This window comes from Wolffia australiana, chromosome 15, assembly GCF_029677425.1.
Source record: "Wolffia australiana isolate 7733 chromosome 15, ASM2967742v1".
NCBI lineage: Eukaryota > Viridiplantae > Streptophyta > Magnoliopsida > Alismatales > Araceae > Wolffia > Wolffia australiana.
This window is the reverse complement of record NC_135849.1, coordinates 8,113,823-8,180,280: the sequence shown is the minus strand read 5'-3', so window position 1 is coordinate 8,180,280 and position 66,458 is coordinate 8,113,823. Positions and strand designations below refer to the sequence as shown.

The following is a 66,458-nucleotide window of genomic DNA, read 5'->3' as shown; positions in this document are numbered from 1 at the left end:
ATTTTAATACAACTTAGTAGACCTTACTCAGAACTCCTTCTGACTTAATAGTCAGAAGGGGTTGTATGCAAAGCAGCTCCTGGGTTTTTAATCGAACAGATGCAAAGCGACAAGGCCCTTGAACTTCTTCTTGAAGGAGACGGCGCGAGGCGTGGGTACGTGACGATCGATCGCGAAGATCGATCTCCGACCACCATCCGATCCTTCTTGAACTCCATACACACCATCCGATCGCTAAGATCGATCTCTGACCACTCCGCCGTCGGACCGCGCGGGCGGACAATCACGTCCCTACAATCGACTTCTGCGCCCTGCGCGGTGAGTCTCCGGAGCAGCGGCTGCTTCGTGGCGTGGTACTCGTCGGCGGACATGCAGTCGGCGTAGAGAAGCTCCTGAGAAGAACACGGAAGATCATTGGTGATGGCGATCGATCAGATCAAAGAGAAGACGGATGCATGGACGCGTGATGGGTACGTGACGGTTTTTTTCAAAATCCTCGGAGGCGTGACGTGACAGTGACGTGACGAACATTTTGTCACATCACTGTTCGTCACGGCTCGTCATCTGTCCCGTCACGTCTGAGGCGTCACGTCCGGGACGTGCCGTTCCCTACTTGTCATTCGGCAAAACTATCCTCCCAGACGTGGACGATGGACGGGATGGGATGAATTCAGTGCAGGGACGAAGGACAGGACAAATTTTCATCCCGTCCGGGGAGAAAACCGTCACGTCCCTCGTCCTAGACGAAAAAATCCATTTTATATTTTTAATATATTAATATAGATTTTTCTAAGTTTTTTAGGGAAATATAGAGGAGAGAGAATGTGAAGGGACATATGTACAATTATTTCGGAGTGGTGTCAGTTTGCAAGCACATAAAAATACAGGGACTTTGATGCAAATTATCATAGCGATGCCACGTGGCTACATCTCCACTGTCGGATGTGAATCCAGCAGTTTTTCGTCCAGATTCGTATGTCCATCGTCCCAGACCTCCGAACGGTTTTTTCATCCCACGGAACGAAAATTGTCCCGTCCGGTGGTACCCGGGACGAATTTTCGTCGCAAATTCCTCCATACCCTTGGACAGGATGATTTTTTGTCCCGAGACGAAAAAATTGTTCCATCCGCGTCCCTGCACTATAACTATCATTCTGAAATCAGCTATTACTTCGCTGCAATTGGATATTTCCACACAGTTATAACAACCATCAAATCATAACAATGTTATCTCACCCAAAATACCACACGATATTTTTAGTCAAAACTTAGTCTAGTTAGTTAGTGAAGTCACACTTTATTTTCTGTTTCACTCCCAACGGTTTCTCTTGTGTCTTTAGTCATTTGGTGTGACAAATAGTTTAAGCTTCTAAAAATGATAAGTTTTATTTGAGAAAGACATTTCTGATAAAGATATTTGCTTTCCATTGACTAATATATCAATGATAAACATTAAAATAAAAATTTTATGTCGCAATATGTTAATTCAATCAATTAATGATTGAATGGTGGAAAGGGCTTGAGTTCCATGAAGAATAGATAAACAGAGATGAAACTGAGATTGATATCACAAAATGTGCCAATGTCTAGTGAAACCTCACACTGGATTATTCCAATGAAACGAACAAACCATTTAAGGAACATGTCCACTTTGGGTTCAAAGTTAAAGTACCCTTCGTAAGAGGGTCATCTTGGACTGCGTCAACTGAAATGTATTGAACATTCTATATATATTTTTAAACAAATGTACATATTTATTATCAAAATAGAACCATCAATGTTTCTTTCAGAAGTCCAAATTTCTTATGAGTGGAAAGTTATTTATCCCTTTAGATGATGAAGATGAATGGAAACAAGGATTAATTCAATCATAAAATAAAATAGTGGTTTGTTGCTTTGTACTGTACTATCAGATATAACTACAAAAGTACCATCCAGTATCTTAAATCTCTCTTGAAATTTTGGTTAAAACTCATGTGATAAAAAAATAGTTTCACGAAGTATGGTAGACTTTCCAAGTATCCAAATTAAGGAAGTCCCTATAAGGGAGGGTCCCATACAAATTTTATGAGACTAAGAGAAGTATCTATAATTCAAGTACTTGACAACATGTGATTCATGCCTCGTTATTGTATAAATTTAGCTTCATAAATCATTCAAATACATAAAATCACATAAGATCCTCATTAATAGAAGTAATCATCTACTATTTATTGTAGCTTTTATAAAAAAAATAGATTCGATTGATAAGATGTTCTCCCAATTTTTCCCAAGTGTTTGAATGATTGGAGTTGACTTAATCGAATTTGGGTGATGAAATATATTTGACATTTTTTACCATCTCGAACCATATTCCGATGTGCGCAGTCAATACATCATGTCAACTAATGTCTCAAGATTACGTGAGATAATGCCCTCCAATCATTGAATTTAGCTAGTTAGAGAATCATTTGAAAGCCAATTGAACTAGACCCTATGGATGCATATTTGGCTCATATGAACATCCCAAAAAGGGACAGTCAGCCAACCTTTGAATTCCATGTCAGCCCCAACATGGCATATTCATGAGGCAACAAGGATCATGAACCTGTATAGGTGTTTAAATAATCTTCAGTCGATCTTAAAGATACAAAATTCTTAAACCTATTTCATATGTAAAAAAATCTCTATCGTGTACCAAAATGGTAAACATCACACTTTTGAAATTTCCAAAAAAATGAATCTGTGGCTAAACTTGTTAAACTTCCAAAAAATACACTTCATAGACTATTAAATTATTTATTTTCGCCTAAAGAGAACCATAAGTGAGAGGTGTATTTTTTAAGACTATTAAAGCTCTAGATAGATCGCGCTCATGAAAATGCAAAATACCTGAGCGGTAAATTCTACCACGGAAGTCCATAAATGCAGGCAGACGAAAGACATAATCCTCAAAAGGATAGTCCCAAAATGATCCTTGTGTGATGAATCCATTTTTTCACTATTATCATTTTATGTGTGACTGTCAGAACTGTGCCCACTACTAGAGTAGTGAGGGGGCTATTTAACTTATAAGTTTGTGTTAGTTTAAGTGGCCAAGGAATAACCTTAGAGGGAGGGGGTGAATTAGGTTCTCTTGCTATATTATTTTTTAATTAACCAAGGATTTTCTATGTAGGAAATGAGGTAGAGGAAATGGGAGACACAATTATTTTTCTTTAGACAGCTTAGGCTAATCCTTAATGTTGTTCCGGGGTATCCATCCCAAGGTGATAATGTGCCCTAATCGTGTTTAAGTGAATGCTCCTCAAGTAAATAATTTAAAAATAGGGTTGAACAAGGATACCAAAAAAAGGAAAAAAATTAATGAGGCTGTATCGTCCTCAACCCCCTAAGTCTTCCACAGAATGACATCGCTTGACCTATTTCAACTTGGCTCCCAAAGCCTTCTTGTTATGGCCCCCAAAGCCTTAACCTAACTGACCACAAATATCTATCAAGAACAATATATTATCCTCAACAACAATTAGTACAACTCCTTAATTAGTGTTCAAGACAAGGAGTAATTTCATGTGTTTCAACAGGAATATGTTTAAATCAGAAATGTGTTACTTTAGAGATAAAAAAAATTAAATGTAATTATGACTTCCTTGCAGCAATATCTCCATATTCCTCTTCTCCTTCATATTTCTCTTTGGATGAAATTCACTGATTTGTGTTTGGCCTTTGATGCTTCAAACTAAAATATCTTCTTCATTCTTACACCAAATGAGATGATTCTATCCGGAAAGGTTTTGTAACACAACTACTCACAACTGTCACTTCACACAATGTTCAAAATTGAATCAAATAAATATCCACTATTCAATCTTTCCATATTCTTAGTCGACTTCCTGTATCCTTCGCGTCCAAGTTCAAAGATCTAGCAAGAACAATATATTATCCTCAACAACAGTTAGTAGAACTCCTTAAGTGGTGTTCAAGACAAGGCCTAATTTCATGTATTTCAACATGAATATGCTTAGATGGACTTAGAAATTACGAAGGCCTAATTTCATGTATTTCAACATGAATATGTTTAGATGGACTTAGAAATTACGAAGGCCTAATTCTTAGTCGATTCCCGATTCCTTTGCGTCCAAGTTCAAAGCCCAATAACTCTTTCAAAACTCAACCAAAATATGTGATTCTAAGTTCTATGGATTCATATGGATGTTATCAACTATTCATAATAGAAAATAATCTCAAAATCAATATAAAAAATGTTAAAGAAGTCAAAGTTATCACAAATTGAGGATGTGTAAATTTCACAAGCCAGCCTTCTTCCTTTGAATCTTGAATCACCTTGTGCCAAAAACCACGATTCTGAATTTTATGGACTTGGATTGATGTTAGCAACAAATATCCTCTTGAAATAATGCTCAAAAAATTCTTGAAAATTACTTGAGGGATGGAAAGATCTATCTAACTTTTGGAGTACAATTTTCAAAGGGCGAGGAGAAGGGGGTTTGAAATTAGAGATGGAAACTGATTATATGGACTTAGAAATTACGAAGGGCATAATGATAATTTTTCAACAGTCCAACAGTTATATGTATTGATTATGATTAGACTATATCAAACAGTAATCATTTTAGTTTTGAATTTTATATTTTGTAGCCATTATGGCAAGGATTTCAGCTTTAAAATAATCTGAAAGTTCAGGTGTTTTACTACATCATTTTAATCAACATATCACCATTGGATAGTAATATCTTCGAGTAAGTAATTTTCAGTAAATCCTCAATAAATTCGGCCATAAACAGTGGAAGGTGTTAATTAGGAATTTGAAGAAGTTATTAAACCAATCAAATGAAGTCGAATTTGGACAAATATTTGAACAATTTTAGAGAATATGTGTACCTTCATGTGTCAAGTGGTCAAATTCTGAGCTAAAACAATCTCTCAAATCTGGCGAGTGCCGGCCTTAGTGCTTGGAGCAAAACACTGAGCAGCCTTGATCTCTTTTAGCGGAAGTCTTTTGCAATTGCTTTAGATCACATTGAAGGGGTTAGAGGAGAGGGCGGGGACGTAGCCTTGTCAGGGAATAAGGTCATTGCATTGATATCATAAAAGGGTTACATTATCGTCACAATCATTACACGGGGGAAGATCAGGGTTGATACCGAAGTAAAGAGACGAGGCATCACACGCCTTGGTAGGGGCGCTTCTGCGCCTTGAGGCCCCTGCCCCGTGCGCGCGCCCGGCGGCAATGTCGCAACACGCGCCCCCCTAGGCCAGGCACCACGCGCCCGTGGGTGTGGCAATCACACACACCACCCCAGCCTTGGGCGATCACACACCACCACCCCACCCTTGGACAATCACACACGCCACATCACTCGCATTGACACCTTTTGCTCTATCTGCTCGGCGCCTCATGCTGCGCATGGTGCGCCCAGCACTACCCGTGGGGGCGCCACGCGCCCCAAGCCGTCGCGGCTCCCACTGTGCGCCAATGTCCTTAGTCTCTTGGCAAGATCTCTACCGCCCCATTCTGTGCACACACTCGATGCCCGTGCACAGCCACGTGGTTCCCCGCACAACTCAATGCACCACACTACAGCACTGCCGCCCAGCTTGCACGTCTTGCACCCCCGCAATGCTTGGTGCACTCGCACGCGTGCTCTTGCCAATCCACACGATCTTCCCAACCTGAGCACTCCAGCGCATGCAGGTCACCCTGATCTTCCGCATAGAGAACTGACGGGCACACGCACCATCCATAGGGTGTTACCACTACAAGGGCGATGGCCTAAAAGATCAGGGTTGGGTGCCACCACCCCTAGTGCATTGCACAGTCACACAAGATAGGACTCAGTAATTAGACATCATGAGTCAAAACGCGAACATGCCCTCCCAATAAGCACACAAGCCTTTGGGAAGGGAAGTCACCTAGGTAGGGGCCTAACGTCATGTCATAGAAAATACAAGTCCTAAATACATGATTTGATATCTGGACCATATAGTCAAACTAAGTAGTCTTTTAATATAACTAAGGGTGTTATTTTCTCTTCACTTACAATTAATCAACTAGTTGACTGATGACCTATTGTGCTTGATCACAACTGATATTGAGGCATACATTACTTTCAACATATCATCAAAACACATATTAAAGCATTTTACTAAAATGACCTTAAAGCTTAATCTTTAATTTGATTAGTAATCCACATCAGTTTTTAAGAGACAGTGCAAGTCAAAAGATGCCCATTATAGACATTGACTTTCTCATCTATGCATACAAGACATGGAAATGAATTTCCCACTACCATACCTTGGCTTCTCAACGTCGTGGATATAACCATGTACATACCAATGGAGTGTTCCCTACTCCCTAGGTCCAACGCCTAGTTATGGACGTGGGGACACGGCCTATATGATCCTCAAGGGTCTTCACATGATAATGTCATTGTGTTGATGCCCTCAATGTAAATGATTATTTATTTTCATCTACATGATATTCACTTTTGGTGTGAACCTTTGGGAAGAAGGGTGCCCCATATGCATATATGTGGCTCATGAAACGCATTTTTGTATTCATTACTTTTAACACATAATTCTCATGATTATGTGTTAAAAGTAACATGCCATTCCTTTGAGACTTATTTTTTACATTATGCAAGAGTAAAATTTTTCATGTGTGACCTTTCTGAGGGTCACACTGTTTGACATTAATCACATTTATTGAGTATAGCTTATTCAGAACATAATCAGAGGAACAAGGATGCAAAGAGAAAAAGAACAAGATTAGAGGAATGAAACTCAACTTTCAAAATTGATCTCGTTTCACATTCAAGTTAAACTAGTAATTCATATAAAATAAACCTTTTATGTATATAATATAAACCAATGAAGAAAGTATCAATTGGAAAGGTTTTATAAATTAAAAGATTCTTATGTGAGATAAGTATTGATAGATTTAATTGAAAATAAAAACAAATTCAGAAGGCTGAAAAAATCATGTTTGTTAGTAATATTTTTATGCATTTTATATGCTTATTTTCATTGAAATCATGATAAATACATGTTATTTATTGCTAAAAAGATTTATTGAATGAATTTTTAATTTTTCTTGATTTCATTGCGTTTTAACATAATTTTATGACATTAACATCATGAATACAATAGTATTAGAGGACATAAAATATTCAGTAAGACTCACTTAAATGTTTTCAGGGTTTATTTTATTTTTAAAATGATATTTGGATTTTTCTAGATTTATGAATATTTTAATAGAATTTATTAATGATTAATTCATGAAGAAAAATTTTTTATGTGAGGAAATATAATTGTGATAATTTTTAAAAAAATTAAAGATGCTTTATTGACTTTTCTACTATTAGAATTTGGTGCCATGGTGACAATCGGCCACATAAATTGAAGGACACAAAAAATTGGATGGTTCAGATTGCTCCAAATTCAAACGAAGATATCTAATGATCTAGAAATATATTTAGGCTGAAATTTTGAGTGTGTTTCTATCTTTCCCTCTTATATCCATCCACCATATTGTATAAATAAATGGAACTCCCCATCCTTGTGAAAAGGTTGTCGGGTTCTATGGGCCTTGATCTAGATGAAGACGAGTATTCCACGCAGCGGAAGACACATAATTTGAATTCTAAGAGAGAAGAAGGGAGTCCCCTGAATAATTTTGGCGTGGGTGCATTTCGTTCAAGGCCTTCCCCTCTTTATACTAAGTGAGTATTTTTCATAATAAACCCCAACTTAAGTATATCTTCTGATGTCCAAAGACCATTTGCATGTGACCCTGTAGGCCCATGTATCAGTCTAGTTAATGACTTCAGTGACCCAATAATATTTATTGGCCTTCCAAATGAATACTATACCATCATATAGACTAATTAAATTCAGATCAATTTAACATAATCGATAGGTTGAGTCTCCAACATGTGGGGTGCCATGTGACGCCTCATGCTCTAGAAGATACAAATGAGTGTGTATTAACTCACTCATGAAACTTGATGTCGGACGTCGTCGGGGATGTCGTTCGGGCAGTACCAAGATGATGCTTTAATGCCAAGATGATGTTGAATGTCATCGGGGACGTCGTCCAATAGGTAATTCCCTAAGGGGAAATGTAACTACGTGATGCGATGACTCCTAGGCAGATGTACGTGCAGGCCTTGACTCGTGGGGTTTCATCGAGCTCCAAGCTCCAAGGGCAGGTGACCAGTGATGATGTTGGTGACCTTCTGATCCTTGTCAGATTGACGACGGCATCTACGGCGTCAACCAAGATAACTCCATTAACGCTCACACATAACGGATGGGCTCAACCCATACCTGCAAATTCAATCAACTCGTAGTTTTCAGTGTTTAGACTCCCACCTAAGCTAACCCGAGTGCAGTAGAGTGCAACCAAAAAGATATTGGAAGAGTTAATATAATTGACGAGCAGAGGGGAACGATGTACCTCGTCGGTGGTGTCTCTTGTCGTTGATGTCTTCTTTGGCAAAAACCGGTACGGGAAAGTGCGGTGGAGGCATGGCGGAGGTGAGCACATCGTTGCTCGACAGGCAGCAGAGTCATGGCACTAGAGTGTGATGGTGGAGAGTAGGTGAGGGCAAGGAAAAGAGACATGCGACGGCGAATCGGCTTAAGCGTTTGGTTGAGTTCGGTGGAGAAACCTTAAGATGGGTTTGCACCAGCAAGCTCACGCGGCGAATGCGAGTGGCAATCATTGGCATGTAGGCAGTGTGAACACCTGGGTGACAACAGGAGGTGTGACGGCGCGAAGACGGGAGGAAGGCACCACCCGTCAAGGAAACACAACACTCTAGTCACACATTCTTGAGCAAGGCGGGGCAGGCATGCAATGGCAGTAGACGGTGACTCAGGCAATCCCATAGTAACTTGGAGTGCGAGGTAGTCAACACCGTGTGGTGTATCACGGCGCTCGTGCAGTCCACAACGGTGCCAATAGCGTCATGTAGTCATGTAATGCGTACAATGTGAGCAATGTGCGACCACAAGGGGGGGGAGTACACGATCAATGACATAGTGGCAACTAGAGAAGGCGGGTGGCAAAGCTTGGTAGAATCCCTGCGATGTCCTCAGTGATTGCAAGGTCACAACTACGCTGGTGTCATCGTGTCAGTCGACGTCAGATTCAGTACTCCTATCACGTGACCAACATGATGGCGGGCGAGCATATAGGTGAATGGTCGGCGTTGACACCTGGGCAGCTGTGGGTCACTTGATGTTGCGGTGTGACCGCGCTCGGATGCGGAGTTGTCAGTGATCGTGAAGGGTAGTCATCGTATGGTGCAAAGGCCAGCTTTAATGCCTATTGGATCGTGGAGCATACGTCACAGATCATTGACCGTAATGCAGAGCGCTCGACTTTGAGCGCCAAGAAGTGTTTCGCGCGCGTGCAAATTTGCGGCACGAACAATGCACTGAAGCGCATGGCGGAGCGCACAGCAAGGGTGCAATCATTCCCCCCCCCCTTTCCTCATACATGCGCGGTGATGCGGTGCGGTGACCGCACAGTCGTGGACTACAAGCTGTACAGGGCGCGCGTTGAGCGGTTGAAGAGATCACCTCTAGAGCGGCGTTCTCTCTCTCTTTCCTTCCCTTCTATTCTCTCTTCCCTCCCCTCTTCCTCCTCTCCTCTCTTCTTCTCTCGTGAGACCTAGGTTGCACAATAATTTCAACAATGATAAACCTGGTCTGATTGGCTAGGGCACCATTATATAGGGGCAAGATGGCCCTTATTAAGGGCAAGGGAGCCCTTATTAAGGGCACCCAAGTGCCCTTACTAAGGGGGGCCCTTATACATAGGACCCCCTCTGTAACACAAAATACAAACTGTTTGACGCGTATTTGACGACACGAGTCGACAACATGCAACAATACGAACACGACACAAAGGATACTGACACAACAAAAGTGAAAACATGAACATGGTAAAATGATGAATACAAGGAGCATGAACTGGCAAAAATCAAAAGACTCGATGGCGTAGTCGTGCTTTCACCCAGTGTATTAAACCCGGGTGTCTTCACTATCGCCTTGGCATGCCGATCAAGAAGGACGCGAACCAGCGGGCCATCAATGACAATGATGGCAGATCTGAAGATGTCTATGATGGAGTGGACTAGCGTCCTCCATCAAAACATGTTCGTCATCAGTTATCATGTACGTAAAGTCCCTCATCCACTTGACGCTTCTCAGATGACTTAGGGTATGGTCAACTATCAATTCGTAATCGTTCATCTAAGTTATTACTGATGCGTTTGAAATTCATAAGAGAATTCTTCTCTGATATTTTACTACATCGGCCAAGGTTTTTCACCGCGTCGTCTTCCTTGTGTTGTCACCTCTTATATTGAGGGTGGACAATTCCATCTTGACAACTCAATCATCTCTGTGAACTTCTTGATGCACCCGAACTAAGACCGTTTAGAATCACATGACTAGAGACTCGTATATCATTTTCTAGGTAAAAGCAATGTATCCACAAGATGTTTTTGGTGTCTTTGGTCAAAGTACCACTTACACAACCATGGCATGAATCAACCTGAATGACAGTTTGATATAATACCATTAAGGGATTCGTACGGATCAATTCAGTGAACTCTTTTTACTAAAGAACACCCAATATCTATCCTTAGTGTCTCCACACTAATGACTATGGGAAGGACCATACTCATCATATGAGTAAGGGTAGATAGTGATATTCTATCCGGAGAATTCGATGTCCTTCTTGAGTATCCTTTGAACACCAATATTTAGACCACATGCTTAAAGACTAGTGGTTTCCATATTACGATCGCATCATAATTCACCAAGTCTGATCATGTATTCATGAACTCCATTAAAAGCATCACACATGCACTATAAGGAATATGCTTTATTAGTGAACATGGAACGAAATATGGAATGTGTGATTGGCTTGCTGCCATATATTTCCATCAAAGGCACCCTTAGATTTTGTTCCTAATTATGATTAGTGAAGTGATTTTCTTATTCAAAATCTGGTTTAGGCCATCCTTGTACATCAAAAAAATAATGATGGATGGAGTGCCATTCAGATCATGACACATGAAGAAAAATCACCACATGGCCAATTGGGCAAGAGAGAACAAGGTTAGTGTGATATTTGTGTTTCACAAACTCACATCTTCATCCATTTTCCAAGGTTATTGTCTAGATTTTCACCATCAAACATGCCACCTCCAACTCTACTACTTGTGGTTGCATATCTACCTTCATCTCGGTCAAAATGGCAAAAATCAAATCCCCATTACATAATTGATATATGTATATTAAATGTGAATGCCATACAGGTAAAACAAATGTATATACTTTCATGGTATTTATGAAGTTTGACAAATATTTATCGGATTGAAATAATTCATTGTTCAATCTTTCAACTATTGACCATTACACTCTCTATTGCCAATGCATTTTTATAATGAATGTGAGACTTGTATATTAGCGGTTTCTAATGGCTGGGTCATCACCTATACAATGAAGGACAACAAAAAAGGTAACAATTATAAAAAAAAATTACAATACAACACTATGGCTATTATGGATCAAACCTCTGAATGATTCAATGTCCACATCTTTACCATCTGGCATGTCAACATCATTATACTATAGTTTATTGTTGACAGGGAGCCAACACTTCACCAAGGTGAGCATTTCAATGCTTATGAACAATGGACATGGGTTTGTAGATTTTCTATCGAAGCACTCATTGCAAAAACATACATAATTGTCTTGTGACATGTGAAAGGGGAAGCATTTTTCTCATGTGCCAGCAACCATGAAATGGGTGTTTGAACTCCCTATTCAAGCAAAAATTTGGCAAAATATGCATTGAACTTGTCCATTACTGAGCTTGAATAAGGTGAGAAATGAGGGGCTTTTCATCGAGTGATCCGCAGCCAAGAGTCCAATTCACTTGTTAGGGAGTTTTTTGCTTAAATCAAATATAGGCAATTGTATCTACTTTACCCTCTCACCAATGTTGAAGTTTTATGGAAGTGGTCCATTAATGCTCCTGTAGTGATGGCTTTATTTACCCACAAAAGGTTCGCATATTGTGCCATATTGCACTTCATCTCCATGAATGCAAGAACCTTGTTCAGTATATCATATTTGTGAATATCTCATATGAAAGGGAAAATTGTTCCCTCAATTTGGCTAACCACATAACTGATTATTATTTGAGACCTAAAATGATGAATATCATATCACATGTGACTAGTGAATCTCTCTTACTAACATGATTAAATTTCCACACATATCGAAGGCGACCATGTTACTATACTTGAGAGTTGGATCCTCTTTACAGACCTTGTCATTATTCTAACACTACTGGATGGAGTTTCAGATTCTACACACTAACATCTGCATCTTTGCCACTACATTTCCCTATATATCAAATGTGGTCTCCATGGAAGCAATCCTAATTGTTGTTGAAGTGATCACCTTTCCCCATCACATCCCCTTATTTGGTCACTTTTTAAGAGCAAAAGGAATGACAAAATTTTCAATCCTCCTTTGATAATGAGGTGGAGGATATGTCAGACACATGACCCATGTCACTTGGTGGTAAACATTGGGTTGATGCTCTTTATCTTTGATGTCGTACGTCATCGATGGCATCGTCCAACGGGTAAATTCACTAAGTAAATGTAACTACGTGAAGCAAAATGACCTAGGTGAAGTGTACGGCTAGGGCCAACGAGTGGGAATTCGCAGAGTTCCGAGCTCTGGGACAGGCGTTCGATGACGATGATGATGACAATGACGATGACCTTCTGACCCTCATCGGAGCGACGATGGTGACAAGAACGCCGAATGGAATAATTTCATAGGGGCTCGCACGTGACAAGCGGGCTCAACCCAAATCTAGGAAGATGCTCAAATTATAGTTTTCTCAATAATTTTCTCTCACCTAATCTGACCCGAGCACGGTGGACTGTAATCAAAAATATACTGAAGAAAGTAATATAACGGACGAGCAAGGGGAATGACGTACCTCGTCGGTGGTGGCTTCCGTTGGGCAGATTCTTCTTCGGTTGCACGAGTTAATGCTGGCATGTAGATGGAGATGTGTCGTAGACGGGCTCGGCTGATTGCGTAGATGCGGTGTAGGAGCATGACGTGGGCGATTGGAGGTGAGGAGAAGCCGGAGGTGCAGCACCGAGGTGATTCATGCAAAATCGAAGCTCGGAGGCTCGATAGACTGCGGGCTTGTCGACGTGTGATGCAAGGGTTGTCGATCGTGGATCACCTTGATCAGTAGTGCAAAAGGCTCACAAATCAGGAGCTGCACAGAATGGCAGGGCTTGGCGAACTGCGTCAGGGACTTGTTGACAACCACATTAATCTTCAACAGTCCTAATGGCCGTAGAGGGCTTGAGCCGACAGTCATAGTAGTAAATCACAAGCTTGTGTCACTGACCTTTGCAATTCACCGGACGACTCGAGGGGTAAGGAGGGCACACGTGGTCGGTGTATGAAGCACACGACAGCTCAAACGATGTTTAGCGACCAGCGTGGCAATCTTTTTCTTTTGTCTTGACCATGCAGTTGGATGTGCGACTAGGACGGTGCATGATGCGCTCAACAGCTGCAAGACCGAGGCACTCAAGAAGTCAGCCACGACAACCTGGGCGATCTAGGGTTGTTATTCGGCAGACTAGGCATGATCATCAACCAGGAAGATTCGCGCCTGCGACCATCGGGGCGACTGGTCGACAAGTACACGGTCGTGGGCAAAAACTTGTCGCCGGCAACAACGTCTGATGGCCAATGCATGGGCGCGCAGTTGTCGAAGTGAGGGTCGCGATGAATGTCTGAACAACCGCTAGGGACACAAAGTTCGCTAGGGCTGGTTGGAACGGTACAGACACCTCCACCAGGGAACTTCGCGCGTGGAAACCTGTCGGACGTACGAGTCTGGATGGTGGCAATAACAGCCTAGGGGAGTGACCGAAGAAGAGGTCACGCCAAGCCTTCTTTCCTCTTTGTTTTCTCCTCCCTCTCCTCTTCTCCTTCGTCTTCTTGGGGGTGAGATCTGAGCGACGGTAACTACCAAACTAGAAATCCAGATCCACCATAGAATGTGGTCCCATCATGGCCTTATATAGGGCCATGATGGGCCCTTACAAGGAGTCCAGAAAGGGGAGTCCAATAAGAACCTCCCCCCCATTTACAACATAATTAAGAAAATAACAAAATAAAATGACGTGAAAAGGAAAACAGAACGAATGGATACAAAAACACGGTGATACGGACACGTCACGACGAGTAGGAGAACTCGTTGTGACGAACACAAAACAGAGATTAAACCAACGAAAATAGCTAATGGAAAATGCGAACACGTGCTCCCGCCAGGTTACTTAAACCCGGGCATCTTCACCGATGCTTTGGTGTGCCGGTCGGGTTGGACGCAGACCGGCGGTCATGCTGTTGTCGACGAAGATGGCGCCGATGATGATTCATCGATGTCATTTGGGCGTGCTCAATCAATCTTCTTTGTGATGACAGCAAACATCCTTGTATTTGTAGTAGTGTTGTTAGCAATCATGGTACATGCATGCCAAAAGATATGTTAGGTATGAATTTTACATCTAGCGAGAATGTCTAAGAATTTTTCTAAAGATATAGACCTTGTCAAATAGTCTAACTCTAACATAATGTCATTGTCTTCCTTGTGATAACACCAAACATCCTTGTATTTGTAGTGGTGTTGTTAGACATCATGGTATAGACATACCAAAATATATGTTAAGTATGAATTTTTACATCCGGCGAGAATGTCTAAGAAATTTTCTAAAGACGTAAACCTTTTCACATAGTCTAGATCTAAAATAATGTGGACAATGAGTGTTGCCATATTCTGACAATAATGCTTGCCTATGAGCTCTTGACTGGTCTATACTTACTCCCACTTCACCCACTTGATCGCCCACAAATAAACAGGGATGCTTAATAGGCTTGTACCCATGTCTGCTAACAAACCAGAATTTGGGTTCAGAAATTCATTTTAAGGCTTTAATTTATGCAATAATATTTGTAAAATTTTCCTTATCTAGAATAGGGTAAGGCTAAAAACCACAAGGAGAAGATAATGAGTGAATAAAATTGCGATCCAAATATATTTTAAAATTATTTTTTAGGTGGTTTTATATTTTTCTGGATTGCTAACTATTTTATAAAGAGGAGAATGAATAAAATGAGGGAAAACAAGTGAAATTTTTTTTTAAAGTATAATAAATATTTATTTTGTGTAAAAAATACGTTCGAATAATGTAATGTAATTTTTAAGGATATTTTTGGGCAAGAACGAAATTCGAAGATTAAAGAGAACCTTTGGCCAAACTTCCTGCAATGTAATGTGTGTGTCACCATGAGAAAGAATGGGATACCAATAATAAGTGGACTAAATTTCATGCTCGTAGTCTAAGGAATCTGTGTCTAGAGAAAATGTTAAGAAAAACAATATTGAAAATTCAGGAGATCTCACAAAATTTCCGGAGATAAATAATAATCTAGAATTTTCAATTACCCTGTGTCTCTCTCTCCCACACTATTGTAGAGCAAGAATGGATTAAATAAATTGGATGCACTAGGCCTCCAACGATAAGTTGGGAGCCAAAATATAAGGTGAGATACAAGGAGAGGAGAGAAGAGATTAAATAAAAGTGTCCTAACTCCAAGGTTTGAATTCCAAGGCTTTGGAGGGTTAGGATTATTTGATTTCTAGTGTGGATTCCTGTTTCATCCTTTCGAGATTTGAAATAGGTCTTTCAAATTCAAATTATGGGGTAGTACCACAATTCTTACCTTTAGTTGAACCAATTTTTGAAGAAGTTAGAATGGGCTTCTTGATTTGGTTTATTGTGTATTGGGCTTTTTCTTATGACAGAGGACATACCTTGGGTTTCTCCTTTCCTCCCATTTGTATCCCAAATTCACCATTTCATTTACCTAAGTCAGGAATTTGTAATAAAACTCCAAGAAGATGTGAGAAATCCACTTGACTGTAAGAATTCAAGTAGGATTAGTCTCAAAAATCTATAAAATATATCAAAATCGAGCTTAGAAAAGTAAATCATAATTTTTTTCATTTTATCTTTAAATGGTGAATAATGCAAGTGGAAATCTAAAAATAAATGGTAAAAAAGACTATTATTCTAATTTGATATTATCATGTGTGGTACATGCATATGTAGTGAGTGACACTTGTTGGTTGTTATCATAACAATTTTTGCATCTCCATGAACTTGTGCATTTGGATCACCCAATAGTTAGGACCTTTATGTTGGCGGTTGTAAGTCAACCTGCATTCCATAGCATAATAGCTCCTCAAATGTGGTGCACAATGATGCTTCAAGGTGTATCACTTAAACAAATGAAACTTGGAATTTAAACTTTGTTTTCATATGGAGTATGATTCACTAATGTGGCCTAGGGGATACATGTGTGCTTCTTTTTGAGGAGACAAGCCTTGGTGATAACCTAGGTCATCATGTTTTAAGGGATGAAAAGCCTTGAAATGTCTCCAAAAGTAGTTGGCGCTCATGTACCCCTGCTGCTTTGATCACTTTCTTCGTATTGTGTAGGTTCTTCTGGCGACAGAATAGGCATGTATATTATCAATAGACAATAGGTGAAAAGTATTCTACAATGGCAGATTCATTTAACCATAGGTGACATTTCCCCCTTAAGATGTTTTTGCATGCACATCTGTAAAGGAATATTTTTCCCTGCGTTATTCTACCTTTTGGTTTGTCCGGGCTGATTCACAAGGACTTGATATCTCAGCGAGGCCTCCTTTCGCCAAGACAAGGAAATAACGACGAGACTAATAGGATAGGGTGGTCCGCTACCGCTCCGAACAACAGCTACGTCGCAATATCCCCTTCTTTTTCGTGCAATCCTGAAGAACGCCATGATTTCTTCTGTTTTATTCTTCTCTCACATGGCCTCAATAATACAACGGGTGGGGTTCGGCACGGGCGGTGGTGGTGAATTGGAGGACTATTCTACATACTGTTGGCCGCAGAGTAGCTCATGGCTAGAATGACAGTTGCCAACCAAAGCTTCCAGACACCGCACGCGCATATAGAAGATAACATTAGACCGCCTACCGAATTCTGCTGTGGCGCGACACAGTCGTTCTAGAGAAATTCCGGCAAGATGTCTTCTTCGCCTCTGCTGCCCTTCTCCATCGTTGCACTGACCATTCTCTTGTTTGGTGGCTGCCACTGCTCTCACCACACCATCACCGTTCAGACTCTTATTCCTTCAAGCGCATGTTCATCGGAAGGTTCGTAACATATTCAAACTATCCGAATAATTCTTTGTCGCATATTTTATTCAATATTGTAATGTTTGTGGACAACAGAAGTGGCTCACCAGTCGCTGAAGGTCTTCCACAGTGAAGGTCCCTGCGCGGAGCGTACCTTCGGAGAGCAGAAATCAGAGAGTTCCCACTTAGAATTTCTCACCCGTGACGAGCATCGAGCAGAGTCGCTTCGGCAACGGCGGAACGCTGCCGTTCCGAGAACACAGCGTTCGGCAAGGCCTGTGGTTATTCCAGCACGCTCGGGGATCGCTCTCGGAACAGGAAACTACGTGGTAACTTTGGGGATCGGCACGCCAAAAAAGGACGTTACTGTTGTGTTTGACACCGGCAGCGATCTCACTTGGGTCCAATGCGAACCCTGCATAGGCTCCTGTTACGCACAGCAGGGGCCAATCTTCGATCCTCGCAACTCAACTTCCTACAAAAATATCAGCTGCGACTCCCCCGAATGCTCTGATCTGATACCGGCTACTGGCCACAACTCCGGATGCTCTTCCGGGAGCTGCGTTTACGGCGTTCTCTACGGCGACGGCTCGTTCTCGGTTGGATTCTACGCTCAGGAAACTATCACTCTCCAGGGCACAGAAATCCTCGCGGGTGTTAAGATAGGATGCGGCACACACAACAAGGGTCTTTTCGGGCTATCCGCAGGGCTACTCGGGCTCGGCCGAGCCGAAGTGTCTCTCGTTTCGCAGACCGCGTCTAAGTACAAAAGAGTCTTCTCCTACTGCCTTCCTTCAAATCCGAGCAACTTGGGTTATCTAAGATTGGGCTCAACTCCCCGCATTTCTCGTATTGGGTATACACCGATGCTTACCGACGCCAGTTTGCCGTCTTTCTACTTCGTCGAGATTGTCGGGATAACAGTTGGGGGGCAGAAACTAAGTATTCCAGGGAGCGTTTTTAGCACAGCTGGTGCTATTTTCGACTCAGGCACTGTTATAACTCGGCTTCCTCCGGCGGCTTATGCAGCCATGAGAACAGCGTTTAGAGAGCAGCTGACCATGTACCCGACAGCGCCGGCGCTATCTATACTGGATACGTGTTACAATTTCACTGGTTATGACATCGTCTCCATCCCTAAAATTTCGTTTAACTTCCGGGGAAATGTTTCATTGGATGTCCACGTCTCCGGAATTCTCTACGTGGCTAAGATCTCGCAGGCTTGCCTGGCCTTTGCTGGGAATGAAAACCCCTCCAGTGTTGCTATTATTGGGAATGCACAGCAGAAGACGTATCAAGTCGTCTATGACTTGGCCAGGGGAGCGATTGGGCTTGGGGCTGGCGGCTGCAGCTGATTCCAGATAAGGCGAATTCCTGGGGAAGTAATTAACAGATTTTTAATAAGTCTGTGCTATCGTTTGTTAACGTACTTACGTAAATATCTTCAATCCATCTTTGAATTTTTTTCTTTTCCAAAATTGACTTGATAAAAATTTGGCTCTGTTATCCCACCTCATCTCGTCAGTGCCTCGCTCCGCCGATTTCCCTCATTTTTCGTATCTGTATTTTTTTAAGTAATTATGTCTTCGACTTTATGTTGGATTCCACATTCCTGATTGTTTCTAATGGGATGAATTATTTTTGTCGCTATATTCATGCTCTATAGCTGTGTGTTTTTGGTGTCCACGTAAAAAAACATCCTGGTCATTGGCCTTCAATTTAGTTATTTCCATTTGAATCATGGGAAAATTTATGTGACAACGAAAGTCGATCAGATATGAGAACATTTTCCCCGGATGTTTGAACAAAGGTGCAAGTAAACATTCACTTGACAGGAAAAAACCGAAGCACGTATACTTTATTATTTCCCTAATCTTGGTCCTAGGGTTCGCCCGTCCCGATATACGTCCGATATCCGGAAAAAAATGGGACGGTTCCGGATATCGGATATCGGGCGATATCCGTCTATCAGGGGTTAGCCGGATATCGGTACCGGATATCGAAGGGGGAGGGACGAGGCGGATATCGGATGCCGGATACCGGTTTTCGATATCCGGATATCGGTTTTCGATATCCGGATATCGAAAACCGGTATCCGGATATTTTTTTCAGTCAGTCTGCAATTCCATATGGAAAAATTCTAATTTTTTTGGGACTTTATATTTGCCACAGCCATCTTATAGTTGAATCTCATCATCGCCGGCTCGCCGCCCACAGATGCTACGTTATGAAAAAATAAGTTTGGCATTTTCTCATAATGTTGTCCTATGTCGAATTTCATATGTGAAAAATGCAACAGTTATGTGGGCCTGAAGTCCTGAACAATTTGTTGGACCGAAATTAATTTAATGTAATCTAAAAAATCTAAAACTTCATAATAATGAAGGTAAAATTGCATATTGTAGAATTGTTTTTTTAACTTACAACTAATGTTATTACGAAATTAATATATTTTTATTTTAAGAAAATAAAATTGCGTAATATATTTAATAAATTTAATAATAAATATGAGGGTAATAAGTGTTCTAGGGTAGAGTGTAATATATTAATGGAATGGTTATGAGAATGACTCACAAGTGACAACTAATGTTTTAACGAAATTAGTACACTGTATTTTTATGAGAATAAAATTGCAGAAAATATATAATACCTTTACTAGATAGTAGTAGTAGTTAGTAAGAGGAATAATGAATATGATGGTTTAATAATAAGGGTAGTCGGGTGGTTATTTTAGACTTACAACAAATTTTTGAATGAATTTAATATAATGTAATTTAAGAAAATAAAATTACACAATATATTTAACACCTTTAATAGATAAGTGAAATAGTTAGTAAGAGGAATAATAAATATGAGGGTTTAATAATAAGGGTAGAGCGTAAGATATTAGTGGGATGGTTATTTCAGACTTACAACAATTTTTTGTACGAATTTAATATAATGTAATTTTAAGAAAATAAAATTACTTAATATATTGAACACCTTTAATAGGTAAGTGAAATAAATAGAAAGAGGAATTGCAAAACTGACGATTTAATAATAAGGGTATAGTGTAAGATATTAGTGGAATGGTTATTTTAGAATTACAAATAATTTTTTAACAAAGTTAATATAACTTATTTTTAAGAAAATAAATTTACATAATATATTGAACACCTTAAATAGATAAGTGAAACAGTTAGTAAGAGGAATAAGAAGACTGACGATTAAATAATATTAGTGGAATGGTAATTTTAGTCAAACCATAGTGATCACTGTCCAGACGTAAAATAACAATTTGTAAGATATTAGTGGAATGGTGATTTTAAACTTACAAAAAAATTTTGGACGAATTTAATATAATGTAATTTTAAGAAAATAAAATTACATAATATATTGAACAACTTTAATAGATAAGTGAAATAGTTGGTAAGAGGAATAATAAAACTGACGAATTAATAATAAGGGTAGAGTATAAGATATTGGTGGAATGGTTATTTTAGAGTTACAAATAATTTTTTACCGAAGTTAATATAACGTAATTTTAAGAAAATAAATTTACATAATTTATTGAACATCTTGAATAGATAAGTGAAACAGTTAGTGAGAGGAATATTTTAAACAGTTAGTAAGGGTAGAGTGTAAGATACTAGTGGAATTTTTAATCTGAGTCTTTATAGTAATGTAAGGTTTGAATAGAACTAAAAATATATGAGAGGATGAAATGCATACCATGGCAAATGTATAGGAGAACAAAGGTGCATGATATAATTTATATTTGCTATATGTACTCGAAATAGTTAGTGACAGGAGTAATAGAGGAGTAAGTAAACTTCTTGGCATGATATTTAATTATAGGGATTAATTCTTTTGATTGATACTAAGATTATTTATTGGATAGTTGGAGGAATATAGTAATGCCGGATATAAATATGTAACAAGAGTTGAAAGGGTATATTAAATTTGATATAAATTTTAGTATTTTACTTTCATTTGAATCTTCATAGTAATTTAGGGATATTCACAGGAATTTTTGGAAAATGTATCAAAATGTAGGGATATTCAAAAGAATCTATACACGGCATTAACTCGACATTTGCAGCAAAATTCACTAACTACATATGACTATGGCTCTATCAAAAACACGCAATTCCCGTAGAAATTTCCCAACGGCTCTGTCAGAGATTTGTGCTTACTTGATCATCACCTGTGTTGCAGAAGATAAGAAATAAGTAACGATCATTACGTAAAAATAAGAAATTGTAGTTTATTTATGTGATGTGTACCTTGAGCACATGCGACCACACCATCTTCTCCGTCGTCAGCATCCGGATCTAGGTCAACGTCATTCTACCACCGTTTGTTGTCCGCACGGAGCCAACACTTCATAGTGATTAGTGTTTCGATGCTTATTGGCGACAGACGCGATCGCTTGTACGTGACAATAGCATTGCCAACCGAGAACATGCGCTCGGCAGGGGCGCTCGTCGCACATACGGATAATAGGTCCCTTGCAACGGCCACAAGTAAGGGGAAACGCTTCGCCCTCGTGCTGGCCCACCAAGATAGTGGAGTGAACACACCCTCATTAGGCACAATCTCCGCAAGGAATTGGTTGAATTCGTCCAACGCCGACCTTGTTGTCGCAGTTGCCGGTTGCACATGCCGCATAGTGCTCTTTAGTCAAGCGTCCAACTCTTTACCTCTTGTCTGCCCCTCCTCAGCGGCCCCTCTCAGTCCACGGCTAAACGAGTCACCTGGTAACAACGACAGTACGTATGCGATGGTTGCTTCTCGGACATCCGGGCGGAGCATTGACCCTTTGTGGAATGGATCCATCAATGCCGCGGTAGTGATCGCCTCATTCGCCCACAATATCTCCGCATACTGTGAAAGCTTGTAATGCATCGCTTTACATGCTTGCGCCATGTTCGAACGATCTCCTTCATGCAACCGTCGTACGGATCTGCCATCTTCGATTTGCTGGACCACTTCCTCCATGTGAACCTTAAGGGCGTCTATGAGATACCGGAAAGCGCAAATCGCCGGCATCACTGTCTTGCAAACATGATCAGTTGATACGGCGAAACGGCCAAGGATGCGGCAGAACTCTTTTACCAACTCCCACTCTTCCTTCGATAACTTCGGCAACGTCGCCTTCCAACCAAAAGCCTTCGACACTTCGTTAATTACATCACACTTCTTCACGGCGGCCGTCAACATAGTGTGCGTGCTGTTCCATCGAGTTGGACAGTCTAATACGACCATGTTGGAGTCCTCGACTTCGGGGTCATCTTCACATGCCTTTGTATAAAGTTCTCTCCGTTGCGTAGAGCTCCGAATACTCCGCACTAGTGTGCGCACCTTTGCAACTACATCACCCAAACATAACGGCTTGCATGGTCCCTCATTGTCATCGGATGCCAAGAATATATCACCGAGTTCGTTGTCCTGGTCGCTGTCGTAGTGCTCTGTTGTCCTTGTCACGTCGCCTTCTTCGGATTCCACAACTTGGCCCGAAGGAATATCGAAGCTTTTTATTGTCGCGTGCACGACAATGTTCAAAATGTCTGCCACCCATGGGACGTGCCTCTTGGCACTAAATGCCTGGTTAACGCTCTTCATCTTTCTCGCCATCAATGCCAACATCCTTTTATTCGGCGTGGCATTGTCAGTAGTCACGGCGTAGACCTGCATAATTATGTTCCACATTTAAGGGCACAAGTTCAACTAATAAAATGAGATAGACGTTGAGTGCTGACCTTCGTCCACATATGAAATTCGTCTAGTGCTTGGAGAACAATGGACGCCATGTTCTCCCCATCGTGCTTGCCGACGATTTCTCGGATGGCAAGTACCCGCTCTCTATATGCCCATGTATCGTCCACCTAGTGGACGATGATGCCTAGCAATCCAGTTCCGTTCTCCGCAGTCCATGCATCTATGGTGAGTGACACTCAGGCCACATTCTCCCAGAGCTTCCTCACATTATGTTTCATTCGGCCGTGCATTTGGATGGTCCACTTCTTTATGACCTTCGCACTTGGAGGATCCAAGTCGATAAACGTCGTGTAACACCACATATCCTTGAAGGCAACATTGTCAACAATGCTCCAAGGTGAATCAGTCAAGCATACGAATTGTGCAATGAAATTCTTCGTCTTATCTGGAGTGTGCCCTCTAGTCGGCCCCCATCGGCTAGGCTCTCCCTATTGTTTGGTTTGCATTCTATCAATGATGCGTGCCTAATCACGGTCTTCCAGGGCTTCGCTCTTTAGTTCTGCGTGACGAGTTGGATGGCAGGATTTGAAATGTCGCCAAAATACGTTGGTGCTTTTGTCGGCTTGCCTCTTTATTGATTTCCTCTTAGTGTGCAGGTTCAACTCCCGGCACAATAAGCATGCATAGTATCCATTTTCCATTTGTTCGAAGTAGTCAATGATGACTGAACGATTCGAACGAGGCTGACTCTGTACGGCACGAGAAGTTCCCACGTCCGTATGTTGAGGGCCAACAGCTCCTGATCCAGATCTTTCTTGGGTTGGGTCATTGCCTCCGGGTGGGTTCATGTTTCTGAAGTCATAATTTGGTAAGCTAAAATTCAATACAATGGCATCACATGATGCCAAACTGAGATTTAAACTCTGAATTAAGCCAAGGATGCAATGAATAAGACAATTAAATAAATAGTGAACCAAAGGAGAATGGAATATATAGATAAAAGAAGAATGATAGATATACAAGCTAGAATTACTGGGTCAGGGAGAATGAGATTGAGGCGAGAGGAAGAATGCAGAATTAGAGAATTAAAGAGGGGGGGAGAAAAAGAGGGTGATGGATAGAGGTGGAAGTTAAAAAAAATCATCAGAGCGTGTGAGAGAATCAGAGAGAGGGATAAAATCAGAATGTAAGAGATGCTGAGCGAGGGAGGGTGAGAATCATACTGTACGTTTGAATGAAGGGAGAGAAGAGATGGGAGATGTAGAGGTAGAGAGTTATAGATGGTGAGAAAAGAGAGAGGGAGAGTTGGAGGTTGAAACCACTAATTAGAGAGCGAGATAGATGTAGGGTAAAAATTGACAGCAAACTGAGAGAAATAATTAGGCTGGAGAAAAAAGAAGAGAGAAACAGGTAGAGAAAAATAAGAAGGCTGAAGAAGAAAAGAAGAAGAAGAAGAAAAATGAAACGGAAAGAAGGAAATCAACAGAAAAAAAGAATTAAATTAAATGGCGGAAGAAGAAGACAAATGAAATGGGAAAGAAGAAAAATGAACAAAGAACTGGAGAATGAGAAAAAGGAAGAGACGAAACAGGTGGAGGAAAACAAAATGGCTGAAGAAGAAAAGAAGAAGAAGAAGAAAACTAAAATGGAAAGAATAAGGAAATTAAAAGAAGAGGAGAAGAAATTAAATGGCAGAAGAAGAAGAAAAGAAGAAGAAGATAAATGAAACAAAGAAGAAGAAAAATGAACAAAGAATTGAAGACTTTATAGCCGTACAAGAAAAAATGATAGGGACAGAAAAAAGGAATGGATGTGAGAAGAAAATAAATAAGAAGAAAAGAAGGAAGAAAAATCTAAGAAAAAAGAAGAGGAAGAAGATAAAGTGACATGAAGGATAGAATTAATAGGCATAAGAGATGAAACAAGAAGAAGAAGAATACAGAGAAGAAGAGAAGAAAAGGGTAGAGGAATAAATTAAAGAAGAAGAAGAAGAGAAAAATGAGGAAGAGAATAAAAAGGGTGAATAAGAAAGAAAAGAAGAAGAAGAAGAGAAAAAAAACAAGAAAACAAGGAATAGAGAGAAGAACTAGAAGAAAAGATTTTTAAAAAGGAGAAGAAACAGAAAATTAGAAAAAGAAGATAAAAAAGAATATAAGAAACAAGTAGAGGAAGAAAATAAAATGGCAGAAGAAGAAATGAAGAAGAAGAAGAAAAATCAAATGAAAAGAAGATGGAAAATAGAAGAAGAGAAGAAAATAAAATGGCAGAAGAAGAAAAAGAGAAGATGATGATAAATGAAATGAAAAAAGAAGAAAAATGAACAAAAAACTGAATAATTTATAGCAAAAATGATAGGGACAGAAAAGAAGGAATGAATGAGAGAAGAAAAAAATAAAAAAAAAAGAGGAAGAAGATAAAGTAGACAAGAAGGATAAAATCAATAGGCATAATAAGAGAAGAAACTGAATAATTTATAGATGAATAGAGAGAAGAAGAAGAGGAGAAAAAAGAAGAGAAGAAAAGGGTAGAGGCAGAAATTAAAGAAGAACAGAATAAAGAGGAAGAGAAAAAAGAAGAGAAAAAAAGGTAGAGGAAGAAAATAAAGAAGAAGACGAAGAAGACGAAGATGAGAAAAAAGAACAAGAAAGAAAATTGAGAGAAATAATTAAAGAATTAATCAGAGAGTAGGAGAGAATGAGAGAAGAAAGGAAGAGTTAGAGATTAGAAGATAAATAGAAACAGAGATTGAGATGGAATGAGAGAAGAGGAGTGTTACAGAAAGAATTCCAGTGAAATGGAATATGAGAAGGGAGGGTGACAAAGTGAGTGAGAGGGTGAACGAGAGAAAAAAGGAGAGAAAGAAGGAGAGAGTAAGAGAGAATAAGGAAAGAAAAGGAAGAGTTTGAACTAAAAACATAAAAAGAATCGGAGAGTGAGTTAGAATTAAAGGAGAAAGGGAGAACTAAAAAAGTAATTCCACTGAAATGTAATGAGAGAAAGGGAGACTGGGAAAGTGACAGAGTGAGAGAGGGTGTGAACGAGATAAAAAGGAGAGAAGGAATTAGAGAAACAATCAGAGAGTAAGAGAGACTGAGAGAGACTAAGAATCAGAGATAAAAAGATAAAAGGAACCGGAGAGTGAGATAATTGCTGGAGAGAGGGAGATTTAGAGAAACACTGAGAACAATAAAGAGAGAGGGTGAACAAGATAACACTGAGAAAAATAAAGAACGAGGGATAGAGGGAGAATTAGATTGTAACATCGACTGGGGGAGGGAAAGGGAGAATTATCTGGTAAGTGAGAAATGAGAATGATCAAGAGAGAAGAGAGGGGCGAGGGAGAATTGGAAACTGGAGACTGGAGAGTGAAGAAAGGAGAGTGGAGAGTACAAGAGAATGAGAAGAGAGAGGGAGACTTAGAAGATCAACGCTCAACACTCAACAGTGCAGAAGAATCAGAGAGATTGGTATGCATTTGCCATGGTATACATTCAATAGCAAAAGCGGAGACAGAAAAATCAAAAGCAATAAAAGCGACATCTGAGAGACAAGAAAAGCAAGAAAATCAAAAGATAAAATTAAAAATCAGAGAGATAAGAAGACATACCTCTGTAGCCGACGCCGTCAGTCACCACCGTCCACCTCTGCCGTCCGCCTCCGTCGTCCTCTGCCGTCCTCCGCCGTCCACCTTCGTCCAAGCTCTGAGTCTTTGACCGAATGACCGTGTATTTTCATTCAAGAATTTTGAATCGAAAATACATGGTCAACCTAACGAAAATTACGAAATAGGTTAGATCCGATGTGGATATCAGTTTTTGATATCCACATCCGATATCCGATACCGGCATCTGTCCCCTTGAGATGGAGACGGATGCTGAATTGGGACGGATATCGGTATCGGATATCGACACTATAGCAGCCAATATCCGATACTGATATCCGGTATCCGGATATCAAAAAAACCGGATACCAGAAATTGCCTTTTCGGTATCCGGTACAGCATCCGTCCCGATACCGGCATCTGGTACCGGTATCGGGACGGGCGAACACTACTTGGTCCATTCATTTAGACTTGGGGTAACAATGCACTGACGGGAGTAGCTAGTCAATGCAATGGGTGTTCCAATGGGACATGTGATGAAGATCATGTAAATGAATTGTATGAATTTAGATCCTGGATATGATTTATATGGATGAATTGTGATATCCTCTGTAGTATGGATATAAATATTTGAAGTAAAGATATTTAGTGGCGAGAATTTGCCCTAGCTAGGTCAAGTTTAGTTTGCATACATGGACTGCTGGGATCAGTTTGGCAAAATATAGCTTCTTTATTCTCCCTTCAATCTTATTGTCGGAGGGAGAATTTTAGAAATTATGGGACATACATGGGACTGAAAGCTCATTGCTAGACCTGGTGCTTTCCCCGCTCATTTTCTGTAAATCCCATTGAAAACCTCATTCAATCTCTTAAAGACCAAGCTTCTCAACGTGATGAACGGTGAGGGATTTGATCTGATCAACCAAATGTTCAGTCTGATCGTCTGAATGTTTTATCTGATCGTCCCAAAATTTGATTTGATAGAGCATTGGATCAATCGATACCCGAATCTGGATCACTTGGGTCGATCCACCCAATTTGGGCTTGATCCATCCATAGGGTCTAATTGTATTAAATTATCTGTCCCAATATTTGGTTCGAACTGTACAATTCAGATTCAATTGGATTGAATGGTTGTTATAAATTAACAAAATAATGTGTAAACCAATGAGAGAGAGCAATCCAGAAAGAGAGAGAGTCACAAAGGGAGAGAAAGCAAGAAAGAAATAGACAAGAGAGAGCAAGCAAATGGGTGAGCAAAAGAGGGATCAAGCAAATGAGCAGGAGAGAAAGAGAGCAAACAAACAAGCAAGAGAGAGAGTGAGAGGGTGTTAAGCATAATGAAGCGATATGACTTGATAAAATACCCGTCATTACGCTAAAGGGTAGCATTGCCGCTAGTGTTCAATCATCCCAAGCCCCATGCTCAGATGAAGATATCAGGATGTATGTTGAACCGGATCTCAGAAACGGGTCATCCGACATCCATCTATACCAATATCTGGATACCATATGATGATATCGGATATCGTCTGTTACAGTACCAATATCCGATACTGCTATCCGTCCCGATGTCAGCACCTATCCTCGCCTCAAAGGTTGTATGGAGATATTGGTATTTTTGATATTTGACAGATCAAAACTAATATATTTTACAATGAATTATAATGTGTAAATATGCTGTTGGAAGCCATAGATGATGTTAATTTGAACATTTTTTCGGATCTTAAATGTTTGTAATTATTATTTCACTTATTCATTAGCTCTGCCTGGCTCAGAAAAAAATGGGTCTGGTTTCTATCACCATGAGGTCCAATATGACCCCATCTCACACTCATGGATTACAATGGGCAGAGCTCAAGGTTTTATTTTGCATATGATCCAAGATATTTATACTAGTCTACAGTCAACATTTTTCCATAAGGATATTTATACTAGTCTTATTTATACTAGTCTACATGCTCATTTTGAAACCGGTATATGGGTATCGGATATCGCTATCCGTAAACCAACTTTTGGTTTCTAATTTTGATTTCTGATATCCAAATATCAGATTTCAATACCGAATATTGGGATCCATATCCGGCATTGACATCTGCTACGTCCAGAGGTGTATGATATTGTGCCCAATATCCAGTATCAGATGGGTATGAAAAATTCATCTTATATATGGTATCAAAAACCACATTGATTCTACCAGAAAGAATATTTAGTGTATGCTATTGGATATCAGATGGATATCGAACAGGTAGACCCTAATCGCTACCCACGTCCATAATAATTGTGTCATGAAAAGTTAAAGTCAGTCACAAGTCATGGAGCTTCTCTAACACCTCCACAACATGACTTAAGTTATCCAGTGATGAATATATAGTTCACTTTTGCTCAGTTCCGGAGTCGCTTGAATTGGTCAGCCAATTAGTCAATGAAGCCTCATTGATCTTTACATTCCTAAGGAGCCTAAGCATTAAATATGCACTATTCCTAGTTAGCATAAATGCTAATATAAATCACCACAAATTTGATGATATCATGACAAATATGAAGACACATGGTGCCTACTTGGCGTACTAGCATGGTATCAATGGACAAGATGCTAATATAAATCACCACAAATTCGATGATATCATGACAAATATGAAGACACATGGTGCCTACTTGGCGTACTAGCATGGTATCAATGGACAAGGCTTTCCTCCACTAGCTAACAATGCCCATTTCCAGCCAGCTGATAGCCAGTATCCTCGCCCACCGCAAATTCACATTTTTCCATGTAGAGGTTGAAATTACTGAGAACATGCATTTTTAGTAGCTTAATCTGACCTTATTTACATTCTTATTTGCATTTAATTATTACAAATAAATGTTATCAGTAATTTCCATGCTATTTGCATTTAAATAATATAGATATGCTTATTTACATGCTTATTTGCATTTAATTATTAAATATTTAAATATTTGTATCAAGCTTAAAATGATTATATTTATTTTTAAGATGATATTCTAAATTTTTGGCATTTTTTGTATTTTTGTACATTTTTATGTTAATTTTTTGGAGTTTACCGACATTAAATTGGTAAATATATGATTTTTCTTTGTCGAAGTATATTTTAATTTATATATTGGGCGATAATTTTATTTAATATGAGCTTTAGAACTACTTTTTAAGTCCTTTATTTCGTGATGCCATGCCTTGCTGATCGATTCATCAAACTATGATGAATCAGAATTAGGGGTAACGAATGGCGACAACCAATCATTAACCCCATTTAACTAAGCCGTTAAGGGATCAGGAATTAGATATGTTATAATTGCATTTAATATTAAAAAAATTGAGTTTTGATTCTTACTCCCTTACGGTGAGGCGGACAAATAAAAGGCACTCTTTTCTTTGCAATAAATGTGAGAATATACTTAAATAATATGCTATTATTATTATCTTTGTCTGTTTCCCAAGGTGACATGTTGCGCGACAAGAACCGTTGATCGCTGATGACGAGGAAGAATCTCAGCTAATCATCACATTAAATACTTTGATGAGACAAAACCTTAATCGCATGATGTGACGGTGTTGACGAGGATGAGGAGAAAGAAATATTTTGAATAAATCAACGGCAAGGAATCATCCAACTTCCAAGCTTGATATTTGATGATTCATAACTCGGATTGAGCTGAAGTTTTAATGGCTGCTTCATAATTCTGTCCTCTATCGATCAATTTGTGATCTACAAATTGAGCCCCAATCTTTGTAAGAAAATATCTTTAAGCTCACTTCCTCCTAGAGAGCCATATTGAAAGAAAGTGAAGTTTTGAAGGTCCATCAAGTGTTCCTTGGTGTCTCTAGTGCTTGAAGAGGTTCAACAGACAAGTGCGGAGGTTGATTTGCACTAGGAAGATGCCATGATGCCAGCGGAAAATAGGGATATAAAGTTAGCCTCTTGCCTTATATTGAGATATCTTCAACACACTTAGTTAATGCATTCATCTTCACCATACATCATTTTCATCCTTCACCATCCACCTCTGCCATCATCCCTTATCATCCACTCACATCCATTTCACATTGCCTTTTACACCATTATGATCTCGTCACCTATTTCTCTCTTTCCCTTCTAGTAAACATAAATCACCATCTCTCCATTCCTACTGATAACATGCAAATAAGAGCTAATAAAATGCTAAATTTATCATATTTGTCGGCTTTTAATGTTTAAAAACATCAAATTCTAGTGCATGTTATCATGATTTTATGTTAAAACATGAGTTTTCTTAATTTGCAAGAGAAACAAAACTTTTGACACATAATGAGGTTAATTAATACATTTTAAATGTCTTAAAATTGAATTTTGTAAGAAATTGAATGCTTTTAATTGACCTATATCTGTAAATAAAAAAAATAAAAAATAAAACTTATTTTATAAATTAATAAAGCATTTTTCTCCGTACTAATATAGAGCTTTTACGATTTATTTCAATTTAATTTTAATAAAAATCATTTTTCTTATAAACTGGCCCTTATTGGGCCAGTTTAAGCGCTAATGGCGTTGGTAAGTGGCGTAGAGCACAAGCGAATGGCGCAATCCAATCAGAAGGCATGATCGCACCTTGGGTGTGTGACAAGCATGTACGCAACGCCGTGCGTGTCACGCACCACACGAAGCCTTGCGTGGACCAATCCTGTGCCAGTGAACTCGCTGCGTGCGATGCAGTAAGTTAAGCTTGTGCACAGCATTATGTGTACCACGCAGATTGCAGATCTCAGGCTGACCGTGAAGTCTCGTCTGTGCAAATCGCATGCACGCAGCGCCGTGCATACGAAGGACAATGTATACGTGGACCAATCGCGACGCTCCATGCCACCTGAGTACAAAGCGAAAACAACGGAGTTAATAACAGATCGTGATGAACCTATTCTTTTGATCTTATGGCGATAAAGGGGGGAAAAGAAAATTTGAGAAATTGTTCTTGATCTGGAAGCAAGAGGAGAAGTCCCCGAGCTCCCTCTCAGACTCAAGAGCAGCTTGGAGTGCATTCAGAGCTCAATCGGGACAGGATTTTGGGCGATCCGGTGGTGCATTCTTCCCCAAAATCAAGCATCAATTTGTGGGAAATTGGATAGCTCATTGCGCGGAATTCTCCCCCATTGACTCAGAGTTGCTCCTGATACTTCTCGGGTTATTCTGAATCAATTTTACTCTTGATTTTGTACTTAATTTTAGCAATTTTATAGTTTCATTCATGTTCGAAGTTTCTTCCTAAATTATGATTTTAATCCTTCTAATTCTGAAATTTACCTTGTGTCTGAATCAATTAATATTCCTTAAGTATTAGTTTAGCCGTTTTGAATGACATTTGACCTTTAAATCACTCATTTTAGACCTTTATTTCTTAAATTAGCAAATCATAATCACAATTTGCTAGTTTAAGATATCTTTGTCATTTTGAAATAAATTAGTATGAAATAAAAATTCCATAAAAACCTTCTTATCATTTCCAATCGTGAGAAAGCAAGATTCGGTTTGCAAAAATTTTAATCAATAAATTAGGATTAATAACTTCCCTAACCATTTCCAATTCACTAAATAACCTAAAAACATAATTAAAAATGAATTAAGTTTTTGGGTAAAATAAATGAAGCAGGATCAAGGAGCAACTTCTGATCTATATTTTAGTAATGCTAACATCCTAAAAATCTAAGATCAACTAGACACATACACAATCAAGTTAGGGGATTAATTAGTAATTCTTATCAAGAATTGCTAAATAATCATAAATCTGACTCTCATTGATATTAAAAACTTTAGAAATTAAATCTATGATTAATTGAGATAATTTGAATTGCAAAAGTTTTAAGGACAGTTACAAGTTACATGCCTATTCTATCACTTGAGTAAAAAGAATTTCTATTCGTTAAATTTTGAGTGCTAATTCCTACTTCGATAAAAGTTGAATTTCACCATTGCCTCCCTAGGGTTCGACCCCTTAAATAGTAAGGGATAAATAATTTTTATTGATTTTGTTCAAAAACCCTTAAAGAACGACCTACACACACGTACTTTTTGAACTTATCACCTACCATCATTCTAGCTTTGGACGTTGATTTCCTAGAAACAACTCTCCTGTCTCAACTTCTTGTCTTTTTTTATTCTCTTCATTCTTACTACGTTGGTTGCCTTCAAAAATCCCTCTATGGTCATAAACAGGTTTGTCGTGCCTCATTTTTTGGCTCTCGCATCAACTCCTCATTTTTTAAGGATAATCTCATCTGGACTGATCCATCTGCTAGTGTATGTTGATGCTTCATCCTCGGTGCATGTCCCTGGGGCATAGACAATGTCATTACTGCACTCGTTGCCATGTTCCGATGCACCACCTTGGTTTCACACATCACTATATGGATATCAAGTTGTGTCATCAATGTGGAGGTACTTTTCCTTCACAAATCGATACAACATTAATGCCACTAGGACACCATGATGTGTACTGGCATCTTATAAAGACTAAACTGCAACATCCTCTCAGTGAGATCTATTGCAATGTAAAAAAAAGTTGGTGGCCTTCACTATATGACAATCATGCTCCCCAACATTGGATATGATATCAATAAGCCGTGTCAACATATGCATGACACTTCGATGTCATCGTGGCATTAGTTTAATTTCTAATCTCTAGATACAATCACTAATGAAGAATGTCAATATAACCCAAAATAGGACTCAAGTGGGATGCTTCACTTAGAAATCAGCTAGCATAGAGCAGCTGAAAACATATAAAATTAGAACTATGGTATGAAACTATTTATACATCAATTGTTTTCCTCAAAATTTAATTAATTTTGTCATAATTTAAAAAATTAGTCCCACTTTCTTCAGGGTGATTGAATTTCTACTGCTTTTTACTTGTGCTAGGAAATCTCACAAAATCAAATTGCCTGATTAATTCTGAAATGATTCATGTTGATGTGTGTTCTAACATTGGTGCATAAACATATTTATAAATTAATAACATTGATGGATTGGTATCACCAGTTATGCCTAACAAACTAATAATGACCATTTGGTATTTATTACATTACATTGTTTATAGTAATTGCACAGACATTTTTTGATTTCTTCCTCCAAAAACTTTTACTCATTGAAATGTATGTATGTATCATTCCTATGAGCCTCTAATATACCAAATTAAGTACATTAGATATATAACTTCATATAGTTATTACAAAGGGTTATTTAGATCATCAATTAAGATCATTCATTTACTTTTCTACCATGAAGAACATCACGAAATAGAATTTCTATGTTATTAATTTTCATAAGAAATGGTAGCGTGATTTGAAAAAATAAAAAATAAACACATATATAATTTTTTATGAACTAGGGAATAAAAATAGCATTCATTAAATTAGATTCTGATATTGAATGAAATGCTATTTTCATTTTAAGGTATGGCTTTAGAGTGATAAAGTCAAAACTATTCATACGCACAATCTCCATATTTTCATTCTAAAATAAATCAAAATATCACACTGAATAAATCACGTTCACAGAAGAAAATACGGTCAGAGGATCTATGATCACGTCATCCATTAAGTCATCTTATATCCACTATCTTCAACTAAAAAAATAGGATACTGTAAGAAATTAGTTTACTCTTGAACACTTGCAACTTTTTATATACAATTCTTATACATCTATGCATGCAGAAATGAAAAAACTTGGCAGCACTAGTGAAGATTAGACAACAAGACGCCCAACATCGTACTCTCTCAAAAATGGTCTAGTGAAGGTGTGACACATGAATTGCGCAGTAAGAAGCAGTTCTTGAAAATGTAAAAGTGAGATTTAGATCATTTGCCTGCAATAAATTAAATTTAAAATGGCTATCATATTTGAGATAATCCACCTATGGGCATCAGTGGAAAATAAATGAGGCATGAATAACTGATTATGTTCATCATCTACCACATATTTTGATCATTCGATGCAGCCTGAATAACCAAACTTGCACTCAGGAATAGTAATACTTTGAAAAGTGCATCATGTTAGGTTCTGTGCCTTGGTTCATCCATGGAAAACACATTTCCATGGATGTGAAAGCGTGTTGATCAATTCACAATTGATCTTTAAAATTGAACATTGAATGTACCTTGTGGGAAACTCGTTCCACCCTTGACTTTGCCCCCCCGAGACAGTTCTAAAGTCGTTCAAGCGTATGGCCTCTAGATGTATCCATGCGATCACTTGGCGCTTGGATCTCCACATCTTCTTCTCCGATTCTTCTTGAAAATCTAGACGATCTCCTCACCATGAAGACACTATTCCTTGGATGAGTGGAGAAGAGAGTGGAGAAAAGGGAGAGGCACTCAAATCAGGCTTGCATGGGTGCTTAAAATGAGACCCCTTTCCCTCTTTATATTTCACTTAAGGTTTTTCTCAAAAACCCTACAAAGTCAAATATATCCACCAATGCCCTTATAACATTGTGCGTGTGACCCTCTAGGCCCATGTATCATTCTAGTTAATAACTTTAATGGCCAAATAACATTTATTATCCAACCTTATTAAATAACTATATCAACATATAGATTTATTAAATAAGGATCGATTCAACCCAATCAATAGGTTACATTTTCAGCCCGTGGGGTGCCAAGCTACACCTCATGCTTTAGAAGTTACCGAGTAGTCTCAAACTCTCTCATGGAACCTTTACTATCATCGATTACCGTATATGTATAATCTATCATCCGCGCGAGACTCTTAAACGACTTAGGGTATAGATTACCGTCAAACCCTAATCTGTCATTCAATTAGTATTAATGCGTAATGGAGATCATTTGAGAATGCCTTCTCCAATATCCTCACTACCCTGGCTAGGGATTTTTCTGCATCGTCTTCTTGAGTCAATTTCCTCTTATACCAAGGGCAGATGATCCCGTCTTGACCACTCAATCATCTACGTAAGCTTCTTACTACATCCGATCTATAACTTGTTTGAATCCCATGATTAGAGGCGTGTAAGTCGTAGTGAAAACACAGCCCTCTACTCATGAGATATCATTGGTATCTCAGGTCAATGAATCACTAATACAATCGTGACATGAATCAACCTTATTGAAGTTTAGGCATGAAACCAATTAAGGAATTCATACGGATCAATTCAATGGACTCTTTCTCCAAAGAGCATCCACTATCTATCGTTAGTGTCACCACACTAATAGCCACATGATCAACTATACTTATCATATAAGTATGATCAGATAGTGTAATTCTATCCGGATATTTTGATGTCTGTCTCAACTATCCATTGAATGGGAATATTTAGAATAAACTTTTAAAGACTAATGATCAATATATTATGATCTCATCATAATTCACAAAGTCATTACACGTATTCATGGACTTTATTATAAACATCACACAGAATAATAATGAATGTAAATATTTTATTCAATGAACTTAAATAAATATGGTAGTGTGATTGGCTTGACGACCACATAATATCCATCACATCATTTATTCAGCGAAACATGTTAGTGATAAGAAAAAGATGCAAAAATCATATACTATATTATTTTATTCACTGCAAATTAGTAGAAGGAATTTTACAATGTATATGTTTCGTCATATTTAAAAAATATATATATTTCATACATATTAAATTGTGTATTAATTTTGATAAAACAGTTTCCATGTTGAAAAAATATCAGTTTTCATTTACTTTCAACAGAAAAATTAATACGTCTTCAACTATTCCAATTTCATGAGAGTATATTAATGATATTATTGCATTTAAATATCACAATTCTGGTCATCACATTTTTTTAATGGCTTGAAATCCATATTTTAGAACTAACTCAGATCATTTTTACGTTCTATCGCGTTTCTTATTTAATTTCAGCTTCTAAACTCTAGGTTTTCTTTAACAATCAAGTCATTACCTTTTCATGTAAGAGCTATCCCCTTTTCATACATGTCATTCAATTTCATTTCATTTCATTTATTTGAGTTTATGATTTTTTTGATTTATCGTTTTTAATTATTAAATTTATTCTTGGAAGCACAGTTATTTTTTTGTATTTAAAAAAAATGATTCAGATATAAACATCCGAAGGTTCTAATTGTGTATGACTATGAACGGTGTCTGGTTCAATGATGTTTGATACACATTTATATCATAAAACTGATGGAATAAATATCATAAAATGGAAGGATGCATATAGATGTCTGGCATCTTTGTATATGATGAGATGGCCACTCCATAATCATTCACATTCACGTCTAATATTCATAATTGAATAAACATGAAGTTATGGCAACATTTTTTTATGTGACTCTGATAATGGCAAATTATGTATTAAATTTTAGTGTCATTGTAATTTTAATTTGCCCAAATAATATAAATTTTATAAAAATAGAAGACTCACTCAAATGTATATGAGCGCAAGGTTGCATCCACAGGGACTGGCCTTTAGAGGTTACTTTAATAGTTGAGCTAGGGTGATCATATGATAATATTGGTGGATAAATAAATTTGCTACAGTTGAGTAATAGAAGTAATCATAGTAGTGAATACAGAAGAAGAGTAGAAGATAATTAATTAGTAGGTGAGGAAATATTAAATTGATAAGAGAACTAGATATCAAAGAGAGAATATCAGGTATTATTTATTTCCTTTTATAGATACTAGAGATAATAAAGAAGTAAGATAATTGAACAGAAGCAATGTATTATAATTATGGGTGATGTTAATGTACAAGAGGAAGAAGAATAGAAGATTAATAAGATATTTAGAATAGTAAAATACTACTGGTCGAAGATAGGAGGTTATTTATTAATTGTAAGTTATATATTAGATAGGAGATAGGTATAATAATATTGTATAATAAGATTTAACTAGGTAGTGAAGAGTAATTTTATTCTTAGTAAGAAGGATGGAGTAAATTAATAGGAATAGTTATTGTAATGAGGTAAGAAGAAGAATGAAGGATAGGAGTAGAATTTTCATACCTAGGGAGAGATTATTTATTTAGGTTTGGATTAGTGAGCTAGAGAAATATTGGTATGAGCTAAATGTTTAAGATTAAAACAAAGAGAAATAGGGGGAGAGGAAGGAATTATTAAATTTATTTAAATTGATAAAAGTGGGTGATCAGAAAGGATAGTTAAGTTTGATGACACTGATTAAGAGTGAATATTTTTAATATTATATGATTTATAGGCAGATTATAATAACAGATAACGAACTATATAGATTTAATATTTCATGTATTTATCATATGTTATATATATTAACTATTTTTATATATTTTTCTTGGGTGAAATCAGTAGGAAACTTAGAAAAATTGTGGAAAATCTCTCCATGTAAGGCAGGTGTTCAATAAAATGCCTCAAGGAGGCCATGGTAACAAATCTCAATGAAACTCAATAAATCTCTAAGCTGAATCAAAATCATCAAAAATAAGGAAGTTATGAATTATTTATCATCCATATGAAGTTTAGAAGCATACCAGTTCTGCCCAGAATCGAAGCTCAGGGGATGGGAACGCCAATCACCCCCCCTAACATCGGTTTGCAGTTTCTCCCTTTATTCTCTCTCGTACTGGCACAGTTCTTCGTCTTCTTCAGCCTCCTTTGCCACTTTCCTGAGCACTCCGAGCAGTCGGAGGTGTCACGCCCCTCCCCTTGCTCGCACCGCCACCGGAAGCATCCTTAGCTGTCGTAGATCTGGATCATAAGATCTTGAATTAGGGGTTTTAAGCCCCTTTTTAAGGACTATAGAGGGGATCTACCAGTTGTAGATGAGTTAGGTTAGTTAGGGGGGTTCTCTAGGGGCCGTAGGATCATCTCATGTGGTTCCCCGTGGCTGGAAACCACCATGTGAACATCGGAGCTGGCGGCCAAGGGCGGCGATGGACAGATCTGCCCCTAAGCATCTGATATCCTTCATAGGCAGTCTAGAGGCTGGGATTTAATCACAGTCGTGGAACCCTTTTAGTGCACCCACAAGCCATGTTAGCATCTTCATCAGCCTGCCCCATCAGTATATGGCCAAGTGATTCGTCCCTTGAGAGATCCCCCCATCCTCATCACCTACTGCAGCCAATCAGAGCCCTGGAAAAAGAAATAGAGACAAACGAAGGATTAACTATGGTGTGGACTGCCCGATCTTCTGTAAGGAGATCAGACACTTGTGATTAAAAATCTACTTATGGATCGACCAGTTATGACGTGGGCTTCGGGCTGGGTCGGCTCAAAATTTGGTCAATATTTCTTTGTATTCGTCTTAAGTTTGCAGCCCCTTGGGCCGCGATCTATCTTGTCACTTGTCAGCTCGGCCCAATGCAGAGCTGAAAGAAATTCTCAGATAAAATCCTGTATCAAAAAATTCTAGGACATTTACTGCTATATAAATGTCGTCCGATATTAAAAAACAAACTTAATAAAAGATTCTCTTCTTTTGCGCATGCACGGGCCCCTGTGGGCTCCTTGGAGGGCTCGTTGGGAGGCTCTTTGTCGAATTGTTGGGGCTTGTGCCAGCCGCTACCGCTTGCCTGCAGCGGGTAGGCTTGAGCATCCTGTGCCCGCCAGGCTCAACCCTAGCTGCCCACTTAAAACCACTTTTTCATTAAATATAAACAATAATAATAATGTAAATATTTATAGAGAGAGAGAGAGAAGGAGATATCAGCATTGCATCAATTTCATTGAGCTTTTTCCATTAACTTGTTTTGTTTTTCTAATTCTGATGGGGAATATTCTAAGCTGGAGATTTGTAGTTTTTCGCCCTATTTTCCCATTGAACTCGTTTTATCAGCGTGGGATATTTTTCTTCTGTCCCTCTTCTTTTTATAGGAGGAGGCTTTTTCTCTTCTTTTGTAATAGCTTTTATATGCATGGCTTTAAAGCGGGCCTTGCCTCAAAGAGATAGTTGTTGATTTCATACAAATCTTCTTGAAGACTATTGTGCATAATTGCGTGTTGATTTCCAAATTTGTTCTCTAGCTGGCTTTTTCTGTTTATCAGCCTTCTTAATGAGGCTATTAAAATGATCCAATTAGAGACTAAATTCCACCGCACTGGCAAGCCCAACTAGAATAATGGAGAAGAAACAAAACACTATAATTGAATTACTCGTGAGAGAAGCCCAAACGAAGATATTCACGGTCTAGAGAATAACACTTGTATACTCCAGAAGTTTTTTCCGATTTTGATTATTTATACTATACTCTGGAATATATACTGTAGTATCCGTTCAAACAGAAACCAGAGACATGAAATAAGGAGTGCTTCATTACATTGGCCTTTAGGGCATTGGCCATCACTACTGCACTGACATTATTTTACGGCATCGCCAAGCAGTGTACTATTTTGTTCATGAATTTGGATTACGAAATAGGGAGAACTTAAAAAACGCAGTGACTTTCCTATTCAAAGTACTTCCTCGCACATTTTTCATACTAAACGGTAGAAAAACCCAGTTCATTATTTCTTCAGTCCACGAAAAGTAGATATCATGAACGCACATAACCCATGGCAGATAATCTTCGAGTTTAGCCGCATCTCCCCGGAGCGAATCCGACCCGCTTCGCCCCGAGATCATAGATAACCTCCATCCCGCGCTGCTGCACGTTCCCGATGATAGCCACGTCGTTAGGGTCCTTGTTAGCAGCGAATGCTAGACAAAACTGCGAGTCCTTCATCGCAAGTAGCACCCCCGAGGCGTCCAAGGAGACATTGGCGCCCTCATAGTGAAGAACAACAGCCGGACACGAGACGCGTTTCACTTTGCTCAGATCGTAACAAGTATCAAACAACTCAACCGGATCAGCGAGAGTGAACTTCAACATAGCATTACGAAATACTCGGCGAAGAGCGATGTATACTGGATGCGGCAGACGCGTGATTACCGTTCCTGAGTCAATAATGGTGCCAGACTTGAAGGTCGTCGGACTCATCGGTATGAGATGCCCGGCTACACTGATCCCCGTCAAGTTTACGTAGTAGAGGCTCGTCTCCTGGGAGTGAGTAAGCATCGGCGTGTACACCGCCTTGGGGAGCGTAACCTTGTTGGAGTTACCAATCGTGAGATGCCCAAGAGAGCTTTCCTGCCCTGGAAGACAGTAAGAGAAGACGCTACCCACCCTGCGAGCTACTTGAGAAACCAGCGAAACTGGCCCTCTGCCCAGTCCTAGTAATCCTGCGACACCGGAGAAGAGCCCCTGGTTGCGCTCGCCGCAACCGAAGATGAAGCTCTTGAAGACGAAAGATGGCGTTATCGTTAGAACTTCGGTGCCGAGAAATCCGACAGTCAAGGAGTTATCGCCGTAACGGACGAAGTAGAGACATGTTTCGCCTGAGCAAGCTTTGGCTGAGAGGGAGCGGCAGGTTTTCGTCTCGCAAGAGACGTTGCGGTAGGAGGACGAGGCGGAGGGGTTGAAAATGGGCTGCCGTTGTTTGTAGCAGTATCCCAAACATGGCTGGCATTGAAACCAGCTGACGCTGCTTCCGGTGTCTAGGATGACGGTTTGTGCCTTCTTCGGCGTTCCGATGCTTACCGTGACGACGTAATCAGCGCTGCCGATGGCATCTCCGGAGACCGCCGGAATGGCGAAGTCTAGCGCTTCAAAGGACGCGCCTACTTTCACTTGCATTTGTAAAGCAGACACTCTTCGAGACTCCAAGGTTAGTCTTTGAGAAAGGCTTAATTTTCCGACGCTTAGTGGAGAGCAAGGACCGTGACGATGGGTCACCTTCAAACTGTTTCCTGCTACGGCTGGAGTTGAGAAGGGTCAAATTAGTAGCTGAATAAATCTTAGAAGAGCACAGGCTCTGAGTCTTACCCTTCGTTTGTGAACAGTTTCCCGTCGGCAGAAGCTTGGCGACGTCGATTTCATGGTAGATGTCTCTATCTTTGGTTGCGAGGCAGAAGGAAAAAAAAACTAGGAAGAGGATGAGATGGAACAGTGACGAGGAAGTAGCCATTGCAGGGCTATGGTTATCTGGCACAGACATGGAGAGTAGCCCAGTATTTGTAGGATGGGGGTGGAATGTTAGCGTTACAGATGACGATGAAACTTCCGAGAGGCGCCATCTTTAGTTCTTAATCAGGAAAAGCTTTAGAAATCCTATCCGAACCAGCTGGCGCCGGATTGCCCTAAATACCTTCCTCATTAACTATCTATTTATTAGTTGTCGTTACTTTCCCGATTTCATCTGCAATTTCATATTTCTGCTTCATACGCAATATTGCTAAAAAATGTGAGCTTTGTTACCATACAGCCTTTCATCTCCGTTGAAGGTATGGACGAAGCAGACAGATAGAACGAATCCAATGTATTTTGCTATAAATATTTTTTACAAGGCTACGATTATTTCTAGAGTCATGTCTTATGTAACATTCCAGACGTCCCATGCACGGGGTCACGGCACTCCAATAGAGAGACGGTACATGAGTCTGTCTTGTATGAAAGCAGTTGGTTTACTTGACTGATGGTTCGGCTTATCAGCTTTCTGTTGTTCTGGTCCGAGCCGAGATCAGGGTCGGATGCAGGGTGATCGCGATATCTTTGCATCAAACTTGATAATCCATTTCGTTTCCCACATAAAACAAGAATTTGTCAGAAATTTGACGATTGAGGTTGAATGTCATGAATGATGGGCGTACGTGGTTTGAGCGTTCGCTTCCAACTTAAGTAACAAAATGAAGGGAGGTGAACTGGGGTCTGTCCAAATGACTTGCAGTGGATATATAATTCTATTTTTCTTTTTCAGATATTACTGATAAGCAGTCACAAAGGTATCAGTGGAGTGTAGATCTTATCAAGGTCTACATGTTGGACCTATCACCAAGATATTCTTTCCAGAGTTTGTGCATTGAACTTATTGTTTATATCATGGAGCCCGTCCACATATAGGGGTTTTTTATCAAAACCTCGCGATTCAAACTCACGACTCCAAGAGAAACTTTCCCTTCATTTCCATCATGCGTGTCAACCAATATGGGCCAACACTCATGTGTCTTAAGTGAACAAAAAATAGATCTAAATAAATTCACTGACCCATGTTTTCTTTGCAGATGGGCTGGGAGCAGTGGTAAATTCATTATGAAAATCTGACTCTAAATTATAGTTCCTAGACCTCTTATCCCTAGAAAGGAACCTAGATGTATGGGTTCAGCGACATCAGCATGACAAATACTAGGACCGACATAATGATATTAAAGTCCAGAGTGATGTCTTTACATAGAACCATAGTCATACCATGTGCCCTAGTATTTCAAGGAGAATGCACGTATCCTATACTCAGCTAACCTATAGGAAGTTGGTCCATTATCATGAATGACCACAAGATCAGTCATCTCTCCAAAGATATGGTATTCTTCAGATTGAACGTCACCTTTACTTGTCCCATTCTTTTCTTCTTCTTGTTCCTGAGTACTGAAGCAGTACTCTTCTTTGAATTCAGCATTAATGCTCCTGCCTCCTTCACCCTTATCGACAATATAATTCTCTAAAAAATACAAATAACTTGCTAATATTAATATTCATTTCATTTATTTTACAACTTTAGTTCCATTAAAGTGGTCCTAAATGAATGTTATTTAAGCTAATAATAGTTTAGTATATGTTTTTAATATTTTATAAATTTTGATGACACTAATTCATAGATGATATTTTTTATGAGTCCAAAATACATATTTCTGAATTGATTTAAATATTTTGGGGGTTTAAAAGAAATTTTATCTTTATTTATTCCTCTCTAGCAGATATCGCAACATGAATAGCTCTGATAGTTTTCAATGACTGCCATGGGCCAATCATTGATTGTGCAAAATAATTGGCATTAGTCAATCATTGGTTTCAGCCAATGACTGTTGGGCATCATTCCACGCGTTCCCTTTACATAAAAAGAGTGTACACACAATAGAACAAAATACATGTTTTTTAACAATTAATGCATCTACTTTTGTAGATGGAATAGTACACATTGTAGTGATCTTTGATGAAAAAAAGGCGTAATCAGTGCACTCAAATTCTATTTCCCTTTTACCCTTTTCAGGTACATCTGGAAGAATGGGATTGGATGTGTGAATTTTGATGCCAACGATCCATACCTTGTTGACAAATATAAGGACAAATATCTCAGTCTTATCATATACTCTGACTTTTATGAAAATAGTGAAGGCGTTATGCAAAAATCTAGGGACACATTGCAGTTCATGAATGGAGCATCTTTCCAAACACAATTTTTCTATGTGGAATCTTTGGAAAATCTGTGGACCAGGAGGAGAGAGAAAATTCAATGGCCTAGGTAAATCCAACATTAAAATGTAAAATCTAACAAGCCAGAAGGAGCATCAGGCCAAAATTTTAAAGTTCATTGCATATTTATCTCTTCTATCCCCTCATATTCATTCTAATTTCATGAGTATATCCCTCCATCTTTGTAAAATTTTCACCCTCATATATCTTTCATAATTATAATTACTAGAGTAATTGTCTTATTTTAAATATTTTTTGGATCCATTTTTACTTTTGATAAAAAATATAGAAGGGGTGATGATCAGATTAAGATTCATCAAGAGAAAGCAGCACTCAGCCCATTTCACATGTGTTAATAATTTTAGTGAAATCTTCAATGTCTTTCAGGCTCCTTTTTATCATTTGTCTTAGGTGACCATCATTAAGGGTAGCCTAATTAATCACCATCTGGCACAGCAAAATCAACTCCACTCACTAGTGCAACCCCGTCTCCATATCCTCTACTAATTGCAGTGATGATACCATATCACTCTCCTGCACCACAGCTCATAGGCATGAATCCATCACCATCTCCACTCCATTCTAAGACCAAGAAACTATTCTATTTCACTCACTCAACTCACTATTTTTCCCAGTCTTGTGGCTTGCCAATGCGTCAGATGAGGTAATTTTACAAGAAAAACACATAAAATTTTTCAAATTATTATATTAATAAAAAAATTAGCTAATAAGATTCATGTTTTATCACCTTTCTATAGTTATATTGAGTAAATTTTTGGTATTTTAAAAATATATAGATTATATTTAATCATTAAAAAGTTCTAAAGTTCCTAAAAGTATAAAAAGTTTGATATTTGATCATCACAAAAATTATAAATATTTTTTTATAAATAAAAATCTGAAATCACATAATTGGTTTATCAACTTGCTTAATTTATGGACACAGGCCTCATTGAGATATTGAATTTTCATTCTCAGATATTTGTGGATTGCACGACTCTAGTGTAGACAAAGGTTTGATCAATTTGTTAATTGTTTAATTACTATTTTAGCTCATTTTATGTTCAATACTAGATTCAATAAACCTAATCTTGGTTTAGGAAAATAAATTTGTTTATTTTCAAGAGAAATTCTGAAAAGAGGAATTGTGATGACAGAACCATACCTCATGGTCCTAAGAAAGGAAGGAAGAAAATGAGAGAGCATTAGAACACCATATATAGTAAGGTTTGTAGATCTATTTATGATTCATTAAGGGAAGGAAGAACTTAAAATAAATACAGTTTTTCTTAACTTATTATCTACTTTTCCTCTTTTATCAACTGAAGTTCCCTATGCTCATTTAGGACGGAAAAGTATGTTTTTTCAACCATATCCGAAGAGTATCCATATACATTATCAAGATGAAGGTACTTGCTTACACGCTAAAGGATAGAACTAAATAACGGTTTATAACTTTTTGTGTGAGACTCAAATCATGGGATGAAATTGAAAAATAGTTTCTATTGAAATTATTTTCTATCTAAGACTAATTCTACACATGTGATATAGGAGTAATTAAAGAGGGAGATGATTGGTTTAGTAAAGCATGGGAAAGATTTAGAGACCTCACTAGGATCACCCTCCTCATGGATATTCTAATCCAGAACTAATACAACTTTTAGTGAAGGTTGGAATGAATTTTCGAACAGGCTCGACCAAGTGATAACATGCAAATAAGAATTTTAGAGAAAGTGCTAATTCATGCAATTGATAATTCATGATTATTTCATGCATTTTAGAGCATAATTAAGCTAATTTTTGCATGTTATCATGATTTTTTGGTAATATTCACCAAAAATATATAAATTCTCTAAATACCCATTCTCTACATTCACATGATGATATTTTTAGGTTTTTATGATTTTAGTGAAAATAGATTTCAAAATAATTAATTTGGTGAAATTTTCATGTAAGGAGTTGTAAATCAAAAGATATTTAATTTTGATTTTTTTGTGATTTCTATGGAATTTATTGAATATTTTCTAAGTGTTTTTCAGGTTAAATTTTCAAAAGGAGGCCCATTAACTACAAGACCGAAGTTGGCAGGCGCACCTACATGGCATGCCATGTAAGCGCACAAGGAGCACAGTTGGCGGTGATGGGGCACAGGTGTGTACAAGGTCTACGCTCATGTATGCACATATGGCAGGAGCAGGGGGACTACGTGTGCCCATATTTCGAATAGTTAACATATGTTTCTCTTTTTATAACCACAACTATCTTGAAATTTTTCCATATGGCACTAACTCCATTTGTAGCAATGTATGACATGGCAGCATGAGAGCCATTGAATCAGGATTTTGGAGGTAAGCTCACCTCCTCATCTTTTGTCTTTTTCTGCAGATTAAAGAGGCAGACTGATCAAATGCTCCACAACTGATCTGATCACAAGGGAAGTGAGTCCGAAGGTCAAAAAGGAACCAGCACTTGAAGAGGAGGATCTGGCAGCTGAAACTGATCCCGATCTTGCTGATTGGATGATCTGAAAGCTGAGGATTGCTCCCATCAACAAAAATCAAGAAAACAGCCATAAAAATTCATATAAAATTAAAAAAAAAGCTTAAAAATTAGTAAATTGAGGCATTTTCAAAGGGCCATAACTTCTTATTCCAGAGTTTGTGGCTGAAAATTTTTGACAGTTTCCTCTCTTCCCACTCTTCTAATGGACTGGTGGTCCCTATAAATGGAGGTGCAGAAGTTTCAAAATGCTTTGTACTCTTTTTGTCTTTCTCCATTTTGTAGACGTTGTGAAACAAAGCTTTGGAGTGCCAATTTAGGTGTTTTCTTCTTTCTAAGGTTAATTCCTTCCCTCTCTTGTTCTATCTTCATGTCGGCAGCAACATGCCAAGGCACCGGGTGCAATATACGGGTTCATGAATGGAGATTAATGCTTAGGAGCATCACCATAGGAGGAGGTAAGTCCTAAACATGTAATTAGGGTTTCATTCCAATTCATGCCATCCATCCATTCCACATTTTCCTATCTTCCTACTCTCTATTATAAGTTATTAAATCCTATGAGTAGGGATTAAAAGCTTATAACACCCATTCCTAATTAGGGGTTTCATAGGAAACCTCTAATTAGGATATTCTTCATCACATCCATTCATTCCTCTCATCCTATCCTCATTCCACGATTTTAACAACATCCTAATCTCTGTTATTATTTCAAAATTCTTATAAGTAAGAATTAAGAATTTATGCATAAAAAATTATTTAAAACTGGTATATGGATATTGGATATCATTATTAGAATGATTAGGTGCTGATTTTGAATCCTGATTTTGATTTCTGAGATCCAGATATCAGATTTCAATATTGAAAACTGGATTCCATATGCGGTATTGACATCTACCACATCATGAGGTGTACAATATTGTGCCCCCTATCCAGTACCAGATGGGTATGCAATATTTGTCTGATATCTGGGTAGATGTCAATACCACCTTGATTCTACCAGACACCAGATATTGATTGTGTGATATTGGATATCGAACGGATATCAAATGGGTAGACCCACAAACCATGTCGTGACAAGTCAAAGTCAGTCACAAATCATGGAGCTTCTCTAACAGCTCCACAACATGAATTAAGGTAGCCTATCTAGTGATGAATATATAGTTCACTTTTGCTCAGTTCCGGAGTCGCTTGAATTGGTCAGCCAATTAGTCAATGAAGCCTCATTGATCTTTACATTCCTTAGGAGCCTAGGCACTAAATATAAACTTTTCCTAGTTAGCATAAATGCTAATATAAACCACCTTAAATTTGATAATATCATGACAAATCTGAAGACACATGGTGCTTACTTGGCATACTAGCATGGTATCAATGAAAAAGGCTTTCCTCCACTAGCTAACAATGCCCATTTCCAGCCAGCTGATAGCCAGTATCCTCACCCACCGCAGAGTCACATTTTTTCCATGCAGAGGTTGAAATTACTGAGAACATGCATTTTTAGTATCTAATTCTGACCTTACTTACATGTTTATTTGCATTTAATTATTCCATATAAATGTTGTCAGTAATTTCCATGCTATTTGCATTTAATTGATATAGATATGCGTATTTACATGCTTATTTGCATTTAATTATTATAAATATGTGTATCAAGCTTAAAATGGTTATATGTATTTTAAGATGATATTCTGAATTTTGGGCATTTTCATGTATTTTTGGGGATTTTTCTAACACCAAATTTTGGAAGAATATAATTTTTCTGGAATTTGTCTATATTAAATTGGTAAATATATGATTTTCCTAAGTCGAAGTATATATTAATTTATATTTTGGGCACTCATTTTATTAAATATGAATTTTAGAACTTCTTTTAAAGTCCTTTACTTCGTGACGTCACGTCTTGCTCATGAGTTCATCAATTAACGACAAATCAGATTAGGGATAATGAATGGTGACAGTCAATCGTTAAGCCCAGTTAATGATTGGCGATAACCAATCATTTAACTAAGCTGTTATGGCATCAGGATTAGCGATGCCATAATTGCATTTAATACTACAAAATTTCTTTTTGATTTTTACTCGCGTAAGGTGAGGCTGATGAATAAAAAAGGGACTCTTTTTTTGTAATAAAATACACCCGGCAAAAAGAATGACTTCCCTTCTCTTTTTTACCCGACAAAAAGGGCGGCTGGGCCTACGTGTCGCATGACACATGGCGCCATGCGTACATGTGGCGCATATGTTCAATATGTGCATGGATTTCAAAGAGGTCACATTGACTCACTGCCATGTCAACTGGACATGGATATGTAAGAATATATTTAAATAATATACTATTATTATTCTCTCTTTTCCCAAGGTAAACGTGGCGCAACAAGAGCTGTTGATCACTAACGACAAGGAATAATCTCAGCCAATCATCGCATTAAATGCTTTGGCGAGACAAAACCCTAACAAAATGATGTGATGGCAATGACGAGGATGAGGAGAGAAAAATATTTTGATTAAATCTACGGCTAGGAATCATCCAACTTCCAAGCTTGATATCTGATGATCTAGAACTTGGATTGAGCTGACGTTTTAAGGGCAGCTTTATCTTTCTGTCCTCTATCCATCAAAATTGTTTGATCTACAAATTGAGCCCCCTATCTTTGTAAAAAAATATCTTTAATCTCACTTCTTCGTAGAAAGGAAGATTGAAAGAAAGTGATGTTTTGAAGGTCCATTAAGTGTTCCTCGGTATCTCTAGTACTTGGAGAGGTTCAACAGAGAAGTGTGGAGGTTGGTTCTCATCAAGAAGATGCCATGATCCCGGTGGAATATAGGGATCTAAGGTCAGCCTCTTGCCTTACATTATGTTCTCTCCAACACACTTAGTTAGTGCATTCATCTTCACCATACATCATCTTCATCCATCACCATCCACCTCTGCCATCATCCCTTATCATCCACTCACATCCATTTCATTTCGCCTCTAACAGGATTATGATCTTGTCACCTATCTCTCTCTTTCCCTTTTAGAAAACATCTATCAGCATCTCTCCATTCCCACCATCATTCTATATTTGGATGTTGATCTACTAGAAACAACTCTCCCGTCTCAACCTCCTATCTTTGTTTCTTCTCTTCATGCCTACTATGTTTGCTGCCTTCAAAAATCCCTCCGTGGTCATAAACAGGTTCCTCGTGCCTCATTTCACAAACTCAATTCCTTCTTTCTCACTCTAGGATTTCATGGCTCTCGCATCAACTCCTCATTGTTTTTTAGGTTAATCTCGTATGGACAGACCTACCTGCTAGTCTATGTAGATGCTTCATTCTCAGTGCATGTCCTTGGGCATAGACAATGTCATTACTGTGCTTTATGCCATGTTCCAATGCACCACCTTGGTTTCACACGTCACTTTATGGGTATCAAGTTGTGTCATCAACGTACATGTATTTTTCCTTCACAAAATCAATATAAAATTAATGCCACTACGACACCATGATGTGTACTGGTATGTAATAAAGACTAAAATGCAACATCCTCTTAGTGAGATATATTGGAATGTAAAAGATAGTTGGTGGCCTTTACTATTTGACAATCACGCTCCCCAACATTGGATATGATATCAATAAGCCATGTTAACATATGCATGACCCTTCGATGTCATGATGGCATCAGTTCAATCCTTGATCTCTACATGTGATCACTGATAACCTCAAATTTAGGGGTTTTAATTCATCATGGTTAATTGAGATTATTCAATAAAAATATATTCATCCGTACTTAAGAATATTTAGTTAGTGAGGAGTACAGATCGTCTCCTTAGGGAACGATGATTAAGGAATTAATTTGTTATTATAGTGATGATCGATGTGAAAAGAGATAAAGACTAGAGTAGAGTGTGTGAGCTAGTGATCTCGAGTAAAAGGATGTAAGTTATATGTTAATTTAATTAGTAAAGAAAAGAGTAAGTGAATGTGAATTTTGTGTAATGATATGCAGTTGAGATAGAGAATGCAAACGATACGATAGTGGTTGAATGTAGAACGATCTGATGGAAAGGATAGAGACGAGATCCGGATTACGTTGGGGAGTGAAACAGTAGTTAAAAAGAGAATAAGAAACCCTAATTAAGTGTACTATGATGTCGGGAAAAGAAACAACGTAAGGCGAAGACACTTACCTTAGATACTTACGTTCCGTCAGGATCACCGCAATTTGTGAGTGCCGGTAAGCTCCCCCACTTCTCTAATGATTCTCCCCACACACCCAAGACACCAAGAACACACTTGATGGATCTCAAAACTCATTATCTTTCAATCATCCCACACAAGTAGGAAGCAAGTTCAAGATGAATTTCACACTTATCCAGGCCTCTATTTATAGATCAGAGGGTATGAATGGAAAGAGGAGGGGAAGACGAAGCAATGTTGAAATTTTCAGCTCAATCGAAGTTGTAGATCAAAAGTTATAGGGGCTTGAAGTTTAGCGAATCCTAGCCTTTGATTTCCTTCCCTCTCCTCGTCAACGTTGCTGACGCTTCCTCATTTTCTGTTTCTGTTAAACAATCACATCGCTTGAGATTCAGTGTCTCCTTGCCTTCCGCACGTGCTTTTTGGAGTCCACGTGTACATGTAAAAGGACAAAAAAAAAGAAAACAAAGAAAACGAGAAAGGATGATTCTTTCTCGAGGCTAACGTGGCGGGGTGTGAGCGCATGCCACGTCACCCTTTTTCCTTCTCTGTCTCTTTTTTATTTCCTCAACAGTGGATACGAGTGCCATGTGTACACACGCGAGCCATAATGCTAGCCATACGATTGGCCTAACGCCAATCATTATAATCAGCTCTAATTCGTTGCCGTTCAACAGTGGACACATGGCAGCACAAAATAAAGGGCTAATAAATATTTGAAAAATACATATTAATTAAAATGAAAGCCCAAATACATATAAATATATATAAATATTGATTTAGAGTATCATATCTTTCCAAATTTAATGTCAAACAATTCCAAAAAAATTGTATTCTGTCTCAAAAATTATATCATTTTAGAATCTATTTTATAAAAAACTCTAAAAATGCATAAAAATGAAGAAAATTCATAAACATCATTCTAAAAAAAGATTTAATTATTTTGAACTTGATAACATGCAAATAGGAGTGCTTTAGTGCAAATAAACATGTAAATATGATCATATTAACGTAGTAAATATGCATGTTATCAACCACTAACGAAGAAGATCAATATAACCCAAAATAAGACTCAAGTGGGACGCTTCACTTAGAAATCAGCTAGCATAGAGCTGCTGAAAAACATATAAAATTAGAAATAGGGTATGAAACTATTTCTACATAAATTTTTCTTCCTCAAAATTTAATAAATTTGTCATAATTTAAAATTTTAGTTCCACTTTCTTTAGTGTGATTGTATTTCTAATGCTCTTTACTCGCGCTAGGAAATCTCGTAAAATCAATTTGCTTGCTTTATTCTGAAATGATTCATGTTGACTTGCTTTCTAACATTGGTGCATAAATATATCTATATATGAATAACATTGATGGATTGGCATCAACAGTTATGCCTGACGAACTGTCATTATCAATAATAATTACCATTTGGTATTTATTACGTTACATTCTTGATAGTAATTTCACAAATATTTTTTTCTTGTATTCCTCCACAAACTTTTACTCAATTAAGATGAACCTTTAATATACCAAATTAAATACATTAATTATACAACTTCATATAGTTATTACAAAGGGTTATTTAGATCATCAATTAATATCATTCATTTAATTTTCTACCATGAAGAACATCATGAAATAGAAATTTTTTGATATTAATTTTCATAAGAAATAGTAGCATGATATGAAGAAATAAAAAATAAGTACATATATAATTTTTCTATGAACTAGGGAATAAAATAGCATTCATTAAATTAGATTCTGATACTGAATGAAATGCTATTTTTATTTTAAGTTATGTTTTCAGAGTGATAAAGTCAAAATTATTCATCTACATGATCTCCATATTTCCATGATAACTCAAATTTTTAGGTGTATTAGTGATAAAACAATCACTAATTATATTCGTTTAGGTAATCTGAATTAAAAAAACAATATTTATAAACCTTACTAGCGTGGGGAGAGTAAGGGTCGATCCTCATAGAGCAAAGTAATAGTTAGTGAATTTTCAGTTTAAAATTTTTTTTGGTACATTTGTACTTATAATGTACTACCTATTAAAAAATTAATTAGATTTACTAAAAATATAATTAAGAAATTTTATCTATAATAAATTAATCCTAAAAGGATAAATTAGATAAAGTATGATTTTTTGGAAATTTTAAGGATTTTTTAAAATCATTTTAAATTTAAAATAAATTAAATTTAACTGTCCAGATATGGGAGGCTTTGGAATCGTCTGAATGTTGGCTAGCTGCTCCACGAACTTGCAGATGAAGGTGAACAGATAGAGATAAAGGAAAGAAATAGTAATCGAACCTCTTTGTCACACCCGCCAAGGACCAAGGTGATGAAGACTTTTCCACTTTTGCAACAGCTCTTGCTTTGGAACGCCCTTGCTCTACCAAACTCTCACTAAATGTAAGATGCCTCAAGAAAAATTTCACAAATGCCACTAAATCTTGGATTTAGAGTGAAACAAGAGTAAGTATTACATTGGATTGTGAGGGGTTTATATAGGGAAGAGAGAAACGATGACCCTTGGATCTCCCAAGGCTCTAAATGGTCCAGATCTTTTCTACGGCCTCAATCCTGGTGGAGAGGTGCCCTCTAATCAGGTTTGAGTCCTCTGATTGCTCCTCATTATGGTCGCTCACTTAGCTTGCCTTTTGTTGAAGATTTGGCCTTAATGAGATTAAAGGCTCGTGAAAGTCATGCAAGTTGTAACTCTGGGACACGCCTGGAGCTCTGAACGTGGTTGGGCCTTCTTGAACCTCTTTTCCTTAGCCCAAAAACCCTCAAATGATACCTAAACCTGAAAATGTGAAAAACTCTAAAAGAGAAGTGAGATTCATTCCACTTGACTCTATGAGTCAAGTGGTGTTAGTCTAAATGAATACTATAAATACTCAATTACCACTTTAGTTCAACTTCATAAATTAAGTGCTAAATGATGTTTAAATGATAAATTTAAATATTTATACTCATTAAACAATTCACTCAAGTATGTCATTTAGCACCTACTATTTGATTCATCATTCCATACTAAAATGAATCAAATAACACACTCAATAAATCACGTTCAGAGAATAAAATATGTTCAGAGGATCTATGATCATGTCATCCATTAAGTCATCTTATATGCATCATCTTCAACTGACAAACTAGGATACTGTAAGAAATTAGTTTACTCTTGAACAGTTGAAACTTTTATATCCAATTCTTATGCACCTCTACATACAAAAATAAATAAACTCGGCAGCACCAGTGAATATTAGAGAACAAGAAGCCCAACATCTTACTCTCTCAAAAATGGTCTAATGAAGGTGTGACACATGAATTGAGGAATAAGAAGCAGTTATTGAAAATGTATAAGTGAGATTTAGATCATCTGCCTTAAATAAAATTCAATTTAAAATGGAGATCATATTTGAGATAATCCACCTATGACTAACATGTTTCACTTAATTTAAAATGAATAACTGATTGATTTAATCATCTATCGCATATTTCGATCATTTGATGTGGCCTGAATAACCAAACCTGCACTCAGGAATAGTAATACTTTGAAAAGTGCATCATTCATTAAGTGAAACATGTTAGTCACAAGTAAAAGATGCAAAAATCAGATACAATATTATTTTATTCACTAGAAATTACAAGAAGGGATTTTAGAGTGTATATGTTCCGTCATATTTAACAAAAGATATATATATATATTTCATACATATTAAATTGTGTATTTTTTAGATAAAAAGTATCTATGTTGATAAAATATCAGTTTTCATTTACTTTCAACAGAAAATTTAAAGCATCTTCAATTATTCTTATCTCATGAGAGTATACGGATGATATTACTGCATTTAAATATCACAATAAATAAATAAATTCTGGTCATCACACTTTTTTAATGGCTTGATCATTAAAGGAAAAATAGAGTTTAGAAGCTGAAATAAATAAATAAATTAAGGTCATCACATTTTTCTTAATGGCTTGAAACCCAAATTTTACAACTAACTCGGATCATTTTTATGTTCTATCACCTTTCTTATTTTATTTCAGCTTCTAAACTATATTTTTTCTTTAATATTCAAGTCATCACCTTTTTGTATAAGGGTGTAGCCCTTTTCAGACAATTTATTCAATTTCATTTCATTCATTTGTGTTTAAATTTTTGTGATTTTTTATATTTTTTCATAATTAAATTTATTCTTACAAGCACAGTGTTTTTGTATTTTAAAAAATTAAATGATTCAGATATAAACACCCAAAGGTTCTAATTGTGCATGACTATCAACTTTACTTGTTCAATGACGTTTTATTAACGTATATATCATAAATTTGATAGAATAAATATTTGTCTAAAAGGATGCATATAAATGTATGGTATCTTTGTATATGATGAGATGGCCACTCCATAATCATTCACATTCACATGTAATTTTCATAATTGAATAAACATGAAGTTATGGCAACATTTTTTATGTGACTCTGATAATGGCAAATTATGTATTAAATTTTAGTGTCATTGTAATTTTAATTTGCCTAAATCAAATAAATTTGATAAAAATAGAAAACTCACTCAAATGTATAGTAGGAGCGAGGTTGTATCCACAGGGACTGGCCGTTGGAGGTTACTTTAATAATTGAGCTAGGGTAATCATATGATAATATTGGTGAATAAATAAAATAGCTATAGTTGAGTAATATATGTAATAATAGTAATGAAGACAGTAGAAGAGTAGAAGATAAGTAATTAGTAGGTGAGGAAATATTAAATTGATAAGAGAACTAGATATCAAAGAGAGAATATCAGGTATTATTTATTTCTTTTTATAGATACTAGAGATAATAAAGAAGTAAGATAATTGAAAAGAAGTAATGGTATTATAATTATGGGTGATGTTAATGTAGGTAGAGGAAGAAGAAGAGAAGATTAATAAGATATTTAGAATAGTAAAATACTATTGCTAGAAAATAGGAGGTTATTTATTTAATCGATAGTAAGTTATATCTGAGATAAGAGATTAGTATAATAATAATGTATAATAAGATTTAACTAGATAGTGAAGAGTAATTTTATTCTAAGTAAGACGGAAGGAATAAATTAATAGGAATAGTTATTGTAATAAGGTAAGAAGAAGAATGAAGGATGGGAGCATAATTTTCATAGATAGGGAGAGATTATTTATTTAGGTTTAGATTAGTGAGCTAGAGAAATATTGATATGAGCTAAATGTTTACGGTTAAGACTAAGAGAAATAGGGGGAGAAGAAGGAATTATTTAATTTTTTTTAATTAGATAAAAGGGATTTATCAGAAAGGATAGTTCAGGTTAATAACACTGATTAAGAGAAAATATTTTTTAATATTATATGATTTCTAGGCAGATTATAATAATAGAGTATGACTTACATAGATGTAATATTTCATATATTATATATATTAAATATTTTTATATTTTTTTTCGGGTGAAATCAGTAGGAAACACAGAAAAATTGGGGAAAATCTCTCAATGAAGGGCACGGGTTCAATAAAATGCTTCAAAGAGGCCATGGTAACAAATCTCAATGAAACTCGATCAATCTATAGCCTGAATCAAAATCACCAAAAATAAGGAAGTTATGAACTGTTTATCATCCAGATGAAGTTAATAAGCATACCAATTCTTTCTCGAAATGAAGATCAGAGGGTGGGAATGCCCCCTAACATCGCCTTTTATTTTCTCCCATGCTGGCACTGTTATTCATCTCCTTCAGCCTCCTCTGGTACTGTCCTGAGCAAGAGGATCAATCAGAAGGATTTCATACCCTTCCTCTTGCTTGCAATACCACCAGAAGTGTCCTCCGCGGTCGCTATAGATCTGGAATAGAAGATGCGGGATTAAGGGTTATAAGCCCCCTTTTAAGGACTCTAGAGGGCATCTACTTGTTGTAGATTAGTTTGTCTGGCTAGGGGGGTTCTCTAGCGTCCGTAGGATCATCTCTGGTGGTTCCCCATGGATGGCAACCACCATGTGACCATCGAAGCTAACAGCCAGGGGCAGAGATGGACAGATCTGTCCCTAACCATCCACTCTCCTTCACAGGTAGTCCAACTGCTGCGATTTAATCATAGTCATGGAACCCTTTTAGTTCTACTACACCCAGAAGCCATGTTAGCATATTCATCAGCCTGCCCCATCAGTATATGGTCAAGTGATTAGTCCCTTGAGGGGTCCCCCCTTCCTCGTCACCTATCGCAGCCAATCAAAGCCCTAGAAAAGGAAACAGAGACAAAAGAAGGATAAACTATGGTGTGGACCACCCGATCTTTTGTATCGAAATCAGACAGTCATGATTAAAAAATCTACTTATGATCGAAATGGCTTCGGGCTGGGCTGGGTCGGCTCAAAGTCTGGTCTATATTTCTTTCTATTCATCTTAGGTTTGCAGCCCGTGGGGTCGCAATCAATCGTGTCACTTGTCAGCCTGGCCATGTGTAGAGCTGAAAGAAATACTCAGATAAAATCCCATATCAGAAAATTCTAGTAAATTTAGTGCTATAGAAATCCCGTCCGATATTAAACATCAAACTTAATAAAAGATTCCCCTCGCGCATGCACGGGCCCTTGTGAGCTCCATGGAGGGCTCATTGGGAGGCTCTTTGTCGGATTGTTGGGGCTTGTGCCCACCGCCTCCGCTTGTCAGCTTCAGGTAGGCTTGAGCATCATGCATTCGCAAGCAAATGTCTTGTTTGGGTACTTGATAATCTCAATTTTAGGGTTGAAATTTGTCGTTGGTGATTGAGATTATTCAATAAAATATATTTCACCGTACTTAAAAATACTTAGTTAGTGATGAGTACGGATCGTCTCCACAGGGAACGATGATTAAGGAATTACTTTCTTATACTAGTGATGATGGACGAGAGGATCGACGAAAGCAAGATTTGAGGATGTGAGCTAGTGATATCGATAAAAGATACGTAATTATAACCTAATTTCACTTAAAGAAAAGAGTAAGTGATTGTGATGGATATGATGATGAACGACGGTATGAACGAGGATAGTGGTTCGATATGGAGTGGTACGATGGCAAGGATGGAGAGATGAGAGAATGGGGACGTAAGTAAGTGAAGTGATAATGAAACGTTGATGAAAACCTATAACTATTATAACAATGATGTTGGGAGAGAAATAACGTAAGGCGAAGACACTTACCTTAGATCCTTACGTTCCGCCAGGATCACGGCGATTTGCGAGTGCCTGTAAGCTCCCCCTCTTCTCTTTTGTCTCTTCCCACACACCCAAGACACCAAGACCACTCTTGATGGATCTCAAAACTCACTCTCTTTCAATCAGCCAACAAAATTAGGAAGCAAGTTCAAGATGATTTTTACAATGATCCAGGCCTATATTTATAGATGAGAGGGTATGAACAGAAAGAGGAGGGGAAGATCAAAAGTTATGGCTGTTGGAAGTTAAGAAGTCAAAGCACTTGGTGTTCTGTGGCTTTTCATATTCCGTGGCTTTTGTATTCTGTGGCTTTTCGTATTCCATGGCTTTTTGTATTCCGTGGCTTTTCACATTCCATGGCTTTTTGTATTCCGTGGCTTTTCGCATTCTGTGGCTTTTCGTATTCCATGGCTTTTCGCATTCCATGCCACATGTACATGACAAAAAAATAATAAACAAAGAAAAAATATCTTTCTCGATGCTGACGTGGCGGCGCATCCGCACGCCACGTCACACTATGCCATAAAAAAAACCAAAATACTTAAAATTTCATATTAAATCAAATAAAAGCCCAAAAAATACGTATAAATATATATTTTGAATCAGAAAAAACATATCTTTCCAAATTTAATATCCAAAAATTCCAGAAAATCATATTATTTCTTAAAAAATTATATTCTTTTAGAATATACTATTAGAAAAATCCTAAAAAAATAGAAAATTCAGAAATTTGTACTAAAAATAGATTTAATCATTTTAAGCTTGATAACATGCAAATATGAGTAATTTAATGCATAAAGACGCATAAATATAATAATATAAGGCACTAAAAATGCATGTTATCAGTACTGCGCCCCGGCTCAGCCCTAGTTGCCCACTTAAAACCATTTTTTATTAAATATAATAATAATGTAAATATATATAGAGAGAGAAATGGATATTTCAGCATTGCCTCAATTTTATTGAGCTTTTTCATGAACTTGTTTTGTATTTATATTTCTGATGGAGAATATTCTAAGCTGGAGATTTGTAGTTTTTTGCCCTATTTCCCCATTGAACTTGTTTTATCCTCGTGGGATATTTTTCTTTTATGTCCCTCTTCTTTATATAAAAAGGGGTTCTTTCTCTTCTTTTGTAATAGATTTTTATATCCATGGCTTTAAAGCAGGCCGTTTGCTTGTTGGGCTTGCCGCAAAGAGATAGTTGTTGATTTGATACAAATATTCGTCAAGATTATTGTGCTGAATTGCGTGTTGATTTCCAAATTTTTTCTCTAGCTGGTTTTTGTGTTTATCAGCCTTCTTAATGAGGCTATTAAAATGATCCAATTAGGGACTAAATTCCACTGCACTCGCAATCCCAACTAGCATAATGGAGAAGAAACAAAACACCATAATTGAATTACTCGTGATAGAAGCCCAAACAAACATATTCATGCTAATACAAATAACTTGTTAATATTAATATTCATTTCATATATTTTAAAACTTTAGTTCCATTAAAGTGGTCCTAAATGAATGTTATTTAAGCTAATAATAGTTTATTATATGTTTTTAATATTTTATAAATTTTGATGACACTAATTCATAGATTATATGTTTTATGAGTCCAAAATACATATTTCTGAATTGATTTAAACATTTTGGGGGTTTAAAAGAAATTTTATCTTTATTTATTCCTCTCTAGCAGATATCGCAACATGAATAGCTCTGATAGTTTTCAATGACTGCCATGGGCCAATCATTGATTGTGCAAAATAATTGGCATTAGTCAATCATTGGTTTCAGCCAATGACTGTTGGGCATCATTCCACGCGTTCCCTTTACATAAAAAGAGTGTACACACAATAGAACAAAATACATGTTTTTTAACAATTAATGCATCTACTTTTGTAGATGGAATAGTACACATTGTAGTGATCTTTGATGAAAAAAAGGCGTAATCAGTGCACTCAAATTCTATTTCCCTTTTACCCTTTTCAGGTACATCTGGAAGAATGGGATTGGATGTGTGAATTTTGATGCCAACGATCCATACCTTGTTGACAAATATAAGGACAAATATCTCAGTCTTATCATATACTCTGGCTTTTATGAAAACAGTGAAGGCTTTGTGCCAAAATCTAGGGGCACCTTGCAGCGCATGCATGAAGCATCTTTCCAAACACAAATTATGATGTGGAATCTTCAGAAAATCTGAGAATCAGGAGAGATAAAAATCAATGGACTAGGTAAATCCAACTTTAAAATGTGATATCTAACAAGCCAAAAGGAGCGCCAGGCCAAATTGTATAGGTCATATCATATTTATCACTTCTATCCCTCCATTCCAATCTATAAGTAGATCCCTCCCTCTTTGTAAAATTCTCACCCTTGGATTTCTTTCCTAATTACAATTGCAAGAGTAATTGTCTTATTTGAAATATTTTTTGGATCCATTTTTACTTTTGATAGCAAAATATTGAAGGGGTGATGATCAAATCAAGATTCATGAAGAGAAAGAAGCACTCAACCCATTTGACATGTGTTGATAATGTTAGTGAAATCTTCAATGTCTTTCAGGCTATTTTTTATCATTTTTTTTAGGTTAACATGATTAAGGATAGCCTAATTTTTCACCATCTGGCACAGCAAAATCAACTCCTCCACTCACTAGCACATACCCGCATCCATATCCTCTTCTAATAGAAGTGGTGATACCATATCACTCTCCTACACCACATCTCACAGGTACAAATCCATCACCATCTTCGCCACATTGTGAGGCCACAAAATTACTCTATTTCACTCACTCCACTCACTATGTTTCCAAGTCACATGGCTGCCAATGTGTTAGATGAGGTAATTTTTCCAGAAAACACGTTAAATTCATGAACTTGTTCTATTAATAAAAAAATAGGTTAATAAGAATATTTTTTTATCACCTCCTATAAGTATATAAAATATATTTAATTATTAAAAAATTATAGTTCCTAAAAGTATAGAAATAAACTAAAAGTCTACTTTTTCAATACTTTCTCCCTATGGATTTGATCCTTCGTCTCTATTTGATCATCATAAAAATTATAAATAAATAAAAAGCTGATATCACACAACTGGTTTATCAACTTGCTTAATTTATGGGAACTGAGATATTGAATTTTCATTCTCACATATTTGTGGATCGCACGACTCTATTGCAGGCAAAGTTTAGATCACTTTGTTAATTATTTAATTATTTTTTTGCTCATTTTATGGTAAATACTAGGTTCAAATAAACCTAATTTTGATTCATAAAAATAAAATATTTATTTTCAAGTGAAATTCTGAAAGGAGGAATTGTTACAAGAGAACCATACGTCATGGTCCTAAAAAAGGATGACTGAAAATGAGATACCATTAGAACCCCATATGTAGTAAGGTTAGTACCTATATTTGTGCTTCATTAAGGAAAGGAATAATCTTAAAATATATAAGGTTTTCCTTAACTTATTATCTGCTATGCTCATTTAATTTAACTTTTCCTATTTTATCAACTGAGGATCCCTATCCTCATTTAGGACAGGAAAATGTGTTGTTTCAACCATATCACAAGAGTATACATGTACATTATCAAGATGAAGGTATTTGCTTACATGCTAAAGGATAGGACTAAATAATTGTTTCGAAATTTTTGTGTGAGACTCAAGTAATGGTATGAAATTGAAAATTAATTTCTGATTAAATTATTCTCTATCTAAGACTATTTCTAAACACATGCTATAAGATTATTTAAAGAAGGAGATGACTTGTTTACTAATTCATGGGAAATATTTAGAGACCTCACTAGGATCACCATCCTCATGGGCGTTCTAAGCCAGAATGAATGCAATTTTTACCAAAGGTTGGAATGAATTTTCTAAGAACAGGCTTGACCTTTGACCTAGATTGTGGAGGTACATTTCTATATAGTTATGCCGATGAGCTGTTTGATCTACTAGAGAAGCTAGGTGAAAATGACATGTATCAGATGTTATTGGATCAAAATGCCCCAAATTCAGGATGAAAAGGAGGAATTACTCTGAATTTGAAAGGTATAGAGCTAGAAATCTAGAAAGAAGGGATGAAGAGGAGTATTAGTAAATTATAAAAAATATGGGCATACAAAATTTGGATACAAGCGTAAATATTATGCCCAAATATGTTTTGTATAATTTAAAATTGAAATATTTAGAAATGTATGCCCATATTTTTTATAATTTACTAATACTTCTCTTCATCCCTTGGGGAAATTAAAGATATGATTGTTATAGTAGAATATAACATTTCCAATTGACTATTGTGGCAAATATAAGAAGACAAATTTTGAGACACTCTTGTATTTTTTTGAGTCAATCTTTCCTCACCATAGCGAAGCCACTACAGATTGGGATAATGAACAGTGAAATCAAATGTAGGAGATGAAAACGTAGAGATAAACATAGAAAAACTTATGTAGAATCATGTGAATCATTAATAGTTTCATTTGTGGGATATAATGGAAGAGAATCATTAGAACTTCTGCAGGAAATTTAAGAACAGAAGGAAGCTCCTGAACACATTTTTAATCGAGAGACATATTTTCAACGTTCTTTGTCTTTGAAATAAGAATCCCTGGTCTAAAATAAAATTTTGTAGCTATATTTAATGCTGATTCAACTCCTTGGCAAGAACATGGTCTAAGAACTTTTTAAAAAAATTCTTATGTCAGCCATAGGATGGATTTTTGATGATATTAGACGAGGTCCATCTAACATAAATGAAAACATAATTTTTTTTGAAAAATGAAATAGTCCATCAAGGGAGAGTCAAAGGATTTTTAATCCTCATATGTTAAAAGCATTAAAATAATAAATTATTAAATGGTTGAAATATGATGTAATTTCAGCTTTTGAGATAACTCCTAAGTCATTCCGGTTCATATTGTACCAAAGAAATATGGGATAATAAGAGAGAAAATTACAAAGGCAAGAAGTTCAAAATATGTTGACCAGAAGTTAGATAGTATGCATATATTATAGAAATGTCAACCTAGTAACAAAGATATCATTATCCTAAAACTTTTATTAAATTTATTTTAGGAAAAATTTGTGGGAATAATGTATTTCTTGTTATGGTTATTGAGTTTATAACCCGATCAGTAGGAACTTATGCTTTTTAAAAGAATGCATTTTGGATTATGCAGTCCTCTTGCCAAGTTTCAAAAGATGTATAAGCTCCATATGTTGTGATTTAGTAAATAACTGTCTTGAGATTTTATGGAAATTTGTGTTTTTGAAATCTCTTTTAAGACATCCCTAGTTAACCTGTATTATGTAATTCAAATTCATATTACAAATAATGTGTTATGCCTATGATATTGAGGTATGAGAAGTCTTAATGCAGAGGAAGGACAAGAAGCATCCGATCAAATATTATCATAGTATGACCTTGGTTTAGGTATAAATGCACTTTCCAAATATAGAGAAGGAATTACTAGTTGTTAATTTATTAAGGAAAATTTATATTATATTTTATTTTTAGTAAATTAATTCTTTTATGTTCATGCTTAAGAAGAAAGAGGATTAAGCTAGATTAATATGGTGTATTCCATCGTTGCATCAATTTGACATATAAATAAGAGATAAAAAGGATTTGAACAATAGAAATTTAATGTTTTTGACCCATTAAAAGAAAAAGGGGGAAAATAAATAAAATAATAAAAATGTAATGTTTCTTTGTTTTGGAAGAAAGTTTAGTTATTTTCTCGAAAGATGTGTTGTTTATTATGTTTATATCCCTTGATTAGGTGGACATGTGCCTATATCATCCAACATCCTCATCTTTCTCCCCATATGTCAAATGTATTGTGCTTATTCATATATTATTAGGAGTAAGCTATTTAAGTGATATTTTTCCATTCCTTATCTGTTACCTACCCCAACATCTTCTTTTGAGCCATACACTGTTTTTTTATTTTTTTACCCATAGTTAGATATGATTCGCATCACCCTTGTTTCATTAATACACATTTGATATTATGTGCTTTTACAAGAGGATAATAATGTTTATTTCCTATTTACAGGTTGGAAGAAAGTTAGAGTCAGGCCTAGTGCTAAGTAGTCGCCCCCGATGTGAGAGTGAGCTTTCTTACAAGAGATCCAAGGCTAAGAACATGCATCTTGCATGTGTAATTGGATACTTAATCGCCATGTTTGGTGCGTAAGTGATGCCATTGTTATGCATGTTATCATGATATCCTGACTTTTTTCATAGATGAAATTCTCTTCAAATGCTTTTTTCTGCGTATTTTAGTACTCGTTATATATGATGTTATTTAATCTTTTCAAGGCCAACCAGCTTGAGTCTAATTATATTTTCAAGGTTAAATGATATTCTTGAGTTTGAATGTAGCCGACAACAACTGAGAAAACTGAGAAAGAGGGATGAACTATAACTCTTTAGAGCATTTCATTAAACAGGAGGTGGGCACCCATCAATGGTACAAAGATATAAAACAGCCATGTGGTTGAACAACTATTTTTTATGTTTGGGTTTGTGCATGTCCGCAGTGTGATAAACGTGGCAGCCACAACTGATCGAAAGTGATACAGGATAAATCCAAAATGAGGCACGGAAATATACATATCTTGAGGCCATTTTGGCATCATTTTATTGATAGTACCCACATTTGATACGAATTCTCATTTCCTGCATTAATTTTGGCATTTGGTTAAACCAAATTATTTATATAAAATTTCTACAGAATTCTCATACTCATAAATTATCATTTAAAAAATATTATTTAATATCATTAATTCGAACCAATTTGATTCTCTCTTTTATTATATATTTTAAAGGTCTTCAGTAAAATGAAAAATTTTGTTTCTAATAGCCAACACCAGTAGCTAAGCGACGTGGTGCAGCACTCAAGCCAGTTGTAGGCTGGCAAGTGGGAGTGCTTGATGATAATACATGGAGCACCCAAAGGCCAATCTAAACCCCACATCAGCCCAGATCTGAGAGGCCTAGATCATAGTGTGCAGCCTGAGCAAGCGTGTAGGAGGGGAAAATATTATTGATTCAATGTTTTCAACTCTGAATTTATATTTCAGCTTTACTTTTCAAAGTATATGATATTAGATAGCCTCTAACAAACTCCATTCAGCTCCATGTTGAGCCTTGGGCCGAGGGGAGGAGTAAAGGATCACGACCCAATTGGATACGACGATCTTAATAAACAAGAAGAAAGAAATGTCATCATAAAAAGCCTATTTCTAAGTCCAAAAACTTAATCTCAGCTATCCAATATTCATAAAGAGGATCAAATGCTGAGATTTAAATTCAAAAAGACAACTGTATTTCCTTTTTGTAGGGTCATGACTCATCGACGAATGCTGATGATGATGATGAGGCCACCTGAGAAACAATCAGAAGGTCAGCCACTAACAAAGTTGTTGATGGGAAAGCTGACTAGGCGAACAACTGGTAAAACATAATGAGAGGATCCATAGGCGTAATTTAATCATTGACATTGACTCATTCTCATATAGATCAGATGGCCATTGGAGAAAACTTGTTCTTCTCCAGCTCCCAGCCATTGTCCCCTTCAAGTGGCTAATGGAGGCCAGCGACGAGAGACTATAAACCAATCCAACAGCCATCGAAGAGACATTAGAATAAGGTTCATTTGATGAAGGGTCGAAAGAGGTTTTCTCAGATAATACACATTTTTTGGTAGGTTAATTTGAACATATTTACTTATTTATTTGCATTAAATTGATTATAGATGTGTGTTATAATGCCTAAAATTTTAATAAAAATTTAATAACTTTTAATGGTTTTCATGACATCAAATTCTGAAAGAACATACGTTTTTGAGTCAAAATAAACATGTAGACATTATTAGATATCATGTTTCCTGAATCTTTGGAATTATATTCAAAGATATACCATTTTTGGTAGGTTAATATGAACATATTTACTTATATATTTGCATTAAATTGATTATAGATGTGTGTTATAATGCCTAAAATGTTAATAAAAATTTAATAACTTTTAATGGTTTTCATGACATCAAATTTTGAAAGAACATAAGTTTTTGAGTCAAAATAAACATGTAAACATTATTAGATATCATTTTTCCTGAATATTTGGAATTATATTCAAATATACCATTTTTAAAATTCAGAATATATATTTATATGAATTGATATATATATTTTTGAAATATATAATGTCTCTTTAACTTTTTTCAGCATCCTGAAATCACAAGAGAGAGAAGATTAGAGTGTTGAGAATGATCCAAATTCAAATTGTGATATCTGACGATCCACAACAAGGTTTGGGCTGAATTTTGAGCGAAGCTTCCTTTCCCCCCCCCCCCCCCCCCCCCCCCCCTCTTTCCACCCATATGATTGGATCTATAACTAGAGCCTCAATTTTTTGTAAAAAAAAAACTATCTTTAAACTTTATTCCTTCTAGAGATTTTGACTGAAAGAGAGTGAGGTTTTGAAGGTCCATAAAGAGTGTTCTTGGTGTCTTGAATGCTTGGAGCAGGTTGATAGAGAAGTGGAGAGGCTGATCTAGATTAGGAAAATGCCTTGATCTTGAGGAAACATAGGGATATAAAATTAGTCTCTTGCCTTACATTGGTTTTTCTCCTTCACATCCCTTTAGTTAGAACTACATCCTTATTTTC

General features: G+C 37.0%; 2 protein-coding genes across 2 annotated transcripts; one reads left to right on the top strand and one right to left on the bottom strand.

Annotated features, from left to right (window-relative positions):
- The first annotated feature begins 17,049 nt into the window (after positions 1-17,049).
- On the top strand, positions 17,050-18,834 carry LOC144713122 (aspartyl protease family protein At5g10770-like). Its single transcript, XM_078587615.1, has 2 exons — positions 17,050-17,341; positions 17,420-18,834. The coding sequence occupies exons 1-2, from the start codon at positions 17,212-17,214 to the stop codon at positions 18,676-18,678; spliced, it is 1,389 nt and encodes a 462-aa protein (XP_078443741.1). The 5' UTR covers positions 17,050-17,211; the 3' UTR covers positions 18,679-18,834.
- A 21,237-nt stretch (positions 18,835-40,071) lies between these two features.
- On the bottom strand, positions 40,072-41,644 carry LOC144713018 (aspartyl protease family protein At5g10770-like). The gene is made up of 2 exons (XM_078587478.1): positions 41,464-41,644; positions 40,072-41,396 (listed from the first exon to the last, which is right to left on the bottom strand). The coding sequence occupies exons 1-2, from the start codon at positions 41,633-41,635 to the stop codon at positions 40,174-40,176; spliced, it is 1,395 nt and encodes a 464-aa protein (XP_078443604.1). The 5' UTR covers positions 41,636-41,644; the 3' UTR covers positions 40,072-40,173.
- Between the last annotated feature and the right edge of the window lie 24,814 nt (positions 41,645-66,458).

What these genes read in the sequence shown, in the direction of transcription:
- LOC144713122 (XM_078587615.1), top strand. Translation starts at nt 17,212, where the DNA reads ATGTCTTCTTCGCCTCTGCTGCCCTTCTCCATCGTTGCACTGACCATT. An exon ending in AAGCGCATGTTCATCGGAAG is followed by an intron (nt 17,342 to 17,419) that starts GTTCGTAACATA and finishes TGTGGACAACAG; the next exon opens with AAGTGGCTCACCAGTCGCTG.
- LOC144713018 (XM_078587478.1), bottom strand. Translation starts at nt 41,635, where the DNA reads ATGTCTGTGCCAGATAACCATAGCCCTGCAATGGCTACTTCCTCGTCA. An exon ending in AAACTGTTCACAAACGAAGG is followed by an intron (nt 41,397 to 41,463) that starts GTAAGACTCAGA and finishes TCTCAACTCCAG; the next exon opens with CCGTAGCAGGAAACAGTTTG.